The 66,557-nt window shown below is 39.7% G+C and overlaps 3 protein-coding genes and 1 pseudogene across 5 annotated transcripts; 2 read left to right on the top strand and 2 right to left on the bottom strand.

The window, feature by feature from the left end:
* The first annotated feature begins 16,296 nt into the window (after positions 1-16,296).
* Positions 16,297-19,221, top strand: SCGB3A2 (secretoglobin family 3A member 2). The gene is given in 3 exon segments (XM_055332654.1): positions 16,297-16,348; positions 18,984-19,115; positions 19,118-19,221. Coding segments are annotated over 3 exon segments (288 nt in total).
* Positions 19,222-23,988: 4,767 nt separating this feature from the next.
* On the top strand, positions 23,989-27,946 carry LOC129514094 (ATP synthase subunit f, mitochondrial-like; annotated as a pseudogene).
* Positions 27,947-28,232: 286 nt separating this feature from the next.
* Positions 28,233-29,979, bottom strand: LOC129513282 (uncharacterized; the record flags this gene model as incomplete). The annotated part of the gene is given in 3 exon segments (XM_055330993.1): positions 28,233-29,155; positions 29,158-29,580; positions 29,583-29,979. Coding segments are annotated over 3 exon segments (1,731 nt in total), but the record flags the coding sequence as incomplete, so codon positions are not given.
* A 7,424-nt stretch (positions 29,980-37,403) lies between these two features.
* On the bottom strand, positions 37,404-52,526 carry CUNH5orf46 (chromosome unknown C5orf46 homolog). 3 transcript variants are annotated; one of them, XM_055332846.1, is made up of 4 exons: positions 52,428-52,526; positions 48,252-48,387; positions 44,144-44,200; positions 37,404-37,631 (listed from the first exon to the last, which is right to left on the bottom strand). In XM_055332846.1, the coding sequence occupies exons 1-3, from the start codon at positions 52,495-52,497 to the stop codon at positions 44,152-44,154; spliced, it is 255 nt and encodes an 84-aa protein (XP_055188821.1). In that variant the 5' UTR covers positions 52,498-52,526; the 3' UTR covers positions 37,404-37,631; positions 44,144-44,151. The 3 variants fall into 3 exon arrangements, 2 of the variants coding, with proteins under 2 accessions (XP_055188821.1, XP_055188820.1); XR_008665361.1 differs by lacking the exon at positions 37,404-37,631 and adding an exon at positions 40,088-40,303 and having other exon boundaries at positions 48,209-48,387; XM_055332845.1 differs by lacking the exon at positions 37,404-37,631 and adding an exon at positions 40,088-40,303.
* Positions 52,527-66,557: the final 14,031 nt, after the last annotated feature.

Raw genomic sequence — 66,557 nt, 5'->3', positions numbered from 1 at the left:
TAAAGGCTTATTAATACATGGTTATTATTAATAGTGAAAGGGAATATAAGGGAAGGGAGAAGAAATGTGTGGGAAAAATCAGAAAGGGAGACAGAACATAAAGACTCCTAACTCTGGGAAACGAACTAGGGGTGGTAGAAGGGGAGGAGGGCGGGGGGGTAGGGGTGAGTGGGTGACGGGCACTGAGGGGGACACTTGACGGGATGAGCACTGGGTGTTATTCTGTATGTTGGTAAATTGAACACCAATAAAAAATTAATTTATTAAAAAAATACATGGTTATTATTACTGCTGCCCTACTTTAGCTTGTGTTAAACTTAGAATCAACTTCCTGTCCTTTCTTTTTCCTCTTATAGGTAAAATCTTTCCATATTGTGTTTTAATTTATAGGAAACTTCCAAACTGCTCTTGAAATATTGTTGTTATTTTTTTAAAGGGGTAAGCCATCAGTGTTGCAGACCACCTCCGTTATACCTAGCGCAGTTGTGAACACCTCCCATTCTTTTTTTTTAAAGACTTTTTTTATTCATGAGAGACACGCACAGAGAGAGAGAGAGACGAGACAGAGACAGAGACAGAGACAGAGACACAGGCAGTGAGAGAAGCAGGCTCCATGCAGGGAGCCTGCCATGAGACTTGATCCCTGGTCTCCAGGATCACACCCTGGGCCGAAGGCAGGCGTTAAACTGCTTAGCCACCCAGGGATCCCCCACCTCCCATTTTTGCTTACTTGTTGGTGGAGCCCTGAGTCTCACTTTTCAGCGGTTTTGACTTCTCCAAGCCTGGCACCAATTCCTCTCCAGGAATGATTAACTAAAGTTCAAACAGGGGAGAAGGAAGCATTCCAGTTGACAAATATAAATGTTTAGTGAAAGAAAAATGTTTTTATGACATAAAGTCTTTTATAGCCAAAGGTAGAAGCCTGTGTTTGGGCACAAAAGATCAATATATAACTGACCACGTTTTTTTTTTTTTTAAGATTATTATTTATTTATTTATTATTTATTTATTTATTCATGAGAGACACAGAGACAGAGAGAGAGAGGCAGAGACACAGGCAGAGGGAGAAGCAGGCCCCACACAGGGAGCCCGACGTGGGACTTGATCCCAGGTCTCCAGGATCATGCCCTGGGCCGAAGGCAGACACTCAACTGCTGAGCCACCCAGGCGTCCAACTGACCACATTTCAAATAAGGAAGTACAGGATGGGTATGGAACAACATAGTAAGAGGAAGAGGATGTCAAGGAAGTTAAAATAAATGGAATGGGTTCTGATTTCTGGCCCCACTGCTGTTTTTTTCTTGAATTTTCTTTTTTTTAATTAATTAATTAATTAATTAATTAATTATGATAGACATAGAGAGAGGGAGAGAGAGAGGCAGAGACACAGGCAGAGGGAGAAGCAGGCTCCATGCCAGGAGCCCGACGCAGGACTTGATCCCGGGACTCCAGGATCACCCTCTGGGCCAAAGGCTGGCGCTGAACCGCTGAGCCACCCAGGTATCCCCCTTTTTTAAAAAAAAACATTTTATTTATTTATTCATGAAAGACACCGAGAGAGAGGCAGAGACATAGGCAGAGAGAGAGGCAGGCTTCCTGGACTCTGGGATCTCAATCTGAGCCAAAGGCTTCAGATGCTCAACTACTGACCCACCTAGGTGCTCCTAAATTTTTTTTTCTAAAGCTTCTATTTATTAGAGAGAGAGAGAGATAATGAGAATAAGCATGAGCAAGGGGGTAAGGGAGAGCATGAACAACGGCGACAGGAAGAGCATGAGCATGGGCAAAAGGGAGAAGCAGGCTCCTTGCTCAGCATGGAGCTCAATCCCAGGACCTGGGGATCATGACCTGAGCAGAAACCAAGAGTCAGAGGCTCAACGGACTTAGCCACCCAGGTTCTCTGGCTCTACTGCTCTTAAACTAATCTCTCACATTTTATTAATGAATTATTTCTTGTCGATTCTAATGATTCATTGTTAGTCTTTCTCCCATCTCTAGATACACAATATATGCCACCAGCTCTCCCTGCTTTCATTCTACACAGGGCATTTCCACTGAGGCCTTGAAATCTTTTCAGACATACTTTATAAAACAAATCTGATTATCTTTCCTGTCAATCCTTCTTTTCCAAACTTTTCTCATTTTCTTGAGAGTATCATCATCATTTCCGATCTAAGGCTTAAAGGCATTTTTGGTGGCTACACTTCTGTGGCTCTAGATCTAACCAGCCGCCAGTTTTCCTAGTTCATCTTTTATCCACATCCTTTTTCTATTCCTCTTCCAGCACTCTACCACATGCCCAGATTATTTCCTTGTGTCTTTAAGGTGGGCTCTCCTATGTGCTATAGTGTGCATCTAATGGTCATAAAGAGGCAGAGGACCTGGATTTATGAGTTGGTTGGAATACTCACCAACAATATATTCTCTGTCCCTTCTCCATACCTCACCAGTTTCCTTTGTCCCCTGACACAGTCACCAAGCTGTGTTGAAACTATTTTCAGTATATTAACTCTGTTATCTTTCTGAAAATAGTGTCTCTTTACTTCCCTAATTCAGACCTTCATTCTTTGAAATAGTTTCCTAATTGCTCTCATTACATCTTGCTTTTTTTTAAAGCAAACCTTTGGTTTTTGGATAGTTAAAACATTTATAGAAATGTTAAAAAGATAATACAGAGAGTCCATGTATACCCTCATCCAGTTAACATTTTATATTACCTTGGTACATCTGTCATCACTAAGGAAGCAACACTGACACATTACTATTAACTAAACCTCAGACTTGATTTCACTTTTGGAATCTATATAAAGCGGAGAATCTATAAATTATTTTGAATTCCTCTGTAAGGAAGAATTGTCTCTTCTATATATTTATTTATTCATGTATCCAATAATTTATTTATATCAGTATAGAAGTACAAAATATCATGGATATTTATTGTTTATTTTGGTGATAATTCAGTACTACAATATTTATTTTCTGGTCAAATTGTTCCAGCTTTTTCCAGCTGAGAGTGCTTTCCGCTCCTGTAGCCATGCTGTTCTTTTGTTTTCTGATCAATCCCTTAGTGTCGGGCACTATAAGATGCTTGTGAGCCATCTCATATTTTCTGTGACTCAGCCCTAGAATCAGACATTTCTCTTGTGCCAGCTTTTTAATTCTCTAATCTGTTTTTCATGTGGAAACAGAATGATCATGTAACTCTCTTCATTAAACATTTCCACTGACCCATTTTTGCAATAAAATGCATCATTGCTCATTTGTAATTTGTTCCTTGCCTAAGAACCAGTTCACCTACATCTTAGCAAGATTTCACTTCTAGGAAGCCATCTTTCACTCATTCCTAACCCCTCAACATGGGTTTAGCAACCTTTCTACATATTTCCTTAGTGCTCTGATCACCTGGTAGTAGGCTCTTGATTAAACTACACTGAATGAATAATATTATGATCTTTACAATGGAAACTAACCAGTGTGTCCTTATTTGAAAAATGGAAATGGTGGATCCTCTCAGATCATTAATTTATTCACAATGAGATAGGTTTGTGAAAATTCTATGTGAATTTTAATCAACTCACAGATATGTTATGCTAGCAAATAGAGGTTAGGAATGAAGTAAGTGTCATTACTTTAAGACAGTGGTTCTTGGAGAATTGACCCTTTTATCATTATGTGATACTCTTCTTCGATTCTTATAACTTTCCTTTGAAGTCAGTTCTTTCTGAAATTAATATAGCTATTTACTTTGATTACTGTTAACATGGCATGCTTTTCTCCATCCATTTACTTTCAATCTTTGTATTTATTTATTTTTAAAAGATTTTATTTATTTGACAGAGAGAGAAAGAACACAAGCAGGAGGTAGGGGCAGAGGGAAAGGGAGAAGCAGGCTCCCCGTTGAGCAGGAAGCCTGATGCGGGGCTTGATCCCAGGACCCTGGGATCATGACCTGAGCCAAAGGCGGATGCTTAACCCACTAAGCCACCCAGGCACCCCTGTATCTTTGTATTTAAAGGGGGGATTTTTTTGTTCTTATTTTTGTTGTTCTTTTTTTTTTTTTTTGTAGCAGACATGTAGCTGGGTCATGTTTTTTGATCCACCATGACAATCTCTTATCTTTTTGTATGTATGTATGTATGTATGTATGTATGTATGTATGTATGTATGTGTTTTTGAGAGGCAGGGAGAGAAACAGAGAGAGAACAAGCACGAGTATGGGGAGGGACATAGGCATCGGGAGTTTTTGGCATTCATCCCGCTTGGGGTCCTCTGAGCTTCCTGGATCCATGGTTTGGTGTCTGAGATCAATTTGGGGACATTCTCATTATTGTTTCAAATATTTCTTCTGTTCCTTTCTCTTTCTTCTCCTTCTGGTATTCCCATTACATTTATGTTATACCTTTTGTAGTTGTCCCCAAATCCTTGGATATTCTGTGTAATTTTTTTCAGTCTTTGTCTCTTTCTTTTCAGTTTTCAGGGCTTGCATTACTATATCCACTAGTTTAGAGTGTTTGTCCTAAGCCATGTGCAGTCTACTCATAAGCCTATCAAAAGCATTATTCATTTCTGTTATAGTATTGTTTTTTAATCTCTAGCATTTCTTTTTGGTTCTTTCTTAAGATTCCCATCTCCCTGCTTACATTGACCTTCTTCCATGCTGTCTATGTATCTGTTAGAGCTCTGAGCATATTGATCATACTTGTTTTAAATTCCTGGTCTGATAACTCCAACAACCCTGCCACGTCTGGTTCTAATGCTTGCTCCACCTCTTCCCAGTGTGTTTTTTGCCTTTGGATGCCTCGTAACTTTTTTTTTTTGAGTACCTGGATATGATGTACTAGGTAAAAGGTGGTAATGAGGAGGGAAAGAAAATGTTCTGTGCCCTATGATTAGGTCTCAGTCCTAGTTAGCCTATGCCTCTGGACCATGAACTTCTCAAATGTTTCCTACTTTTTATTCTCCCCACTTAGATGGGACAGGATGTCTAGAGTGTCCTGCAGCTGGGTATTTCTTTTCCCCACATCACTTAGGTTCTAATAATCCCCCAGTTGGTTAGGCTCCGGTTAAATAGTTTCCCCTAAGGACACACCTTGTTAAGAAGAACAGAATGCTCTGGTATATTTTAAAATGGTCACTTTTTCCCTTTCCTCTGCTGGAAGCCCAGGGGATTTTTCTGATATATACCATGGGAATCCTGTCAAGCTCCTGGAGGTAAATCTTACAATATTGTGGAGTCCCCTGGAGTTTTTAACTCCCAAACTTGTCCGCACTGAGCTTCCAGCAGTTCATCAATTACAGTTCAGTACCCCAATACTGGTGCCATGGCAGTTTCCACTGATGAGTTTCTGTTCTGGTAAACTGTGATTCCCTGTAATTGCCTATCTCTCTAATCTTGCAGCAGCAGTTTGTCTTACAGATTTAATTGAAGAATTGTTGATTTTTCAGTCTGTTCAGCTTTTTACTTGTTAGGACAGAATGGCAACTTACAGGCTTCTTACATTGGAACTGGAATTAGCTCTGTCCCTTCAAATGCTTTCTGCTGTTGTTGTTGATAATGTTTTGGACGTCCTGGATTTGGCATCCATGCTAAGAAATGCAGAGGATTGGATATCACTTCAGCCTGCATTCAGCAGAAAATCTGTTTTTATCATGGTTCTGGCATAACAAATCTTGAAGATCTCCCTCTACACTGCTGAATATTTAGGGATGCTGTAAAAATCTCTAAGGATTAGAGGCTTCCAGGGATTTTAGATTTATTAATCGTTTTGATTACTCTGCCATCACTCCATGTGCAACCTCTCCCCCAGATACACACATGCGCCCGCGCACACACACACATCCTCAAATCCATTGTAATAGTTTCCACACCTTCTCCTACCTTTGAGATAGTGTGTCTTTTAGCTGGCTTATCATATGAGAAGTATAGCAAAAACCAGAAACAATAGGCCCTCTCTTTCCATTTTTACTTGGCAGTTCCTTATTTTCTTCTAGCAGGGTGCCTAGCACAAAGATACTAACCCTTTGTTGCTTTGCTTTGTTTGGTTTTGCAAACTGTAACACCACCTCTAAACTGGCCAGAAGAGGGCACTGCTGAACTGTTTTTTTTTAAATGATTCATTTCAAATTTCACAAACCCATGGTTTCCCATAGTTTATCCTTTTTTTATTCTGCCCTGGAAGAACTAAAATGTACAGTTATGGGACTTCTAGAGTAGAGAAACATATCAGACATAATCTAATTCAGCTTGTCAACTTGAAGGCCCCAGCTCTCAGGACTTGTGACTAGTGTCACTTTTTAAAAGTATGAGACAGTGTGAGCTGTTTTAAATATTTCAAAAGAGAAGTATTTTAAGTATTTAAATTGGTATTGAGCATCAAGTAGCTTTGATTCTAACTTAAATTAGTATAATATCATTTATCTCATAGGCAAAATCTTTTTTTTAAAAGGGGGCCCATGGGCAGCCCCAGTGGCCCAGCGGTTTGGCGCTGCCTTGGGCCTGGGGTGTGATCCTGGAGACCTGGGATCGAGTCTGGAGTCGGGCTCCCTGCATGGAACCTGATTCTCCCTCTGCCTGTGTCTCTGCCTCTCTCTCTCTCTGTCTGTCATGAATAAATAAATAAAATCTTTAAGAAAAAAATGGGGCCCAGAGGAAAAAATAATTTGTGCATTAACATTTACTGTGCTGAGGAATTCTGCTTGTGATATAGTCTAAGAAATGGCAGGTGAGAAGTTTCACCAATTCTAAAATTGTTTCTTCCTGAAGTAAGCTTCAGGTTAAGGAAGCTGTTAGAATCTATGATAATCGAATTGGAAAAGGTATTAAAGATGATCTAATCCATCTTCTCATCTATTATAAGAACCTTTCCAAGTAATTATGGCCTTAACCAACTGCTATTTGTTGGTTTCAGTACCAAATCACTAAACTGTACATTCTTGTAATTACTCATCACATTTCAAAAAAATTCTCAAATTCTGTTCTATATCCTAGTCTATTCTTCTTTCATTAAGATAGCCCTCCAAGTATTTGAATCATATCTTAAGGTCTCCGGTCTATTTGATTCATCTTATTTCAAGGCTGATGTTCCATATTCATTAACTATCTCTCATATAATCCTTTGAGAGCCTTGGACGGTCTTCTTAATAAGGGTGTGTTGTGGATTAAATATGGCCACATGTTTTTTTGCAATAACTTTCACTGAAGAGTCTATTTCCTCTCTCCTCAGATCTGGACTGGTCCTATGGCTTGATTGTGATCACAGAATATAGCATAAGAAATGTGTATCTGTTGAGGCTTAGAAATTAAGACTTCTACAGTTTCAATTTTCATATCTTGGAATGCACTTTCTTGAACTTATGGACAACCAAGACTTCCTGCAGACAGCTTCTGCTGAGCTTCTAGCCAAAGCCAACCACAAATGCTATTATTTTGTATATCTACCACCCCAGTGTCCCAGTAAATGTCAATGAAGTAAAAGACAGTCATTTCCAAGAAACTGAGAAATAATATATGGGGGTTGTTTCAAACCAAGCTTTGGAATAATTTGTTATGCTGCCTGAAATAACTGATAAGATTTTGCAAATGGCTTCAAAATATTGAATTCAGAGCCAAATAGGTTGCCTTGAATAATAATAATAAAACGAGCTTTTTTCTTCTGTGATTTTGATACCACATTCATATAATTCCAGTAGATTTTTACATCTGTGTTTCATAGCCTGTGGAATTTTAAATTGTTTCTGAGACCTGAACACTTTTTGCTCATGTTGAATTAAAAAGAAAGACCATGGAAATTGTGTCTTATTTCTCAGTTCCTTCTTCTGGCAATCAAGGAATGAGTCCTGAGTTGTTTTTTTTTTTTTTTTTTTTCTAGATCTGATGGAATGTAACTATGATTTTGGTTATTGTAATGCCAACTTCAAACATATACTAAAGGGATTGAACATATACCATCTTTTTATTTATTTATTCATGAGATACATACACACACATACAGAGAGAGAGAGAAAGAGAGAGAGAGAGAGGGGCAGAGACACGGGCAGAGGGAGAAGCAGGCTCCATGCAGGTAGCCCGACATGCGACTTGATCCCCGGACTCCAGGATCACACCCTGGGCTGAAGGGGGCACTAAACCGCTGAGCCACCTGGGCTGCCCTATACCATCTAAATTAATCCATAAAACTCTCTTTGGTAGACATTAATGACTCTTATTTATAGATGACTAAACTGAGAGTCAGAAAAGTGAAATGATTTGCTACAGGAATAAATAAAAGAGATTGGGCTTGATTAAAATTTCTGACCCCTGTCAACTGTTCTTTGTATTTCATCATCAATACAAGGGGATGGAGCTAGTAAACTGAAGCATGAATACAAGATAAGATCAGACCTTGGACACCCCAATTGAAATGAGCAACCTAGGACATAGATGATTCCACAGTATTACTCTTATACTAAGTACTAAGGGTCACTCCTTGGAGAAGGGGTTTATTCAGGGCTGGGGGCAGAAAATTTTGATGATAAGCCCGGAACATCTGGTAGTACCAGAAAGCAGGCAGTGCACAAAGAATGTTGGGGACACACCCAAAGGCAAAGAGGCCACATTGAAGGGGCTCAAAATTTGGAGCTCAAGTAAAGCATTAGAGTAATGGATCATAATCCATTTAACAAAGTAGGAAACCATGAGTCCATAATATTTAAATGTTTAATTGGAAAATTTGATTAGGAATGGGATACTTAGATAGTTTTAGAGTGACTTCCTACAAAATACTTGTTAATTACAACAGGAAAAAAGTATCCTGGAGAAGTCTGGTAGATTTCACATTAATCAAGTGATGAACATAAATCAGTAAGAGGACAAGCCATCTGCCAACTTGAAAGGGATCCACTAGGAACACAGGCTGGCTTCTTCCATAACCTGGACCCAGCCACAAGGAAATATCAGACAAACCCAAATGAGCAACATTCTACAGAAAAGCTGGCCTGTAATCTTCAAAAATGTCAAGGTCATGAATGTCAAGGAGAGACTGAGGAAGTCTTCCAGACCCAAGATGACTAAAAGGCCTGACAACTGAGTATAAAGTGTGATTTTGAACCAGATCCTTCACTGTAAGGAACATTATTCAGACAACTGATGAAATTTGAATTGGGTCTAACTCTTAAGTAGTAGCAATGTATGAATGTTAAATTCCTGATTATGGATATGTTGGAGAATGTCTTTGCTTATACATACTATTTGTAAGTAAGAGAGTATCCAGTCAGCAATTTACTCTTAAATGGTTCTGAAAAAAAAAATTGGTACTGTACTCAAATCTTTTCAGTAAGTCTGAAATCGTCTCAAATTTGAGGCCATATACTGAAAAACCTTCCCTTATGTATTTACTGGATACAGTGATTATCTGTTCGCCTTCTTATATTCTTAGTAGCAAGCTAAAGATATATGGAATTCCTTAAAGAGAAAATTATAAACAAAATTTCCCAAATATCACTCAAAATTAAATTAGTGAGTACTGTTCATGAAGTTGTTGGTCATGGTGGCTGCTGTGTCTGAGGTTATGATTAAGAGGCTGGAGAAGTGGTGGTGATGATGATGATGATGATGATGGGGATGGGGATGTTTATAGTAGTATCTAACATATATTGAGTGCTCATTCTGAGGTACTAATTTTTATAAGCATATTGCATGCATTAACTTATTACTCCTTTTTAACAATCCTATAAGGAACTCATTTTGTTAGCTTTATTTTGTAAGTTAATAAAACTGATGCCCAGAGAGATAACATAACTTCCCCAGTGAAGGAGCTGGAACATGAATCCAAAAAAGCTGGCCCCAGGACCTGCATTCTCAGTCACTAAAGGAAGAATAAGGGCATTCAAGGAACAAAAGAGCAGTTGCAATACTGGAAAGATTTGGAGAAGTTGGAGATACTGTTGAGCAATCATCCTCTGTAGTGCATATTTGTATGAGGCTGGCCAGGGGCCCACACACCTTACTAAAAGTGCCATTGCAAACTGTACTGCTGGTCAGTAGAGTCATAGTGTAAATATTTGGAAAGGGAGAAATGATTTATAGTGGAGGTGCTGAGTGAGGACCTATAACTTGGCAAAGTGTACCATGAACTTTTCATGTTCTTCTCTGAGTTGCACCTTCCCAGTGAACATGCTATTTGGCTGTTTATTGGGAAAGTGTCAAGCACACACATTTAAAACAAGGCAAGGCTAATCCTGATTTTTTTTAATTTTTAAATTTTTTAAAAAGATTTTATTTATTCATGAGAGAGAGAGAGAGGCAGAGACACAGGCAGAGGGAGAAGAAGGCCCCATCCAGGAAGCCCGATGTGGGACTCGATCCCGGGACTCCAGGACCATGTGCCGGGCCGAAGGCAGGCACTAAACCCTGAGCCAGGATCCCCCTGATTTTTTTTAAAAAAGTAGATCCTGATGTGGGGCTTGAACTCATGAGCTTGATTCTCACTGATTAGGATTCAGTTGGCATGGAAGGGAGCCAGGAACAGATTTTTCTGCTTTTCCCCAATCTATATGAGGTTGACATACTGGGCTGTGGCATTTGATTATATTTTACGTGGTTGTGTGTGTGATTCTCTTTGAGATTTTATTTATTTGAGAAGGAGAAAGCACAAGCAGGGTGAAGAAGCAAAGGGAGAAGCAGACTCTCCACCAAGCAGGGAGCTCCACGTGGGACTCGATCTCAGGACCTGGAGATTATGACCTGAGCCAAAGGCTGACACTTAACTGACTGAGCTACCTAGGCACCCCTATGTGGTTGTTTTTAAAGACAAATTTTAAGACTATTTTCCTTTCTTATATGGCCTTCGGTTTAGACTACATTTGATCATCCTATCATAGCAAGTAGAAGAGAAAATGACAAGCTTTAGTCTTACACTTCCAGTGTAACTTCCCAATGACAGTCTTCTCTGCCTAGAAGGAAGAGTGTTAAATGAAATCTCGGGCTCATTCTTTTCTTTTTCCTGATCAGTGTCTTGCATCTAAATTCAGTTAGCCTCTTTATAACTGTCGTTCTTTGTACAGAGAGAAAAAAAAAAAGACTTCTTGACTTGCTTCTAACAGTTTTCTTTAATATGATTAAAATGAGGCAAGAGTCATTCCTGCTTTTATTCCTGCTGTATTCCTAGCATCTACTCCAGAGCCAAAAATACCAAACATGCTCAGTAAATCATTGTTGAACGGCTATTGAAATTTTCATTCCTGATTATAAATTTAATCTCTACAAAAAAATTCATTCGAAAAGTACATCCCATATTAATTTAGAAATACTGTCACTTACTTCCTTTTCATTTTATTTATCTTAATGAATCAATTTATTTTATCAATGCGTACTGGAAATACATATTGATAAGTTTAAAAGTAAAGAAATACAAATCAGAAAAGGAAGGACTTAAATTCTGGTTGCATTATTTATTATTGAAGTAATCTTGGCAACTAATTCATTGCTTCTGGCTTCAGCCATCTCATTTTGTAAAGTGGGATAAAAGCTCTTACGGTCAGGGATTTTGTGAGTACGAAGTAGATACTATATGCAAAGTGTAGTACTGGGCACTGATTAGCAGTTCCTAATAATATTATCAAGTGTGTAAGACTTTGTGTTAGGATTCAAACATGAATGAGCCAGACCCCCCTCAGGATGTTTACAAATTAGTTCTGGCAAAGAAAACATTAATTCAAATAATTATACTGCAAAGAAAGTATCAATAGCATCACCAAGGCACAAGAAAAGACTAGGTTCCTGTTTTAAAATATAAATCTTATTATTTTTCAGGCCAACAGATCAGGAGATGACTGCCATTGAAAAGACTGTAATACTCACAGATCCCTGTGGCATCACAGAGGGTGGGGGCAGAAGGCAAGAATGAGATGTTAGGAGGAGGATGGAGTGGGGGGTGAGGGGTGGGCAAGTCTTTACTGTGTTTTCTTTTTGGAAAGGATGGATGAGACAGAGTAAGCAGGTTTAGGATTAGCTAGTTTGAATAATTTTTTTGGTTTTGAGGTGTAGGGGCTGTCTCTTCTTGTCTGGTACCTGGCCCTGGGTGATTAGGGTAGGGGTGTAATGGCCCAGAGTATGAGTTCCATAGAGGAGGTAGTTGGCTATATGGCCTCAGGTTGGTTGGTTTGCATATGAAAGGGGCACCTCCAAATGAATTATTTGCTATCTTTAGGAATTAGCTGCCCTAGGAGGGGCAGTACCTCCAAGGTCAGCAAGCCTCCAAGATCTCAAAGCATCAGAAATATGGAACAAAAAGATCTGATGAATGCAGTGGCTGTGAACTTACGAAGCAGAGAAGTAGCCAAGTCCAAGTCTCTTTTCAAGTCTGACTATACCTGAGAGGAGATTTTACATGTTCTTGGAGAGAAGATTTTACATGTTCTTGGATCAGTCAGAGATTTGGTTGTGGAAATCCTTTTTGAGCAAGATAATGAGGAGAAAATGTTGCCACTTTGATACTGGATTCCGTTATACAGTGCCCAATTGACACAAGAAAGCAACTAGCAGAGATTCTTGTAGCCATAGGTGGCACATCTGTGTTGCCAGGATTTCTCCACAGATTGCTTTCAGAAATAAGATATTTGATAAAAAAACCAAAATAGAAAAAAGTACTTGGCACCAAGACATTCCGAATTCATACTCCACCTGCAAAGGCTAAATGAGTGGCCTGGTTGGGAGGAGCTATTTTTGGAGCACTGCAGGACATACTTGGGAGGTGCTCAGTCTCAAAGGAATATTATAATCAGACAGGCCGTATACCTGATTGGTGTTCTCTTAATAACCCACCTTTGGAAATGATGTTTGATGTCGGGAAAGCACAGCCGCCACTGATGAAGAGAGCATTTTCCGCTGAGAAATAAAAATCTGATTGAAATTCAACTTTGCTTTTTATCAAATATCTAATCAATTACAAGAAAATTGTATAAAGTATATAGGATGCTGTTAGAGATGACTTTATTTGGAAGTGAAAGCATTTCTGTAGTTATTCTTTTATACAAAAGAGTCCAAGTCTCTTTTCAAGTCTGACTATACCCCCCAGTCCACTTGTTCCCTATCACAGCACCCTATTTGCTTCTTACTATTTACTGCTTGTTCTTTGCTTTGCTTACCTGTTCATTCGCTGTCTATCCCATTACACTGACACTTCCAGGAGGACAATAAATTTGCTTGTCTGGCTTACTGCTCCAGTTCTGGTTCCTGACACACAGAGGATGATCAATAAACATTTGTTGAACAAGTGAGTGAAAACAGTCATGGGTATGTGTGCACATAGGCACATATGACTGTTCATGCATGTGTAAGATTGGGGGTATTTGTGTTGGTGAATGGGTGTGTGTGTGTGTGTTACATGAAGCAGGTTCTAGCCCTCCATCTAAGCCATGTCTGCTCCTAGGTTTCAGCCAATGCTGAATATCTGGCAGATTATTCAATAGGCGCATCTGCACTAGCACTCAGGTCTTCCTGGAGAAGACATGCTATCAGGCCAGCAGGCAAGCTCAAGACAGTGCCAGACACCTCAGAGGTTGGAAAGGAGGAGCATCTTTGTGTATAATGCTATATTTCTCTTGGAGGAGTCTTGGCCCTGTTACTCGTGAACTTATAACTTATCACTTGTGTGAGAGACACCTCTTTAAAAACTGAAAGATCTATTTAAAAAAAAACTCTATAATATTTTAGAATGCTGTATTAGATTCTAACCAGAAAATCAAAGCCATACCAGTTGATCAAAGAGGAAGAATAATTTAACTTGGAGAATAATTTACAAGGTGCTAGAAATGCAATTAGAGTAAGAAGCAGGGAGGTGAGTCAATCCAGATATTAGAAAATGCTGGAAACTGCTGCTGCTCTTTGGCCAGGAGTCAGAGAGTAAAGAGCTAGGGCCAGGAGCTGGGACTATGCCATAGAAGCCAAAAAAATGGTGGGTTGGCCTGGGTTGGGTGGACCCACAGACACAGGGCCTTTTTAGAAGGAGCTGGAGTCATAGAGAAGATGGAATCACTGGTCAAGATATTTCCTAAAGCAGGCAAAGGGAGAAATAGCCTGGCTTCTCCCATTCTCTCCCTCTGAATCTTCTATCAGTGCCCTCCATCAGCTGAATCTAACCAGACAGTGGGCACAGGAAGCTTGGAAACCACAGTTTGGAAACCAGCTTCTTCTGGGAGAGAGCAGAGGAGAGGATGTACAGGGAAAGGATATGAAAGGAAACTGGCAAATGGCAAGTACAGATGAGGGCAGTGCTGGTTAGTATCCCATAAAGATGGGACTTTATGGGATACTAACCAGTAAAGTCCCATCTTTATGGGATACTAACCAGTATCCCTTGGATTTAATCCCCAGACTCTTGGATTTAAAAAGTTTAATTCAAGAGTCACAACATAAAAACTTAAATTTTTTTTTATTTTATTTTAAGCAGGCTCCAATCCCAACATGGGACTCGAATTCATGACTTCGAATTCAAGAGTCACATGCTCTAACCACTGAGCAAGCCAGATGCCCCTCAACATACAAATAAAGGCTGACATCAACTCATCACCACTTTACCACACAACTTTGGCCTTTTGAATGTTTTGGCAGATCAATATCCTTGGCTAGGTATTAATACCTAAGGGAAATGGAAGCAACTTCTGGCAGAGACAGCCGGTAGAAGTGAAAGGAGAAAATTAGCATGGTGATAGTTCATAATCTCCTTCATGCAGTTTATAAAGTAACATAAAAATAAAGAAGTGGCAGTCACAACTCCGTACTTTATAAGAATGATTAACAGGTAACACTGTATTAATCTTATTTTGGCAGTTAAATTCTCTGTTTGCATAATTTTACTAAATGCTGACAATGCCACACCCTCAAGCAGAGCCCCAGCTCCTGGCCCTGCACTGCACCATAGGGGGCTCATGTGTCCGCGTATCTTCCTCAGAATGTTTTGTGTCCCTCCCTCATGGTGGCGATGGCTGAGGCCAGCAGTGCTGTTGGACCTGAGGCTGGCACCTATCTGCATCCTGATTTCTGTTGTTCTCTGTCAGGGTTCTTTCTTTCCCTCTTTCTTGCATAGGAGGCCCCAAAAGTCTCAAGGAATTCCAGGGCTCGTACTTCCATGTAGGGATGTCCTGGAGCTCCCTGGTTGAGTTTCCAGGGGAGGCAGCCTTGCAAGCATATTGCTCCTGTGGCTGGCACAGTATTTCTTTTGTGTGATTGTGTGGGATTGCCGGAATGGTTCTGAAATGCATGTTTTGGTGACCAAAATTATTTATGTGGACAAGGTTTTACAAGTTGTTTCCTTTTTGGACCCTCAGGGTCACACCAATCCTATAGATTTAAAAAGTTTAATCCAAGAGTACATATTGAATCCTAGGCTTTTACAAAGGCATTTTGATTTTTAGATCCTATTTTTAAATTACTGTTTTTTTTAAACTTTTATTTACTTATGATAGTCACAGAGAGAGAGAGAGAGAGAGAGAGAGAGGGGCGCAGAGACACAGGCAGAGGGAGAAGCAGGCTCCATGCACCGGGAGCCCGACGCGGGACTCGATCCTGGGTCTCCAGGATCGCGCCCTGGGCCAAAGGCAGGCGCCAAACCGCTGCGCCACCCAGGGATCCCTTTAGATCCTATTTTTAGATCCTATAGCCTATTATTCTATATGAGGACAGAGAAGGCATACTGTAGGGATTCGCAAAATAACTGGGAGATGCTAGAAAAGAGGTCTTAAAGTATGTCAGTGGGGATGGGGTCGGTGGAGGTAAATTCTAGAAAAAGATAGCACTAAAGGCAATGAAGCTGAGTCTGTATATACTACAGCTGATAGAATCTCCTAATTGCTTCCACGACTAGGTACTTACCAAGTAATGTGATTCTGCAAACTTTAAATGAATAGAAAGCTGAAGGAAAACAGAACCTTTGCTCCTTTTAATCCCAATATAAAACTTCCCCTTCTTTCAATATCCTTTTAAGAGAAGGACTGTTAGAGCTATCTGCTCTCACTGGCATCCCTGTGCAAGGTAGGGCTTTTATGAGAGGTCTTTAAGAATGCTTCAAGATAGGGCTTTGTTTGCTGTGGGAACATGAGGGGAAGTGGAAGAAACTCCAATGTGGTTAGTGAGAAAACATGACCTTCATGGTGAATTAAGTGGTAGTGACTGAAATTTAGGTCATTACTAGTATGTAAATGTGTGCAAGTGCAGAAAGCAGCTGTCACACTTTGTACGTAAGTGGAACCACTAGCTCTGTGGATTCACTGCATTTTGCAGTTCAATTTTAAACTCCAAGTAAACATCACAGAAAACCTGACATGAAGTTGGTAACTGTGTTTCTGCTGGTGACCATTAGCATTTGCACTTACTCTGATAAGTAGCCTGAACATACATTTCTCTACTTTTCTGTTAATAGGAATGTAATCAGTAAGTGTAGGCTCCCAGGGGAAGACAGCAAAAGGGGTTTTAGAACCATAGAATTGGGGGTTTGGAAGGGATCTCAGATGCAGCCACCACTTACCCCCAACTCCAGCCTACCAAACTCTAACCCAATAGAAGTACTATCCTTAGTGAATCCTACATTAAGAAAGTAGCCAACTCATGCTAAAGGTCAACATTCTGGAACATTGTCACCATAGTTTTTCTTGTCTTTATTAATCTTGAGTCAAAATCTCACTTTGTAACTTTTTTCTTTTGAAACTATATGGAGTCATTCTTTCTATCATCTGTAATCAGTTGCCAGGTGGTTTTTCCTGAGACACAGCTACATTTATCTATTCATGCAGTCAGTGGATATTTACTGAATGGCTGCAACCTTTGGGCACTTGGATAAGCACTGGAAGATTTAGACATGAATCAGACACAATGGTTGTTTACAAGGTTCTTGTCTGACAGGAGAGATAAGACTTCTTCAGACAGAAGTCACTATGATGCTAGACTAATAAGCAGAGACATAGGCATATAGAGCTCTGTGGGAGGACTGAGGGGAGAACAGTTCAATTTCTAGGTGACATATGGAAGTTGGATTCTTGGAGAAGAATGGGAACTGATCCATTCTTTTTGAATGGAGTCATTTTAACTACAGGAAGATGTATTTGGATGCATCTGCAAAATGCTCTGTGATGGCCACTGCTCAAAGAACAGAAAGCCTTGAGGGTAGTATATAAGTATACATAGAGAAGTATATATGTATACATAGAGAAGATATTCACCAAAACCTTTGAAATAAGTAGAGAGATCAAAAACGAGAAACTTGGTGCTGTCCACACCCACATTGGCAACTTTGGCTTGCACTTTTTCTGTAATTTTGGACCCATTTGTAACTTCACCAGTTTTGGCTATTTTGTTGCCCTTAATGGCTAATGGCATTTGTTTACAGACAGAGGTGACAAAAGAAAAGTGGGTAGAGGGCAGCCCCGGTGGCTCAGCGGTTTAGCGCCGCCTACGGCCGGGGACGTGATCTTGGAGACTGGGGATGGAGTCCCACATCGGGCTCCCTGCATGGAGCCTGCTTCTCCCTCTGCCTGTGTCTCTACCTCTCTCTCTTTCTCTCTCCTCTCTGTGTATTCTCATGAATAAATAAATAAAATCTTTTAAAAAAAGTGGGTGGAAGGAAGTAAATATCCCTTCTCTGGGAAACAATTTAGAAGGGAAAAGAGATGGTAAAAGATGAAGGGAAGATAGATGCATAGACTCCACTTGTACTATTTGAATGGGGAATGAAAAGGATCCCAAAGGAAAATGAACTATGGCAGGTTCTTACTCTGAAGATATGTGTTCTTATGTGTGTGCTCATGCATGTGTGTTTACATATCTGCACATGCATCTTGTAAAAATGTATGTTGTATGTATTTTTCTCATTATCTACACTTTCCCTCCCATCTTCTATATGAAATTTATCTTTCTAAAGCCAAAGATACAAAATGCAATTGTCCCATAATAGAGCCTTGATACCTCCCCATTGCCCTTGGGAAAAAAGTCGGAAACTCATTAGTATGGCATTCAAAGCTCTGAAAAATCTGACCTCATCTGGGTTTTGCTGCCTTACCTCCTTCCTTCACCTATGCGTACGTCACTGGAATTCTGCACTCCAGCTGCTCTAGAAGGCTCACCAGGCAGTGTGGCCACTTTCATTTTCACATTTCAATACCTACGTTAATTTTGTTCCTTTTTAAAATGTACCTCCCCTACTTTACCTTGTGACCCTGGAATCTACCTCAAGACACAGCTCCGGGAACATCTCCCTGGGAAAATTACTCCAACACTCTACCACATTAGAATTAGTCATCCCATTTCTTATGCTTCCATAGAGCTTTATCCACACTGTTGGCACAGCAAATTCCACACTGTGGCATACATAGATCTTTATTGTCCACTAGACTGTGTAAGTTCCCTGAGTGGAATATCCTAGTCTTATTCATTTACATATCTGCACTAACCATGACAGAGTTGGTGTTTAGTTATGTTTGCAGCATTGAGTTGAAGTGTTTGGGAGCAGTTTCCTGGGCTGTGGTTGGTTGGGTTCATGTATGTCCTCAAGTGAAGATTCATTATAGAATCTCCTCAAAGTCGTGAACTGTGGAGATAGCCATATGCAAAGTGCATACCTATTCAGTCAACCACCAGGATCTTCTGAGTGCTTACTGCATGCCAGAGGCTGTTCTAGGTATGAGGTACAATAGTAAATAAAATATAAACTCCTTGTTGTCATTGAGCCTGCATATAGTGAGAGTCTGAAGGGAAGAAATAAATGAGATTTACTATTTTAGGTAATGCTAAAAAAAAAAAGGTACCTTATGAGGAGGTAACATTTGAGGAGAGATAACATTTCTGGAGAAAGAAAGTTCTAAGGAGACAGAACAGCAGATCCAAAGGCCCTGAGGGAGAATTTTCATGGGAAATCAAGTGAGGCTAGAATGGAGCCATTGATGGACACAGTGGAAAGTAGCGCTGTCATAGACAGGAGTTGACTGTGCCTATTTCACTCAGTTTCCATTTTGCTCTGCAGCTACTGCCTTCCTTTCCAACAGTTTGCCAGATGCTGTCAACAAAGCCTTACCTTTAGCTGTGGACAACATTCTCCCCTTTGTGGATCTGTTAAAGCTTCTTCTGAAAACTCTGGGCATTTCTGTTGAGCACCTGTGGAAGGGCTAAGAAAGTGTGTAAATGAGCTGGGACCAGAGGCCGCTGAGGTAGTGAAGAAACTACTGGTTCCTATAGGTTGTGGGCTTATTTGTCAATGAGTAGGGCTTAATCACCTGATCTCCCACCCTCCCCTCCACACTCCCACCAACGCTTTCTCACCTGTGGACATGTAATTCCATCTTACTGAATGTACTTGTACAAAGTTTGCATGTCCAGGAATCTCAAGGAAGGTGCAACATCTACATTTCTAGAAGGGAGTTTTGAATGAAAGAAACCTATATTCTTATTGTGACTTTGCATTTCTCAGCTTAGTGATGCTAGTTGGGACTTGACCACTCTAGGCCTCCATTTCCACATGAGTAAAATGGTGGCTAAATAGGTTGGTGACTATTTTTGGAAACATGCTAAGTACATGTAAGCCACTTTATTTTTATTCTTGTCCTTCTGCCTTTCAAGAGGCCTAGTTGCATTTGGTGTGATGACAGCACAAAACAGCAGTGGCGGGGTAGGGGAATGGTGCTCTTCTCCTCCAAGGCTGGAACTCATTCCATCCTAAAATCTAGTGACCCCTGAAAAGAATGAATAAAGCAATGAATAGATTAATAATAAACACAGGTGTTTATTTCTGGGAGCTCTATTCAGAAGAGCCTAACTAGATAATTTTTCCCTTGGATCATAAACTCCAGAGGGCCTCTTGTTACCAAGAGAATCTGCATAAGACATCATCATGTCTTATTACTCTCTGGTTGACTCTAAAGAAAACATCTTCATTTTCTTCAACTGCTCTTTGACAATGTTTCTGTATCCCTGAAGCTCCTATTCCCTTTCTTCTAAGGAAGCTTTTAAATATAAAAATGAAAAGAGTTTTCAAAATATTATCTGACAAGATAGAGGTCTTTTACTGGTTTGGCATCTACATCACCAGAGTACAAGTTTCTGTTAAATTTGTGGTTATACTATGACCACTCCATAACTTTCACAGACCTTGCCACCAAGTTAGGCCTTCACTACATCATTCCTTTGGCAACTAGGTTCTGAACTATCCTTTCCTTTTCCCCTTGCCTCCATCTGTGACGATGCCAGAATTATCTTTCCAAGATATAAATCTGGTGATACACAATCACCTATAAAATAGATGTCAAGCTCCTTAGCATGGCATACAAGGCTCTTCATGACCTGGCCTTTGCTTATATGTGTAGCCTCATCAACCTTTCTTTCTTTCTTTCTTTCTTTCTTTCTTTCTTTCTTTCTCTTTCTCTCTTTTCTTTCTTTTTCTTTCTTTCTTTCTTTCTCTTTCTCTCTTTTCTTTCTTTTTCTTTCTTTCTTTTCTTTCTTTCTTCTCTATTTCTTTCTTTATTTTCCTTCCTTCCTTCCTTCCTTCCTTCCTTCCTTCCCTTGCTCCCTCCCTCCTTCCTTTTCATTCTTTTAATATTTCTTTCTTGACATGTGCTGTAACCCTAGTCACACTGAGAAAATAACTAAATCTCTTTGCTGCTAACACTTTAAAGCCTTAATGAAAAATCCAATTTCTTCCCACCAAGAATGTCTGCCCTGGTCTGCCAGTCTTGGGACTATTTGCCCTTAGATCCATTTCCCATCCCTTTCTTGCTTGACTTTGTGATGCTAACCCCTCAGGTCCCGTGTCTCAGGTTCCCAGATCAGTTAACCTTTGGGCTGCATTCTGAGCCGGGGCTGCTCAGGCAGGAGATAGGAGATGTGAAATGGGAAAAGCCAGAGTACAGCCTTTTCTCCCTCTCTACTTGGGAGAAGTCTCTGGAATACCACATCTGAGGCACCTCGTCCTGCTGGATAGTCTGCACTGGTTCCAGCTTTTCCTGGGTAATTGCAGTCCCTGGCTCTGGTTATACCACCTCTTTTCTTTTTTTCTTCAGCTGAAGTTGGTGGTGGTTTCCTGCTTTATCCACTTCCAGATTGCCTCACCATCCTCTCTTTGACTCTCAATTCTGTGTCTTATAGTCTCTCTGTTTCAAGTATTAAAGTCATTTCTGTTTTCTGGTTGGTTCTTAATTAATATAATGTTAACTGTCATCTCTATGAGGATTATCTTGATTTCCTATTTCTTGACTTCCATGTTTTTTTAGCAACTAAAATCATTGCATTTCAGGAAACTTCCTATTTTCCTTTTTTATTTTACCCCTATCTGTAAGAACAGACCATTATTTACAGTAATAAATAACTCCAAATCTCAGAGGCTTATATTCACAACATTTCAATTTGTTCCCACACTATTTAGTTATCATAAATTAGTTAGATAGAGCTCTCTCCATTTGTTTGAATTCTGTGACCTGGAACTGATGGAACAATCTTTATCTTGAGCATCTCTGATTATCATGGCATATAGAAAAAGAAAAGTTAGTGAGTCATGGTCTAACTTTTTTTAAAAAAGATTTTTATTTATTTATTCATGAGAAATATATAGAGAGAGGCAGAGACACAGGCAGAGGGAGAAGCAGGCTCTATGCAGGGAACCCGACGTGGGACTCTACCCCGGGTCTCCAGAATCACACCCTGGGCCAGGGGCAGGCATTTAACCACTGAGCCACCCAGGCATTCATGGGCTAACTTTTAAAGCTTCCCCATGAAAGCAATGTACGTTACTTCTAGTCCTGCGTCATTGGCCAAACCATGGCACATGACTATACTTTTTTTTTTAATTTTTTATTCATTTATGATAGTCACACAGAGAGAGAGAGAGAGAGAGAGGTGCAGAGACCCAGGCAGAGGGAGAAGCAGGCTCCATGCACCGGGAGCCCGACGTGGGATTCGATCCCGGGTCTCCAGGATCGCACCCTGGGCCAAAGGCAGGCGCCAAACTGCTGCACCACCCAGGGATCCCACATGACTATACTTGACTCAAGAAACATAATGTAATTTCCCACATTACTTGACCACTTCAGAGTAACTGCAACCTGAGATAACACTTTTTGTTTGAAATTTCGTGCTGTTGGGTATCTTTCATCCCACTACTAGTGTTCTTATTTAACCATTATTTTTGTTTTCTTTAAATGACTCTTATTATCCTGATTTCCTCTAAATATTGATTCCTCTTCTCCTTTTGCTTTCTATATGGCTTTCATTATGTGTGTGTGTGTGTGTGTGGGGGGGGTGTCTCATGTATTCCCATGGCTGACTATATAATCTCCATGTTAGGAACTCTAAAATCTATAGCTACAGTCTATTGCTTTTTTGAGGAAAAGAGATTGTTACCTATAAGATGCCTCCAATAGAGGCTCTTTTTTTGTGTTTAACTGAACTCACCTCCTCCTTAACTCATTACCTTTCTTTCAAAATATGTTTACTTGTTCTAATTTCCTATCTCAGTATATATAGCACAACCATTTCCTGGATAGCTTAAGTCAAAAACTTGGCAATCATTCTTAATATGCCTTCTTCTCAGCTGTACTTTCTAATCCATAAGAAAGTCCTGTTTATTGTAAGCCTTTTCCATATCTGTCTATACATTTTTAAAAAGATTTTATTTATTTGTTATGAGAGACACACAAAGAGAGGCAGAGACACAGGCAGAGGGAGAAGCAGGCTCCTTGTAGGAAGCCCAGTGCGGAACCCGATCCCCAGACCCAGGATCATGACCTGAGCCAAAGGCAGATGCTCAACCACTGAGCTACCGAGGAATCCCCGGTCTATATATTTTTCATTATTGCTTCTGTTACTGCTCTTCCCCAAAGCTTGTCATTTCTCACTGATAAAACTGAATCACTCATAATTGCTGGTAAGAATGCAAAATAGTATAGCCACTCTGGGAAAAGAATTTTACAGTTTCTTGAAAAACTACATGCACCTATCCTGTGACTCAGTAATATACTCCTGGGCATTTATGGGGAGAAATGAAACATGTATGCAAAAACCCATACACAAATGTTCACAAAAATTTTGTTTCTAGTAGCCAAAACCTGAAAACAATCCCATTGCCCTTCAGTGGATGAATTGTTAAATAAACCGTTACACATCGGTAGGATAGAATATTACTAGCAAGAAAAGAATGAACTATTGATACACACAACAAGCTGGAATGATCTTCAGGGAATTATGCTAAGTGAATAAAAGCCAATCCTAAAAATTTAAATACCATGTAATTCCATTTACATAACATTCTCAAAATGACGAAATTATGCAAATTGAAAAGAGATTTCCTATTTTTTTTTTTTGAAAAGAGATTTCCAGGGGTTAAGGGGGGGGGTTCAGAGGGAAGTGAGTGTGCTGTATAAGGACTACATAAGAGATCTTTATGCTGATGGAAATGTTTTGTATCTTGTCTGTGTCAATGTCAACATACTGGTTTTGATATTGTAGTATAGTTTTCCAAGATGCTGCCATTAGGGGAAACTCAGTAGAGAATATGCTGGTTATGGTTATTTCAAAAGAAAAAGTATAATTAAAAAATATTGTGAAGGGGAGCACCTGGGTGGCTCCATCGGTTAAGCATCCAACTTTTGATTTAGGCTCAGGTCATGATCTCAGGGTCATGAGGTTGAGCTCCGCATCAGGCCCTGTGCTCAGTGGGAGTGTACTTGAGATTTCTCTTTCCCTCTCCCTCTGCCTGCCCCCTGCTCTGGCTTATTGGCTCTCTCTCTAATAAATAACTCTTTTTTAAAAAAAGAAAAAAATATTATGAGGATAAAGCAGAATGTAGAAATAGATGATATAATTAGTACAAATTATATATAACTATAATGATTTGTAAGTTTGTATAATTACATATGTAACTTCATTTCCTTACTCCATAAATCTCACAAAGTTGAGGACACCACTAACAACTTTATGATTTTTCAAAATATTTTCTGCACATTTAAAAATAAGTGTATATGGACACGCAGGACTCCAAGATGGTGTGAGTAATACCAGTGGTGGAGAAGAACCTCATGGATGTGAAAATAGGAGAGATGCCAGGCTGGATACTATTGTGGGATTTTCACTCCTAAGGGCATTGCTGGAATGTTTCAAAAGGGTTACTACTGATGTTTCAATAAGTATGTTAATGTGAAGAGAGGAAGTGTCCCTGGGATTTCTGTGGTACTGGCAGTTTATGTGCTTTTCAACTACTTCCTTTCATACAAGGAACTCAAACATAAACAGCTACACAAGTACCACTGGAGAAGGCCCAATATTGGGGGTGTATCTCACACCCCTGAACCCTTTCATATCCTAATTGAGAATTTTTTAAAATATTTTATTTACTTATTCATGAGAGACAATAGAAAGAGGCAGAGACATAGGCAGAGGGAGAAGTAGGCTCCCTGCAAGGAGCCCAGTGCAGGACTCTGTCCTGGATCCCGGGATCACACCCTGAGCCAAAGGCAGATGCTCAACTGCTGAGCCACCCAGGCATCCCCCTAATTGAAAATTAACGCTCCCTAAAAAGATGATTGGCACAGAAAATAAGTAAATAAAAACAAGCATGTATGACTGAATCACACTTTATTCAAACTTTCATATATGTAAACTTAAGTTATTTTTAGTATTTTTTTCTTATTATAAAGAATGCTATGATAAATATCCATTTATTTGCATTCATTTCTGTATCACTTCACAAAAGTCTTCACAGAAAAGAAGTGGAAGTGCAATGCCAAGAATTATAGGAGGTTTAAAATTTTGAAAACTAGTAAGAAATGTCCACTGGAAACAGCAGTTGGGATCTGAAGTGATGGAGGTCAGAAGTTCCATTCCCAAAGATGAGATTAGGAGCCCATGACAATGCCTAGGGTATGTCTGTTGACATACCTGAGAAAGCAATGCATTTCTTTTTACTATGTGCTGGAAGGTCAGAAGGTGCAAAATATGAATCATTATTACTGGTTTCCATATTTAAGTTAGGCAATACAAACATAAATCAGTAAAATGAACACGACCCACATTCCCAAGATTTCTGCAGTATAAAGATACAGAAACTATGTGGGTAAACATGAGTAAGTAATTATAAATTATGATAAGAACAATGAAGGAAAAGAATAGGATTTTAAGAATGGTAATAGTGACAAAAGGTTCTTTATTCCATTTTGCATGGTCCAAGAAGTCCTATCTTTGGAAGTGTCATTTAAGTTGGAACTTGAGGTTATGAAGAACCCATCTCAGCCAAAGAATATTCTGGGCACATGCACACACCCAAACTTGGCTTTCTCAAGGAACTGAAAAAGCGTCTTTGTGTCTGAAGCCCTGTGAGCTGGAGCAGAGGGGTGCAAGATGAGGCTGGACAGGTAGACAGAGGTAAAACTGTGCATTGGGTGTTACGGTAAAGGGCACCATTTTTAATCCCAAGAGCCCGAGTGTCATGGGCAGTTTTGTGTCCAGCATTCCCCATCTCCATGAATGGCACACCACCACCCGTCCAGTTAGTTGAGTTAGACAGCTCAAAGTCATTTTTGATACTTCCCTTTTACCGACACATCACTTTCAACTCGTCACCAGGTCCTGTCAAACTCACCCCTCAATATTCCTCGCACATGGTGCCCATCTGCACTGGCATCCCCTCGTCCAAGTTTCTCATCTTTTGCAAAAGCTTCCTAGTTGGCTTCCTGCTTCGACTCCTGCAGTGTGTTCTGGCACAGGAGACAGGGATTTTTTCACAATGCAATAATGATCATTCTCATTCTAAAAGCAAAATTCTTTTGGTATCTTTCCATTGTTCTCAATGTTAAGAATAAAATCCTGACCCACCTATGAGGTCCTTTAAAGCCTAAACTTGTTTTCCCCCCTTACTCTTATTTACTTATTTATGCCCTGGGCCGAAGGCGTCGCTAAACCACTGAGCCACCCGGGCTCACCCAGGGCATGATCCTGGAGACCCGGGATTGAGTCACACGTCGGGCTCCCTGCATGGAGCCTGCTTCTCCCTCTGCCTGTGTCTCTGCCTCCCTCTCCATCTCCCTCTCTCTCTCTCTCTCTCTCTCTCTCTCTCTCGGTCTCTCATGAATAAATAAAATCTTTAAAAAAAAACCTTCAAATTGTATACTTTCAGTATTGAGTAATTATATATCAATTGTACCTCAGTGAAGTTGTAAAAAGTTGTTCATAAACTGAGATATAGATATAAGCTGATTTTTTGTCAATGAAGTATCAAATAAACTGATTTGGGTCAATAAAATTATTGTATTTTGAAGGTAGCCCCAACTATTATAATATTTAAAAATTTGGAAAATATTCTTTGATCTAGCAGTTCAGTTTTGGGAAATCTTTTTTTTTTAAGATTTTATTTATTTATGAGAAACAGAGAGAGGGGCAGACGAACAGGCAGGGGAGGAAGCAGACTCCCTGTGAGGAGCCCGATGTGGGAATCCGAGAAACCGCCAAGGAGCCGACACCGATGCAATCACACGAGGGTTTATTTATAAGCTCGAGCCTGGGTCCAAGTATACGTGACACAGCGGAGCAGGGCTTGGACCCCGAAACCAAGAGGCTTAGCAACTTTATAGGGGCCAGTGGCCAATGGGATACGCAGAAAGTTGCACAGTCAGTCGTGCTGGTCCACTGAGCCGGATTTCCAGTTAGGGTGTGTCCTCGTCATTGACTAGGGCGGGGCAGTATCCCTGAGCCGGATTTCCGATTAGAGTGTGTCCTGGTCTTTGATTAGGGCGGGGCAGTGCCCTAAGTAATAAGCAGGTCAGCACAAGGCGGGTGCAGCCCAAAATAGTCAGTCCTGCTCTGCTTGTCCAGGGGTAGGGGATTTTGTTCAATTTCCTGGGTCCCACATTTCCCCCTTTTTCAGAGGATCCTATGCAGGACCCAATCATGGGTCCAGGTTGCTCTCAGAGTGAGCCAGGGGAATGATTAAACCAGGATTTTCACCAACCTTGTTGCTGTTCTTGCTCTTATTTACAGTTAAGGCAGCACATAACCCCCCCAACTCTTTGTTGTAAGAAGACTAATTCTAATTTCCTTCTATTTTGAAGGACAGCCTCGGACTAGGGAGTCTTGGAGGTGGGAAATAAGTGAGAACGGTGCAGTCTTAGCTTTAGGGGATTGTCCTTGTCTGGTTGGCTTTTCCATTCTGTAACAAAGTCCGTGAGAACGGTGTGTGGGTCAGCTGGCCGGACGTGTGTGTAGTGGACCCAGGGAGTATTCCCGTCGACCTTGAGAACAGTGGGAGAGGTCAGGATCACGAGGTAGGGTCCCTTCCAGGGAGGTTGAAGTGTCTGGTGTTGGTATCTCCGCACGTACACCCAGTCACCTGGCCGATATTGATGGGGGTCCGGCGGTGGCCCAGTCTCATAGAGGGCCTTCAGCTTAGGCCACACCTGCTCATGGGTTTGTTGTAACATTTGGAGGGAGAAAAGAAGTTGGTGATCATCAAATTCAGCAAGCCCCTCAGGTTTTAAATTGGGGATAACAGGTGGAGGAAGACCGAACATGATTTCGTAGGGAGTTAGTCCCATCTTATATAGGGAGTTCCTCACCCTATATAAGGTGAAGGGGAGGAGAGTCACCCAGTCCCCGCCAGTCTCCAGGGCTAATTTAGTTAAGGTGTCCTTTAATGTTCTGTTCATCCTCTTTACCTGTCCTGAGCTCTGGGGCCTATATGCACAATGTAATTTCCAATCTGCCCCAAGTACTAGTGCCACTCCCTGTGTTACCTTAGATACGAATCTTGGGCTGTTGTCTGACCCAATTCTAATGGGAAAACCATACCTCGGTATGATGCCTTCCAGCAGTTTTTTGGTCACGATCTGTGCAGTTTCATGTGTGGTGGGAAATGCCTCTGTCCATCCTGAAAAAGTATCTACAAACACTAATAAATACCTATACCCGTATTTTCCAGGTTTCACCTCAGTGAAGTCCACTTCCCAGTAGGCTCCTGGGCGGTCCCCTCGGAGCTGGGTGCCCGGGTTAGATCCATGGGCAGAGGCATTTGTTAATTGGCACGCACGGCAGCTTGCCACAATCTGTTCGATCTTTGCTCGAGAGTCTTTTTTTTTGCTCGAGAGTCTTTAATAGTGATCTTTGCATGTCGTCTGAGGTCTTCCATCTTCCTCGTTCCCATGTGAGTACTCCGATGCATTTTGGATAGGACTCGCCATCCTAGTTCCTCTGGCAAGATGATGCTGGAGTCTGCGGCCCTCCACCAGCCACGCAAGCACTGGGTCATAGGCTAGCGTTTGATCCAGTGTAAGTCAGCATCAGTATAGTTGGGGGTGTCAGGCAGGGTCGGTGCCCCCGGATCAGGTAGCGTGGTAGCTAAGACCTGGGTCACCAGAAGGGCCGCCTCTTTTGCTTTTAAATCAGCTAGCCGGTTTCCCCTGGCTACTGGCTTGTCTGCCTTTTGGTGCCCTGGACAATGGATGATGGCTAGGGCCTTGGGCAGCCAGAGGGCCCTCAGGAGTTCAAGAGTCTCCGTTTTGTTTTTAACAGTCTTTCCCTCTGCTGTCAGAAGCCCTCTCTCCCTGTAAAGGGCTCCGTGGATGTGAGTGGTGGCGAAGGCGCACCTGCTGTCGGTGTAGATGATTATTCGTTTACCTTCCCCCGTGGTCAGCACCTTGGCCAGTGCAATCAGTTCTACCCGTTGAGCCGATGACTCCGTGGTTACGGCTGCCCCCGCATATCTGAGTCCTTCTTGGACAAAACTGCTGCCGTCCGTGTACCAGGTGGCATCCGCATTTGGCAGTGGCTGGTCCTGGAGATCAGTTCTGATTCCGTGCACCTGGCGGACGGCTTGCGGCTGTGGGATTCTTAAGACGGTTTCCTTCCGTGCATCTGTCAACCATCTTTGTCCATCTTTTAAATTGTGCCCAAGGTAGCTCACCTCTGCTCTGCACATCTGGGCTTTTTTAGCTGAAGCCTGGTATCCTAGGGCCACTACGGTCTGGAGCAAGTCCCTGGTGCCTCGCAGGCATGTGTCCTGGTCCTCTGCTGCCAACAGGATATCATCTACATATTGTAATAAAGTTAAATGTGGGTGCTCGGAACGGAAAACACCCAAGTCTTCATATAAGGCCTCATTGAAGGTGGTCGGTGAATTTTTGAATCCTTGTGGTAGTTGAGTCCAGGAGAGCTGGCCATTGATGCTTTCTTAGGGTCCGTCCATTCAAAGGCGAAGAGGTCTTGGCTCCTGGGTGCTAAAGGCAGGCTGAAAAAGGCATCTTTTAAATCTAATACTGTATACCAAGTTTTGTCTGGAGGCAGGGTGGAGAGGAGGGTGTATGGGTTTGGGACTGTAGGGTGCATATCTTCTACTCGCCGGTTGACTTCCCTCAAGTCCTGGACTGGCCTGTAATCGTTAGAGTGCAGTTTCTGAACCGGCAGCAAGGGAGTGTTCCATGCCGATTGGCAGGGCCTTAATATGCCCGAGTCCAGTAGTCGCCGTATGTGGGGTGTGATTCTCTTTCGTGCTACTAGAGGCATGGGGTATTGGCGGACCCTGACAGGGTCTGCCCCTGGCTTTAGTTCTACGTATATGGCCGGTCGATGCTGGGCCAGCCCGATTCCCCAGTTTCTGCCCACGCTTGGGGAAATTCCAGCAGCCAACGGTCAATGTCAGTCATTGGTGCTGAGGGCATTTGGTGGAGACGATATTCGTCTTCTAAACTCAGGACAAGCACCTGAATCAGGTGCCCCTTCTTGTTTAGGACTTTTGCCCCTTCGAGGTGGAAGCAAATTTGTGCCCCCATCTTGGTGAGCAAATCCTGACCTAACAATGTGTAGGGACACTCAGGAATGATCGTGAAGGAGTGGGACACCCGGCCCGTGCCGAGATCCACAGTTCTTCGGGTAGTCCATGAGTATTGTTTGGTGCCCGTGGCCCCCTCCACCCATGAAGTTTTGTTTGCCAATTCCCCTTGGGGTTGTAATAAAACCGAATGTTGTGTGCCCCAGTGTCCACTAGGAATTTAACAGGTTGCCCCTCCACTTTAAGAGTTGCCCTGGGCTCGGGGAGGGGTGCTGAACCCTGACTCCCCTAATCGTCCAGGTTCTCCATTTCTAAGATCTTGGCAGGGGCCTTAGATCTTTTGTTAGGGCAGCTTTTTACCCAATGGCCCTCCTCTTTGCAATAAGCGCATTGGTTTTTGTTCAGCTTAGGGTGCTCCCAAGGGGGACCAGGGCCATCCTCCTTACCTGTCCCTGAAGCCAGCTTCTTGAGGTGCCTTCATCTTTCCTGTGGGTTGTCCATGGTTGTGGCCAGCAGGATCTTGGCCAGGTTTCGGGTCTGCCGGTCACTTAGTTTGGTTTGTTGTTCTTCCGGACTTTCTCTATTATTATAGACTTGTTCTACCACCATCACTAAGTCCTGCAAGCAAGCTCTTCTCTCCCAGTCTCTCTACTCTTTGTAATTTCTTTTTAATATCTGGAGCGGCCTGGTTAACAAAAGCCATGATAATTGCGGCCTTTGTTTCCGGGGCTCCTGGGTTCATAGGGGTGTACTGTCTAAAAGCCTCTATGACTCTCTCTAAGAAGGCTGCTGGACTCTCATCCTTACCCTGCCTCATATCATAGGCCTTGGCCAGATTGGTAGGCTTGCGAGCGGCAGCCTTGAGACCTGCCATTAGAGTCTGGCGGTAGACCCGGAGTTTCTCCTTACCTTCAGCTGAGTTGTAGTCCCAGGTGGGGCAGGATAAAGGGAAGGCAGCATTTATGAGGTCTGGGTTTTGAGATGGCTGTCTGTCCTCTCCCAGGACAGACTTCCGGGCTTACACCTGAATTCGTTCTCTTTCCTCAGTGGTGAAGAGAACCTGCAAGAGCTGTTGGCAGTCATCCCAAGTAGGCTGATGGGTAAAGAGAACAGTATCTAAAAGCCCGATTAGATCTCTCGGATTATCAGAGAACTTTAACTTTGCATTTTGGGTTTTCCAATTATATAAATCACTGGTGGAGAACAGCCAATATAACATTAGCTGTTCGCCAGTCTCATTGGGGGGCCCCATGGTGCGGAGAGGAAGGGCGGTGGAGTTGGCCGCCTGCATTTGGAGGTGGGGCCATCTGGTGGGTCCGACCGCGTGTCCCCGCTGCTGGCCCGTGCACAGGGACTCTCTCGTCAGGGAGGGGTGGCACCCCTTCTGCAGACCCTGATGCCTCCAATGGAGGGGCGGATGCGGGGAGGGATGACCAGTAGGGTGGCGGGAGAATCAGGTCCTCCGGGGAGGAATCCTGGAAAACCGGATGAAGGGGTGCTTCGGGCATAGAGTCGGTCTCCTTTTTGGCTTTCTGCAGGGCTAGAATATCCGTGGGTCCTGCTTTGGGGGGTAAAAATGGTTTTAGCCAAGGAGGAGGATTCTCGATCATGTCCTGCCAGATCAGGATGTAGGGAACCTGGTCAGAGTGGCCGTCTGGTTTGTCCCTGAAGATCACGGCCTTAACCTGTAGGATAATAGGTAGGTGAAAAGTTCCTTCCTGGAGCCATCCCATGTCAAAGGTTGGCCATTCTGATATACAATAAATTTGGAATCTCTCTCTCCGTATGTCTATGCTCAGAATACGAGCTCTTTCCCTAACATCCGAGAAGTGAGAGAGCATAAGAGACAGGGGGGTGGTTTCTGTCTCCCCCATTATGTCCCCAATCCACACCAAGACACAGACAGTAAAGACAATTAACAAGGACACAACAACACAGACAAATGCACAAACAGTTAGCAAGGACATAGTAACACAGACAAACGTGCAAACAGTTAACGAGAACACGGTAACAAACGTCCGGGCGGCCGCGGAGACAAAACAAAGTAACCTGAAGGGCTGGCAGCCGGCCCTCCTCACAGATGAGGACCCCGTCCTCCAGGTGGGGGCAAGGGACGTCTCCTCAAGATCCCCCGTCGACGGCCACCAGCGCGTCTGCCTAAACCGATGTCGACCCAATACAGATTGGAATTCCTACAGGTACAGGTACAGTGCAGAGCTCTCAGAGAATATGCACGCAAAAGGTGGAAAAAGTTGGGCGCACTCACCACACGTGAAACCCTCCGGATGGAGTCCTGGAGGTTTCTTGGATCTTGGACGAGCCCCCAAATGTTGTGCCCAAGATCGCGAATCCGAGAAACCGCCAAGGAGCCGACACCGATGCAATCACACGAGGGTTTATTTACAAGCTCGAGCCTGGGTCCAAGTATACCGGACACAGCTACACAGGGGAGCAGGGACTTGGACCCCGTGACCAAGAGGCTTAGCAACTTTATAGGGGCCAGTGGCCAATGGGATACGCAGAGAGTTGCACAGTCAGTCGTGCTGGTCCGCTGAGCCGGATTTCCGATTAGGGTGGGTCCTGGTCATTGACTAGAGCGGGGCAGTGCCCTAAGTAATAAGCAGGTCAGCACAAGGCGGTGCAGCCCAAAATAGAGTCAGTCCTGCTCTGCTTGTCCAGGGGTAGGGGATTTTGTTCAATTTCCTGGGTCCCACAGGACTCAATTCTAGGACCCCAGGATCATGCCCTGACGTGAAGGCAGACGCTAACCCAAGAAGCCCCTTGAAATCTTTTATGAAGAAATAAAAACATCAGTGCATAAGTTTATGTGTATAAGGATGTTTATTGCAGCAGTCTCTGAAAAGCCAAAAAAATAGAAACTATGAATTATGAATGCCCAACAATAGGGAAATTATGATATCTTAAATTGCAGGTTCTTTTTTACTTTTTAAAGATTTTTTATAGTTATTATCTTTATTTCAATATCATTTAATTGTAAGTTTATAAATGTATATAATTTTCTTTTAAAAAAATTTTATTTAAATTCAATTTAGCTAACACATGTTGCATTATTAGTTCCAGGGGTAGAATTTAGTGATTCTATAGTTGCATATAACACCCAGTGCTGGGATCCCTGGGTGGTTCAGTGGTTTAGCGCCTGCCTTTGGCCCGGGGCATGATCCTGGAGACCCGGGGTAGAGTCCCACGTCGGGCTCCCTGCATGGAGCCTGCTTCTCCCTCTGCCTGTGTCTCTGCCTCTCTCTCTCTCTATGTCTATCATGAATAAATAAATAAAATCTTAAAAACAAAAACAAAAAACACCCAGTGCTCATTACATCAAATGCCCTCCTTAATGCTCATCACTCAATTCCCCCATTCCCCCACCTTTCTCTCCTTCAGCAACTCTCAGTTTGTTTCCTATAGTTAAGAGTCTCTTATGGTTTGCCTTGTTCTCTGTCTTTATCTTATTTTATTTTTCCTTCCCTTCCTCTATGTTCATGTTTTGTTTTTTAATTTCTACATATGAGTGAAATCATATGGTATTTGTCTTTCTCGACTGACTTATTTCACTTAGCATAATACATTCTAGTTCCACTTTCATCATTGCAGTTAGCAAGATTTCATTCTTTTTGATGGCTGAGTAATATTCCATTATATATTTATAATATTTACATTATGTTATATATAATAAATATATCATAGTTATTTATAATATAAAATGAACAGATCAAATATTTATATATGTACATATACAATAATATATTTTATATAAAATTTATATAATATACGAAGTATTTAAAATTTTTGATATATTTATATAATATATAATATGCATAGTATATATATATCACATCTTTTTAAAAAAATTTTTTTAATTTTTATTTATTTATGATAGTCACACAGAATGAGAGAGAGAGAGAGGCAGAGACATAGGCAGAGGGAGAAGCAGGCTCCATGCACCGGGAGCCCGACGTGGGATTCGATCCCGGGTCTCCAGGATCGCGCCCTGGGCCAAAGACAGGCGCTAAACCGCTGCGCTACCCAGGGATCCCTATCACATCTTCTTTATTCATTCATCTGTCAATGGACATCTGGGCTCTTTCCATGTTTTGGCTATTGCAGAAATTCCTACTATAAATATTGGCATGCATGTGCCCCTTCGAATTCCTGGGTCGTATCCTTTGGGTAAATACTTAGAAGTGCAATTGCTAGGTCTTCAAAATGTTGAGGAAAACGTTTTGTCAACACATATTAGTCAGTTTCCCTCCCTCTCAAAACTTCCATACTGTTTTCCAGAGTGGCTATACCAGTTTGCATTCCCACCAACAGTGTAAGAGAGTTCTCTTTTCTTTTCTTTTTTTTTAAAGATTTTATTTATTTATTCATGAGAGACAGAGAGAGAGAGAGGCAGAGACACAGGCAGAGGGAGAAGCAGGCTCCACGCAGGGAGCCCGACGTGGGACTCGATCCCAGGTCTCCAGGATCACACCCTGGGCTGAAGGTGGTGCTAAACCACTGAGCCACCTGGGATGCCCAAGAGTCTCTTTTCTCCATGCTCTTGCCAACATCTGTTGCTTCCTGACTTGTTAATTTTAGCCATTCTGACCAGTGTGAGGTAGTATCTTACTGTGGTTTTGGTTTGTATTTCCCTGATGCTGAGTGATATTGAGCATTTTTTCATGTGTCTATTAGCCATTTGTATGTCTTCTTTGGAGAGATGTCTGTTCATGTCTTCTACCCATTTCTTGACTGGATTTTTTGTTTTTTTAGGCGTGGAGTTTGGTAAGTTCTTTATAGACTTTGGATACTAGCCCTTTATCCGGCAAGTCATTTGCAAATATTAAATATTTTATTTTTAAGTAATCTTTACACCTAACATGGGGCTCGAACTCTCAACCCTGAGATCAAGAGTCACAAGATCCCCAACAGAACCAGCCAGGCACCCTTCAAATAGATTTGTAAAGATTTGTGTTATTTACCTAAAGTAAATATCATGAGATATTGTTAATAAGTAAAGTGCACACCCTGAACTGACTCCACATTTGCAACAATATCTGGATAAGTTTGAATGGACAGGAAGAATGGAGTCAATATTAGTTGCTGTGAGGGCTGGATTGGAGATAATTGTGTAGGAGATGGTTAGCTTTTAAAAGTATATATATATATTTTTTTTCCACTGTCCACCTCATTTTTTTCCCTTGGCGTGAGCACATGTTGCTTTAATATTTTTTAAAGATTTATTTATTTATTTAAGTGAATGAGGGGCAGCGGGAAGGAGAGAGAGAGAATCTCAAGCAGACTCCCTGCTGAGCACGGAGTTCCACATAGGGCTCCATCCCATGGCCCAAGAGATCATGACCTGAGCCAAAACCAAAAGTCAGATGCTCAACCAACTGAGTCACCCAGGTGCCCCTGCTTTAATAATGTCTCAAGTGGAATTTTGAAGAAAACGTTTTGTCAACACATATTAGTCAGTTTCCCTTCCTCTCAAAATGAAACCAAAAATAACAAAGGGAAATGCTATCACAGACTTAAAAAGCAGTGCAGTAAAAAACAGGGACCTCAGGATCACAGATTTTTCACTCAAATTCAGGCTCTGGCATTAATGACCTGAGTGGTTTGAATGAGTTCCTTAAACTTTCAGATTCTCAAATTCATTATTTTAAAATAGAATAATAATATATAATTTTTGTATTTGATGTGAAGATTATATGAGGTAACATTTATGAAGGACCAAGTAAGGGAAAGGTCCCAACGATATCTTTGCCATGTTAAGTAGTTTTTGAAGCGCCATCCTCGAATGACAAACATTGTCACAGTCTGGGCTTTGGTTTAAGCTGTTTCCTCTGCCCTTCCTCCTCCTTCTGCATGTCTCTAAATCCTTCCTCATCTATCAAGATACAGCTCAAATATTACTATCTCTGAAAAGTCTTCCCAGATCTCCCAAGGGAGCATTAATGGTTCTTTGCCCTGGTTCCCAGGCTGCCGTGTCTGTGTCTCCTTTATATAATACCATGCTGAATGTGGTTAGCTAATTATGTGCTTACATCTTCTGTATCATGACTGTGAGCTACGCGAGGTCCAGAACTATGAGATGTTCATCTTTGCATCCTTACTTTCTTGTTCTTAGGTAGATGTTCTCTGATTTCAATTTCTTTACTTAATACAGAACATAACAAATATTTATTGATCAACTACTCTCTACCAGACACTGTTCTAATTGCTCACTCTTGTGCCAGGAACATTGAGCAAAAGGCAAAATTCTTGCCTCATGGAGCTTACATTCGATTGGGGCTAGAGAGAAAAAGGAACAAAATATATAAAAAGTTTTAACACTGTTAAAAGGTGTGTGAAATGGAGAGAAAAATACAGCAGCCAAAGCAGGTAAATGATGGGTGGGTACCTGGTGGTTCCAAGGTTGGGTGTCTGCCTTTGGCTCAGATTGTGATCCCGGAGTCCTGGGATCGAGTCCCAGGTCAGGCTCCCCAGAGGGAGCCTGCTTCTCTCTCTGCCTATGTCTCTGCTTCTTTCTCTGTGTCTCTCGTGAATAAATATATAAATACAATCTTAAAAAAAAAAGAAATGGTGGGCCAGAGGGTATGATTTTAGTCAATTTTAAGTTGAGTGCTCAAGAAGTTCTTACTGGGAAGGCAATCTCTGAGAAAAGACTTCTAGAAGTGAGAGGGCAAGCCATGTGGCTGTCTTGGGAAGAGTATTTAAAGCAGAAGGAAGAATAAATGTAAAGCTCTGTGGAAAGAATGTGCCTGGAGTGTTTAAGGAACAGAAGGATCCCAAATGGGTGGAGTGGTGGGAAGAGTAGTAGAAGTAGAAGAAGAGATGAGAAGCAGGTTTAGGTCTCCCAAATTTGGGAGAAATCTTAGTCACCGTTGTAAGGAAATTTTAAAATATCACTTTTGCTCAGAATGAGATGGAAAGTAGGAGAAGGAATAGATAGAATTCAAGTTACGTTTGATAGAAGGACTTTTTCTACTCAGCACTTCTATAAAGTGCAAGATGTAAATTCCCTCAAGTCCTTATGTCCTGGTAGGAACACTGGGATTGAGGAGGGAGCAGTGACTGTGGACTGCCATCAGGGTGTTACAGGGAGCACTGCGTTGGAGGTGAGACAAACCTGACTGAAGTTCCCACTCATCCTTTACCAGCAATCCTATCTTGGGCATGATGTCACTTAGCCTCCCCGAGCCTCATTTTCTTCATCTGTCCTATGAAGGGAATAACGCCTCGCCATCTTACTTCAATCATACTGTGATAATGAGTTTACAGTGAGATAATAATATGAAGAGAACATAAAAGAAAAATATATGCAGATGCAAGAGATTCCGGATCCTCCAAAACAGATGCCTGCTGGCTGCAGAGAGGGGTCTGATTAGGCAGTAGGAAGAAGACAAGGTAACAAAAGGTAGAAAGAGGAAACGTGTATTATAAAGCAAATGGAAAATCTTCAAAATCTCTGTATACTCCTGGAGATCTTGGGCAGTTACTTCCTAGTAATTGCATCAAATTCAGGACTGATTTGACATCTGTTTTTGTTCTTTTTTTTTTTTTCCAGTATGGAAGAGGGATTTCAAATTGTACAATAAACAGGAATATAAAGACAGAAACTCTGATACGACACATCTCTGAAAAAAAAAAAGGTAGTTTACTGATTCTTGTAGCAATACAAAATATATTTCCCAGGGGTAAGTTGAATACCCAGAATCTGAAAAGGTAATTTTGGATCACATTTGTTGGGGAGAAGCAGTCTGCATGTCAGATGTTGAAGATAATAGAAATCTTGGGTAATTTGGGGTAAGAGGTTGTGATATTTGAAATCACAGAGTATCCAAATGATCAACAACATAAAATGGCAACCTGTAGAATGGGAGAAAATATTTGTAAGTACTTTACCTGGTAAGGGGTTAATATCCAAAATATATAAGGAACTCATACAGCTCAATAGCAAAAACAAAACAAAATGAAATAGTTCATCTGATTTAAAAATGGGCAAAGGGCCTAAATATTTTTCCAAAGGAGACACACAAGTGTCAAACAGGTATATGAAGAGGCATTCAACATCATTATTCACTGAGGAAATGCAAATCAAATCACAGTATCATGTCACACCAGGTAGAACAGCTATTATCAAAAGGTAAGAGAGATTAAGTGCTGACAAAGACATGGAGAAAAGGGAACTCTCATGCAGTGGTGGGAAAGCCAACTGGTAAAGCCACTCTGGAAAACAATACAGAGGTTCCTCAAAACATTAAAAATAGAAATACCATATGATCTAGCAATCTCACTTTTGGGTATATATCCAAAGGAAATGAAATCACTGTCTTGAAGAGATACATATACCCCCCATGTTCACTGCAACCTTATTTACAGTAGCCTAGACATGGAAATAATGTGTCTATTGATGGATTAATGGATAAAAAATGTAACACACACAGTGGAATATCATTTAGCCTTAAAAAAAGGAAAATCCTGCCATTTACTACCATATGGATGAATCTTGAGCATTGTGCTAAATGAAATAAGTCAGGCAGAGAAAGACAAATACTGTATGATCTCATTTATATGTGGAATCTAAAAAAATGGAATCATAGAAAAAGAGAGTAGTTTGGTGGTTGCCTTGCACAGAAGGTGGGGGGGGGTGGATAGGTAAAGGTTGTCAAAGGATAGAAACTTGTAATTGTAAGACCGGTTTATTCTGGGGATGTAATGTGCAGCATGGTGACTACAGTTAGCAATAATACTGTATCATGGAATTGTAAGTTGCTAAGAGAATAGATCTTAAATTTTTTTACTCCAGAGGCACCTGGGTGGCTCAGTTGGTTAAGTGTCTGCCTTTGTCTCAGGTAATGATCTCAGGGTCCAGGATTGAGCTCCTCCAGGCTCCCTGCTCAGCGAGGATTCTGCTTCTCCCTCTCATTCTCTCTCTGTGTTCTCTCCCTCTCAAATAAATAAAATCTTTTAAAGAATTTTTACTCCAAAAAAAGTAAATACATGAGTTATAGATGTATTAACTAACCTTATTCTTGTAATCATTTTGCAATATACATGTATATCAAATCATCACGTTTATACCTTAAACCTACACTATGTTATATGTCAGTTATATCTCAGTAAAAAAAGAAGAAATTAGCAGTGTCTGGAAAATGCAGAAGGTGGGTTTTCTGAATTTATTTTAGAGAGTAATGTGTATTTTTGGTATTTTGTAGGTGTTCTCTTTGTGTAGTTATCTATATTATTAAAGGTCCTTTCTGTTGCCTGAAGACAAATTTTGGCTATTAAAATAGGAAGCAAGACAAACAAAAGATTTATTGAAACACTGGTGTTCCTTTCAGAGTGAGAATGCCTAGGAAAGGCCAAACCAGCACAACTCTTGAGAACTCAGTAGAAGTACAGAGATCCTTTATTCTAGAACACTGCCATGATTATTATCATCATCATGCTCCATGATTTCAGTCTGGTCTTACTGTCCATATAATAATTCTGGGAGAATCTTTCCGACTCAGATAGGTCAGGTTTTATAGGGGTTTAATCCTCCTCTATGACCAAGTTGGCAAGAACCATAGCAATGGTTACTGGGTACCTGCCTCTGTGTAATCGGGTGGTAGAACAAATATAAGCGCTGCACAAGACTTTTCCAGGACTCTTCCATCCCTGATACTCTGCTATTCTATGAGAATGATAAAGACTCTCTGGAATAGTAATAGGCTTGTTAATTTAAAAAAATGATTGGTTTTTAGTCCAGGAGAGCGGGCTCAGATATATTTGAAAGACTTTCCAAAAAGGACATGTGGAACTTTTAACTGTGAAACGTCATACATTTGTCTAAATTTTTTTAAATTTTTATTTATTTTATGATACACACACACACACACACACAGAGAGAGAGACAGAGAGAGAGAGAGAGAGAGAGAGAGAGAGAGAGAGAGAGGCAGAGACACAGGCAGAGGGAGAAGCAGGCTCCATGCACCGGGAGCCCGACGAGGGACTCGATCCGGGGTCTCCAGAATCGCGCCCTGGGCCAAAGGCAGGCACCAAACCGCTGCACCACCCAGGGATCCCACGTCATACATTTGTAGGGCTAAGAGTTTGTTCTTTGGAGTCAGGTTCAAATTCTTTTTCTGTCATTTACTTATTCTGTGACTTTGGACTTGTTACTTTATCTGGGCTTTAGTTTCCTTATTTTGAACCATCCTTTGGTTACTGTAGTTAATAATAATTGTATATTTTATATTTTTTGCATCATTAAAAACTTTAAATATGCTCAGGAGAGTGACTGGTACCATCAACAAAAATCTCCTCAGTTGACTAGGATATGTGACATTAAGAAGACACATTTATTCTGATTTCTAGAGGCAAGAATGCTAAGTCAGGATGTTCAAAATAGTTGTGTTTGGTTGAACCAGGTCCTGAATCCTGAGAACTTGCTTGGAGCTGCTTTTGGGGCCTCTGCTCTGGAGGACTCCTGAAGCAGAACTGGAAAAGCAGGATTGGCTGCCCTTGGGTTATTCTGGAACCTTGTGGGGTGTGTCCTTAGAAACACAAGCCAGATAGAGGGAAACAATTACCAACTATAGAGGGCTTAATATTTAAGAAAAATAACAAAAAGTTTTTAATCTTTTCTCTAACATTTTTATGTCTCTGCACTTTAAAATGTGAAATGATTTATAATGATATCAACCATAATACTATTTGAGGAAATAAGCAACGGCAACAAAAATGAAAATGCAAGATATATGTGGCAAGAATCAGCAACAATGATGAAGGGAGGATGCTCATAGGTTAAATTTAGGGATAAAGTGAGTCATCAGTTTTAGTTTGAGTTTCTGGATAGACAGGAAAAAAAATAAAAGAATAGACCATGCTACATAAATCTTACAATCAGAAAGGAAGAAGTAGTTTTTAGGGAAGGCAAATTTTTCTTTCTCTAAATTCAAAAGGAACTTTTCCCATAAGACATCATGGAGTGGATATTAAGGAATATCATGCCCAACTGTAGTTTGCTCTTCAACGGCATGAGGATTTCCTATTAAATGTATTTATTCCCTCCACCCCACCCCAAAATGTATTTATTCCCAGGTCCCTCGGAAAGTTCTGACTCAACAACTCTATAGATGTGATCTACTGAGTACATAGTATATTTTTTCTTAATTCAAAACACATAATTAGAAATTAAGAATTCATGAAGCGCTTTCCCAACTTTTACTTCTTTGACAATAGCCTAGTGAGGTTCATCAGATTTTTTTAACTACAAGAAGAAAATTTATACCTTAAGATGTCTAGTGACTTAAGACACTAGGGTACTTGAATCCCTATGATTTATTTCAAATGATGCTGGACAATAGGAAATAAGTTTTAAGTCTACTAACATAAGGAGGTTGTACCAATGTGATCAAGCAGAGGTTGGGAGGGTCTCAGATTAAGTGTCCAACTATTGCATGAGTTGCTTTTGAGACCCTGTCCTATCAGTCATCTGACTGATGTACAGAGGTTCACCTTCTTTGTAAACCCCTTTAAGTGCTCACCGCTCCCTGCAGACATGTCCCTTACTTCCTTTCTCCAAGGCATGTCCAAGGCACTTTTATACATGACTTTCATTTCCCTCCAGAGTCCTGGGGTACATTGTGCTAAATGATAGCCCACGCTGTCAACTTCTCAATGGCTGGACATCATTATTTATTTTGATAGAAATAGGTAGAATCTGACACATAGTAGGTGCAGATTAAATAAGCACTAAAGGAGTCTGTAAGAAAGGGGCATGTGTTATAGGAGAAAGATGGGGTATCCACGTATCTATCCATCTGTCTATCTTAATTTAGGACATACCTAGAACTTTGGTCATCTTTTCTATTTTCTATACTGGAGAAATAGGCAATGCTGTGAGTCATTTAATTCTAAGTGGTGACCTGCTTTTGATTAGATGTGGCAATTATCATACACGTGCAACTTTTAAAGCTAGCTATTACATGCACAATCACTAGGGTTTAAAGAGATACTCCTGATCAAACCATTCAAAATTTGATCTTGGCCTTAGAGGCTTCCCTCTCTCTAGCCCATTTTTTTATGTCCCTAAGTTAAGCCATTCCTCCTTGCCCATCAGAGCGTGCACAATTGGTTCATGAACCTACTCAACGTTTTTTTATATGCAGTTAAAATTCTGGCATTAAGGTCTGGAACAATTAAGTTCCCTAAATTTTTGACCTTAATAAGGAGTGAAGTGAAACTCAGGGAGGCCAAGTGACCTCCCCAGGATTGCACAACCAAGAGCAGACAAGTTCAATAGCTTGAACTTCTTTCTTCTCCATCTCTTCTGCTCTTTATATTCCTTAATGGCACCTTGTCTATTGGACTATCTCCTACATTGAATGGCTGGTGTAGAATTCCAAGGATTCAGGGTGTGGGTACCAACGGTTGAGGTGCGTGCCAGCAGCCTCTGAATAAACCAGCTGAGGGTTGGAACCTGCAACAAGAGGTAAGCTGTGCTCTGAGAAGATGGAAATGGGAAATCCAAGTGTAAGTGAGTGTTCTTAGAAGCTTAGCTGGTTTGGGGGTCTGGGTTGAGTATGTCTTGATTCCAATGCCCAGAACTGATTTCTGTCCTTAGAAGCTTACAGAAAAGAATAGGTTAAGTTCCTGGGTAATATGATAGTAACTTGCTGAGCCGACATTACTAACACTCAGGTCATAAAGTGGAGATAATAGGGAAAAGGAGCATTCCTAGATCAGATATGAAATAGAGTTAGGAAAGACCGTGCTTCCTGCAAATACATGTAAGATAACTCAATTAAGCAAAGGGGTGGTGTTTTGTTTCTGTGGGCACCTTGAAGGCATGTGTAAGATCACACAGCTTGCTCACTCTTTTCAACTGCTTCCTTCTGCACTGTTCTTTGTTATTCACTAGCACTACTGCATAGTGATAGAATGCACAACCTGGAATTAAGCTGCCTGAGTTCAAATCTTTTCCTCTTCCCTTTCTCACTTGGCCATGTTAGTGACTTGGTCATAATCCTTACTTATAAAATTAAAGAATAGCAATACTCATTTTTTATAGTGATGTTAGAGTGAAATTAGGTACTATATATACAGCACTTAGCTTAATGCTTGAAGCAGAGTATGTATTGTTTATGCTAGCTACTCATAGAATAATTGTTCTCAGCTATATCATTTCTGTTTTTGTGTTTCAATATCCATTCTCCCAAGAGAATAGAATAAGGAACCAGCGAGTGTTTCTGAGCACTCAAACTATATTGTTTCTAGTTTCCCCTTATTCATGGTTTTGCTTTTCACAATTCCAGTTACCCACAGCCAACTGAAGTCTGGAAGCAGATGATCTTATTTCTAACATAATGTCAGGACATCAATAGTAGTCTAATGCTATATCACAATGTCTGTGTCATTTGTGTCACTTCATCTCATCATGGGGCCATTTTATAATCTCACTTCATCATCATCATCAGAAGGATGAGTACAGTACACTAAGATATTCTGAGAGAGAGAGAGACCACATTTACATAACTTTTATTTCAGTATATTATTAAAATTCTCCTATTTTATTATTAGTTATTATTGTTAATCTGTAACAGTGCCTAGTTTGTAAATTAAACTTTATCACGGGTATGTATATATAGGAAAAAGCATAGTATCTATGAGATCCAGTGTCAGGTATCCACCGGTGTATTGGAATGTATCCTTCACAGATAAGGGGAGACAACTGTAAATCCAACTATGTGAGATTAGAGAGTTTGTTAGTCTTTTCTCCTGAAATTAGGCTCAACAAATCTCACTCTTCTCATAAGTAACTAATTGCACAGTTACATGGGCCCTTATATTTTAGTGCACACAATCCCCTCATGTGCCAAGCACACAAAGCAAGTGACTAGCAGAGTTGGGGCAGGACCAGGTCTCCTAACTCCCAGTGCTTACATGTTGCACCCTGCAGCTGTGCCTCCTTTCTTAAGATAATCTTATTAGGTCTGTGACTTTATGATGATAAAAAAATATGTATTTAAAATTAAGTTTAAGAAACTACGGCAAAAACAAATGCAAAAACACAAAAAAATACACCTTTTTTTGCTTATAGGTAGGCACAGGGATGCCCAAATTACTTAAATAAAATAAGACAGACCCTTTGTTCAGTATGCTATTATTTTAGCTATAAATTGTAAGTTAAAATCACCTGGGGAGGGCGCCTATGTGGCTCTGTTGGTTAAGCATCTGGCTTTGGCTCAGGTTGTGTTCCCAGGGTCCTAGGATCCAGCCCCACATCTGGCTCCCTGCTCAGAAGGGAGCCTGCTTCTCCCTCTGCCTCTGCATTACCCCCTGTCTCTTATGAATAAATAAATAAATAAAATCTTTGAAAAAAAATAAGTCACCTGGGAAGTCACTTTGTTGAATGTTCTCCTTGTTTATCATCAAATTCCATAAATCCTCTTGAAAAGAAAAAAGATAAAGACAAAAAATAAATTAGGATTGAGATTAAATAAGAATGTTAGGATAATCACTAGGATGTCTTAAAACGTTTGAGCCAGTTTTCTTCTGTAGATTTTCCTATGTCATAAATAAGTGTCATAAATTCAATACCTCCATAACAGCTTGTAGTTTGTGAATTATCTCTTTGAATTTGCCAAAAAAATCTATTCATAGGTGTCTATTTATTTATATATACACTGTATAAGAGGGATATATTGGTATATTTGTTTAGTAATATATCCCCAGCACCTAGAACAGTGCCTGGCATATAGTATAAATTAATAAATGTTTGCATTAAATAAATAGTAAATGGATAAATGAATGAATTTTTATCTTTTTATGTATGAAAAAAACTTCTAAAGCTCAAAGACATTAAACAACATGTCCAAGTCACAAAGCTGGTAAACTGCAAAGTCTAAAACTGAGATCTCTAAAATCAGGAGTTAATACTAGAAGAACTATACTGTTCAAGGGTAGAGTGCAGGGTAGCTGCTGAAAAGATAAAATGATTAATCTATGGCCTTTGGAGGAGTTCATAGTCTAGTGGAGAAAATAGACACAATTGAAAACAATGAAACAGACATGAAGGTTCCTACAAAGCATTAGGAAATCTAGAGTATAAATATCGGCATTCTATAATCGTAGATGTCTGTGATGTCTTCACAGAGCTTGCCTTTGAATTGGACTTGAAAAAAGGTAAACAAGCAAGTCTACCTCGTAAGGCCTTGCTGGCACAGCGAAGAGCCATGTGCAAGGATGTTGGGGGTTTATGCAAACATGACCAGTTCTGAAACAAATCGTTTGTCATTGAGGCATCAGGTGTTTGACCTCAGGAGTGAGATTCGCGACTGAAAGATACACAGGCCTCAGGGAAGAACATTTTAACATCAGCCAAATGCATTTGTTCTGATTTTCAGCCTATGGAAATTCACAAAAGGGTTTCAAGCATAGCAGTAATAGAACCCAACTTGTGTTTTTGTTATCTGACAATGAGTAGAGGATGGTTTGGAGGAAGGACAGACAGGAATAGTGGAACCAAACATAAATAATAAAAAGAGCTCAGGAAAGAGGCGAGGAAGGACTCTGCTAGGCCAGCTAGTCAGTGGAGTTGAAGAAAAACAATGATAAAGCAAAAAAATTTAGAGGTAGAATATTCAGTGATTCAGGAAAGGTGGTGACAAGCAGGAAAGACCCAGTAATAATATTGCCCATCTGAAGACCCACGCTGGCTATATTTGGAGCTTCAAGGAGTAATGTTTAAGGGCAGATACATAAAGAAAAGTCAGAAAGAATGCAAAAGAATGGCTAGAGGTAGGGAGGAAACAGGAAAATGTGTGTCATGGAAATTCAGCAGGTGAGGGGAAATTCACAAAGACTGGAGCCTTCTTGAGGGGTCAGAGGAATTAAGAATATGTATGTTTTTCAGACAATGGTGACCAGAATCCAGTCAACATAGCTCTAATCCAGAGTGAAGAAAGTGCCCTGAAAAGCACTCATATGGTATTTATTATGTTCCTGACACAGTACTTACACATCAGATATATTAGAGCAAATCAAGAAAATTCTCATCTTTATAAAGTTCCCCCATCCCTGTCATTCTCTCTAATCAAATCTCATTTTATCTTTGAAGGCCCAAATTGTATCTCATCCTTGCCATAAACACTTCCCTAAGTATCCTGCTGTCAGTGACAACTTCATTCTCTAGAAATTACCTGAGATGATTTGCTGACATTTATCTTAGTTAGCATATTAGTCATCACTGCATTTGCTATGTCATTTGACCATAAGGACTGCAAATCTTTGACAAGGGAATTACATTCTAGCTTTGTCCTTCCCAGTTTTTGCCCCTACTTTGTGTCTATTAAGGACTTAGAACACATCTTGATGGTCTCCTCCCATTCCCCATCCCCATTATATTTATGGTCTTCCCTTGGACAGAGAAAGGACAGCTAGATTTTTCCCTTGAGCAAGGACTGCTGTGTCTTTCAACAAAGATCCCTCAGGCTTCCTCAGTCAAATTGCAATAATGGGTTTTAGATCTGATCTCTAAGATACTTTTCCTTAGTTAATCAATTCAACAATTATTTACTGAATGTCTCATTCAATCTGTAAGGTACTGTGTTAGAGCCATGAACTAGATAGATCTGGTCCCCACTTTCATATAGCTACATGATTAAAAATAAATAAAGATGGTGATATATATTATAATGAGGTAAAGTAAGAGAAGAACTATAGGGAATGAGAGAAGATAGTGTGAATAAGAGTGGCAATAGAATTGTTTTCCAAGGTGGTGACTTTTAGATGAGCTACAGGACAAAGCACTAGTCAAGAGAGAAGGAAAGAGCATTTTAGGCAGAAATGAAAGCAAGGGCAGAGAGCCCGAGGTGGTTTTAAATTCCAGAAACAGAAAGAACATCATTTACTTAGAAAACAATGTGGAAAAGAGGAAATGGTTGAAGTCAAGCTGCCATTCCCAAACCCAGAGCTGACATCAGTTGTCTTATATTTCAGATAATGAGCTTTCAGGGTTAACAGAAAAAAAAAGTTCCAGTTTACATCTGGGGAATTCCCCAGGGAAGAAATAAAAAGAAATACTATCTCAACTCCTTGCATTGCTATTGTTGTGCTTTGTAACAATATTCAACAGGAGTGCAATAAGTACTTTGTGCTTGCTTGCCGGTTTCCTCTTTGTTTATATTAACAATCCCAGGAACTCAGTGGTTGCAAAAGCAATCATAATAAGAAAAATAACAATACAAAAATAAACATCTGTGAGTTTCAATAATTTGTGCATGAGGATGGTATGCAGAATCCTGCCTATCCACATGATAACATATTGACTTAAGCAAATCAGAGATTACAACATGGCCCTTGATTACTTCTCTGTAGAAGTGTTTCTTAATCTGTTATTGGTCATAGACCCTTTTGAGAATCGAACAGAAGTCAGAAGCATTTTCCCTAAAACAAAAGTCAAGATGCACATTTACACAAATATGAATAAAAATTTAAAGGGTAGGTGGACCTTTAAGGTCCATGTAGTGCAGAGCATCTAATGGAGGGCTTTCAAAATTGATGGGCTATCAGAATCACCAGAAAGCTTGTTAAAAACATATCCCTAGCTTTGCCCTAGGAAGATGCAAGATGGGATGAAGGAAACTTCATTTTGTACAAGTTCTCCAGGAGATTCTAGACCACACTTTGTCAAGCTCTGCTTTGGGGTCTTTGAAAGAGAGACTCAGTGAGTGGAGATTGAAAGCACCTGGAAATTCAGAGAAGGTTGGATCCAGGAAAGCTGAAAGTAGGGAGATGACTGTGGGTGGAATGACAATATGGCAAAGTAGAAGTGAAAATCAGAGCTGTGTATAGACTGGGGTAAGATGTGTTAGGAGTTGGACACAGGGGCTTGGAAGCAGGTAGGGAACCCTGGGAAGATTCTGGGCTATATGCTCTGCCACCATGGCAATCCCTCATGATCAATACTCATATGAGAGGTTCTCTAGATTGTCTCTGAAAAGAGATCAGCTATTCCCTCTGCTAACCCTCTTCTGTTTCTCAAACTAGAAGATAAAGGCAGGACTCATCACACCTCTTACTAATGAACACTTCACTACCCACCATCTTCACCAAAGAATTACAGTGCCTGGACTGGGTGGGTTCTTTATTCTTTTAACTTTACAGATGAGGAAACTGAGGCACTCAGAGAAGGAGTTCACCCAGTCAAGTAGCACATGTGTGAAGACCAGAACCTGGCTTTCTATTCCCTGGTCTAGTGCTCCTACCCCGCTGGCACTGAGATAAAAAATATTTTATGGAACTACATGGTGGGAATGTACACACTCCAAAAGAGTTTAGGAAAATTCATTGCGATGCAAATATATCTTAAGGTAGGACAATACTTTGCAATTCAAATAATATATTGTCTTGCACAATTTTGTTTCTCATTCATTTTAATGCAATGTGGTCATTACCAAAAGCGAACTGGACAAAAGCAAGGTCTGTCTCAGTGCTTACGTGCTCCTCGTCATGGAGCGAAGGATGAACTCCACTGCATTCTCAATGATCTCTGTGCCCAAAAGGTTTAGGAATTTGGGGAATTCTGGCTCTGTTTTTTTGTCTGAGGCATCTGGCTGGTCATCTGGCTTGTCATCTGAAAAACAGAACAGAATCTCAGGTGATTCTCAGCAATAAAGGGAGCCCTAGACCACTTTGTATCCCATCATTAATTATACAGCTTATTTTTATTGAACAGCTATGTTTATTGAACATTTAATGCCTGCCTGGACAAAGTCTTCACTTGTATCATCTAACTCTTAAAAACGACATATATTGATACTTAGGTAGACGTGGGTTTCATTTCTATTTGAGAAAACTGAAGCTCATGGAAGTTAAATAGCTTGTCCAGAGTTAAGCAACTAGTAAATCCCAGAATGCCCTCTCCTCCTTTTTAAGATTATTTATTTATTTTAGAGAGACAATGTGAGTGCGAGAGTGAGCAGAGGGAGAGAGAATTTCAAGCAGACTGCACAAAGTGAGGAGCCTGACAGGGTACTCGGTTCCATTACCTTGAGATCATGACCTGAACTGAAATCGAGAGTCAGCAACTTAACCAACTGAGCCCAGGCACCCCCAGAATGCCCTCCCCTTTTTAAAGATTTTATTTATTTATTTATGAAAGACAGAGAGAGGCAGGGACACAGGCAGAGGGAGAAGCAGGCTCCATGCAGGGAGCCTGATGTGGGACTCGATCCCGGCACTCCGGGATCACGCCCTAAGCCAAAGGCAGATGCTCAACCACTGAGCCACCCAGGCGCCCCCAGAATGCCCATTTTAATGTTTTTCACCATGCAGTCCCCAGCCTGTGGTAATGATAATAATGGTGACATAATGATGGGTAGCATTTGTTAAGGATAGACCTATGACAGGTGATCTGCATGCAGTGTTACATGATTTTATTCTTGCAGCAGCCCTGTTAGGTAGGCAAAACTATGTCAAGCTAAAAGTCAAGAAGTTGAAATTGAGAGTGTTTGAGGAGCCAATTCAAAGCAGAGTTAGTGAGTGACCAAAATAGAGGTCAATCCCATGTCTGACTGGTATTAAAATCTGGATTCAAAAGCACTCTGTGCTGAACTACATAGCCCCCCCCTTTTTTTTTTTACAGTGGAGATACCTTTGTTTCTTTATATTCTTTAATTTTTCTACAACAAACATAGAATACTTATAAAATACAAGGTATCAACAACAAAAACAAATATGAGCTATATGGCCTTTGATAGAAAAGTTATGATCTAACCACAAGTATAAGATTGAAAGCAGTATAATAAGAATGACAAGGAGAAATTCTATCACTTGTATATCATTTGATAGTCTGTAAATAGGACTACAGGCCTAGTCCTGTAAATAGGATATACAGGACTTTACAAATGCCCTGTGATTTTACCCTTGACCTTTCTAATGGGGTATGTACTTACTAAGAAACTGAACTAAGAAACTGAAAAGATTAGGAAACTGAAAAAATTAAGTGACTTGCAGGAGATCTCACAAATAGGAAGAGAGGATGGAACTCTAAATTCAGGCTTCTCACTCTTAACTCTTAGTCAAGTGCCCATTAAATGAGGACCAAGGATCCAGAGAATGAAGCTGGGGACATGCAAGTTCCCTTGGGGGGTATTGGCTTTGCTTTGTGGTCTAAATGGTTCAGGAGATTAAAAATAATGAAGAGTGGCATTTAGCTGGTTCAAGTGGCCTCCCTCTTGGACTCTGGTGTTTGGATGAAGTGGGACCTTTAGCTTTTAGTGTTATTGTAGCTTCACAAGTAGTGTTGCCAGATTTGGTAAATAAAAAACATGATATAATACTATCCTTGAGCAGTTTTCCCCTGAAGACATTTATGAGGTACAAACAGCAATTCTTTGCATGAAAGGTGAGTTCCTTTTGCCTCGTGTTGCTCTATGCTTACTTGCATAACAAGTTGATTTTACTGACTTTTTATTTTAATATGATGCGAAATGCTAACTTTTCAATATGCAAAGAGCCCTGGTTTGGAGTATGTGTGAAGATTGGAACCTTAGCCTTGAACCACATCTGTATTAAGAAGTTTCAGAGTGGGATCCCTGGGTGACTCAGTGGTTTAGTGCCTGCCTCTGGCTCAGGGCGTGATCTTGGAGACCCAGGATCGAGTCCTGCATCGGGCTTCCTATATGGGGCCTGCTTCTCCCTCTGCCTGTGTCTCTGCGTCTCTCTCTCTCTGTGTCTCTTATGAAAAAATAAAATAAAATAAAATAAATAAAATAAAATAAAATAAAATAAGAAGTTTCAGAGTATGGTGGACCATGTGTTTTGGAGTCCTGTATACCTGAGTTTGATTCCTGTCTTCAGCAAAAAAATCCATCATGTGACCTTACACACAATACTTAACCACTCTCAGTTTTCTCATTGTGTTTAGGATCGGAAGAGATTTTGTATATCTTTCATATGTATCACATACGTTTGTGTATACCCAAATCTATATATCCATATCATGTGTATACCACTTATCACAGTACCAGGTCCTTGGTAAACCCACAATAAATAACTGCTGCATTATTATGGATATATGTCCATAATAATGGGTGCATATATGAATAAAATATATTAGTAATAATAGTAACAAAATGATTCATAGTTTTTTTTCCTCTGGTGCTTTAGGAGATTATGAAAATTAAAAACTGCAGTTAAGGAATTAAGAAATTTGAAAATGTTGAAAAGCAGAAAAATAAATAAAAATAATAAAAATTAAGAAGTCTGACATACTGGAAACAAAATATCAAAACCAATAGTAGAATATTTTTTTCTTTTCAAGTATAATATGGACTAGTCTTTATTTACATCAACTACTTGGTTGAGGTTTTCTGTCAAGGTAATCACAAAATTCTGAAAAGATACACTCCTGCTGATATTTATATAGTGTTCATGGTTTACAAAGTGATAACAAGGGTATATTCACTTGATCTGGTGAAGTTGATTGTTATCCCATTTTACAGATGAAGAAACTGAAGTTCAAAGCAGTGAACTGATTTAACTAGTTTCGGAGTTCATGAGACACGGAGCTGAGGACTGGTCCTTAAGCTGCCATCTCATCTTTCCCTTTATTGTGGTGATGACTTCAGGAGGTGATAGACACATTAGTGTCTGAGGTCGTCTTTGTGGCAGTCTGCCTGTATGTTCTGCGGGTGGAGAGTGGCTGGCTGACGAGGTGGAGTTCTGACAAGTTACATGCAGAACATTTCAAAGGGCTCTGTTACTAAATTACTTGCACTGGCTGTGTTTTCTGACCTATCCTTCTGAATAAAGACAAGTCAAGAGCTTACCTTCTTCTGCAAGCCCAAAATAAATTAAGGAGAATCTTCAAGCTGCCTTGTGGTCCCCTACATGCTCAGAACAGACACGAAAGAAGTAGGCGCTTGGTCATAATGGACAGAATCGAGGGACCCGGGGTTCCAGTCCCAGGCATGTCACTTCTACCTGTATCTATGCCCAAGTGACTTGCCTTCTGCAAGCTTTGTTAACCTGCTGAAGGAGAAGTGATAAAACTTGGAATGTTTACTTAAAAGGATTTTTATGAGAATCAAATGAGATAATATATGATAACAATAACAGTTAATATTTAGCAGGTGCTTATTAAGGACCAGACTTTTGTCTCTTATTCAGTTTTCTTCAGTTTTCATCACTTTATATGAAAGTTAACTACTGATACTCCCTTTAACACGTGAGGCCCAGAGAGGTTGAATAACCTGCCTGAAGTCACATTTCTGATGAGTGGTAAAGCCAGATTTACGAGACTTACTCCAGGGTATATGTTCTTTACCTTTGAACATTGTTAGTTAGAATCATCAAAAAATAAGTACCCCCTCGGCTGTCAAAAAATTTATATTAGTGTCACTGCGTTGCATGAATATGTAAGAAAAAAGATCATTCCAAACTTCATACATTTGCTGAGGTTAGAGGCTGTCACTGAAGCACATTAGAATACAAATCCTACTCTCTTTTTGTTAGAAGATCTGCCTCTTGTCCTCTTGCCCAGGGCTCTTTCTGCACTGCCCAAAGCCCCGTCTCCCTCTTTCCTCTTTGAGTTCTGGATCAGTGCCACCACCTTCCTCTAATCCTGGCTAACTACCCCACATTGCATGGGCTGCTCTTGGAAGCACTTACCGGCCTGGCAAGTCAGGATCAAGATGAATAGTCCCAGGACGATCGTCAGCCGCAGCACTGAGACAGCCATGCTTGCAGGCTTGGGTACAGGTGCAGATAACCTGCTCAAATGCACCCCAAGACTTGTTCCATTTATAGAGCCTTTATAGGTGACATCATCTGCTGTGGAATTTAGGTTGTTGCGCAAGATATCTGCACAGCTTGTGCTTGGATTTCTACTAATGAACCCTGCCCTATCTTTTAAACCCTAAGTTTTTCACTTAGGTAAAGGAAAACCCTATTGCTTTCTGTAATGTGTATTTTATAAACAGCACTACGGTAACCCTGTTAGAGGTAGTTCCAATGGCAGCATCAATGATTTGATGGATATCAGGCAGTTACTATGCAGGGCTAAGGAGCAGGCCACAAATCAGATTGGTGAGGTGTGCCTACTGCCCTCCTTCTGCCCTCTGCTTGTTTTTCCATGCTCGGAACTAATTACTTGTCCCCACATCGGCATGCCCATTCACACCCTCTTGCCACTGGCTAATGCTCTTTATTTTTCCCAGGATAAACCTCCCCATCATCTCCCCTTATTCCTACTTATTCCTCGGACTCAGGTTTAAATGCCCTTCCCTGTGGAACCTTCATGATGATGATTCCACCCCACTCCAGACAGTTGCTCTATCATCTGCCTTCTGGAACCCTAACATATTGTTTGAGAACTAAGTACTTGAAGAGATCTCTTCTCCTTTTGTGCATGGATCTCTTAACAACAGAGTTTTTTTTTTTTTTTATTATTAACTACTGAATCTTCAAGGAGCTTAGTATGAATCTTCTAATTGGTCTCAGCTTTGACTTCACATCCTTGGGAAGCTCATTCCGGTTCTTCCTGACAGAGGTAGATGCTCAGCTAGGTGCCTGATAGGTGGGTGTTTAAATGTCTCCATCAATACACTGTAGACTCCTTAAGGGCAAGACTGTTGTTTTCAGAGTTCGATACATGTTACTCAAGGCATATAGCAAACATCAAAAAAGAAAAGAAAAATACATTTTTCACTCAGTAAAAGGGGATATTGAGGTTGAAATGCTGCTATGTATCTCAAGTGTAAAATATATTTCCTCTTGAATATGAACAATCAAGGGGATAAAATTTAGTTCAAGTCTATATGATATTGGTTATCCTGATACCTTTTATAAATTTAACTAATTGGGATGAGCCTTTAGTTCCTAAACTTATAGATTGACCAAAACATATATACTGTATCAGATGGCCCAATTATGTTAATTGACATATGGAAACAGGAGGCTTGTCTGGTGTCACAGAGCCCGGACATGGCCCTCTCACTCAGGTTAGTACTTCTTACAAGACACAAAGCTGCACTTGGAAGCCATCAGGCAGCTCTGCTTGGACCCTTCCAGGTTTCCTCTCCAACTACAATCTATCTTTTTTTTTTTTTTTTTTAAGAGAGTGTGGAGGTGATGGTTGGAGGGGCAGATAGAAAAAGAATCTTAAGCAGCCTCCATATCCAGGATGGAGCCCAACATGGGGTTCAATATTAGAACCCTGAGATCATGACCTAAACTGAAATTGAGAATGGCCACTTAACCGACTGAATCACCCTGGTGTCCCACACCAAATTATCTTCTTAAGACCCTAATCCTGTTTCTCCTATACAAAGGGTTGTGACCTAGAGATAGTAGTCCATAGTAGGAAGCTTTCAATGAGTTAGATTTATGCCATCAGGGTCACTGCTTAAGAGAGAGCACAGTGTTTGTCTAGTGGTATTTGTGGGAAAAAATACTCAAGCTTCCTCTTTTAGCCATGCCATGGCCCCTAATATGTGGCTGTAATTTGCACAGGAAAGGCTAATAGTACCTCTGCTTTGCATGAGCTTTGAGCGCTCAGGGGGCTCTAATTCACCATAAGAACGCTGTACAGGCAAGCAAAGACTCTAATGTTGCAACCTGGAAGCTAGGCCCTGCTGGCTTCTCAAAGATACCAGCTAAATGGGGCATTCAGACAAGTTCCTGAATCAGTTTTCAGTGTCTGGTGTCAAGGAAATAACACCACATTGAGGGTCAGGATAGCAGGATTCTATTCCTGTCAGTACAACTAACTCATTTTGTGACTCTGATTAAATACTCCCTCGGTCTGATGCTCAGTAGTCTGTGTCTGCTGTATTTTAATCTTTTCATTTCTGTTGGTTTATTCCTTTTAGTTTCAGATTTCAGTTAAAATGCCTCTTTTTTTTTTTTGAGAAAACTGTGATTCTAATCTAACCCAGACCCCTCTTTCGTAATCTTTTATACACTCTGTATTCTTCCTTCTTAGGATTTAAATATTATTTTTTCTTTCATTATTTAATGCCTTTCTTTGCCAGAGATGTTAAAATCCACTGTGGAAGGATTCTGGTCTCTGTTCACTGAGACATCTCTGGTTTCCAGAATACCCAACAGAAGCCTATGAAATAAATGAATTAATAAATAGTTTTGAGAAAAGAAGTCTGGACTTGTGTGATAGTTCTATCAGTTAATATCTGTGATGCTGGCAAATGATTGATGCCACACTCTCGGTTTCCTCATCTATAAAACTGGAACATATTATAAGTCTCAGCCTACTTGTCTGCATTATTTAAAGATATAGAAGATAACAGATAAAATACCCGATAAGCTGTAAAGAAACTTTATTTGTTTCCTCAGTTTTATTGAGATATAATTGACATACATCACTATATAAGCTCAAGGCATACAGCATGATGTTTTGATTTACATATATTGTGAAATGATTACTGCGGTAGGTTTAGCTAACATCCATCTTCTCATATAAATACGATAAAAAGAAAGAAAAAAGGAAAAAAATTTCTTCTTGTGATAACTCACAGAATTTATTCCCTTAACTTCCCTATGTATTATAAAGTATGTTAGTTAGACTCCTATTGTACATTCAGAAATGAGAGTTTGTACCTTTTGACCACCTTCCTCCAATTTCCTCTCTCCCCCTTCTCTGCCTCGGGTAACCACAAATCCATCTCATTTTATGTGAGTTTGGATTTTTATTGTAGTTTTTTTTAATTCCACATATAAGTGAGATCATACGGTATTTGTCTTCATCAGTCTGACTTATCTGACAGCATAATGCCTTCAAAGTCCATCCTTGTTGTTACAAATGGTAGGATTTCCTTGATTTTTTTATAGATGAATAATATTCTGGTGTGTGTGTGTGTGTGTGTGTATGTGTGTGTGTGTGAAGCATCTTTATTCATTCATCCACTGATGGCCACTTAGGTTGCTTCTATGTCTTGGTTGTTGCCTTTAATGTGTGTCATATGAGTAGCAGTTTACAAGCTGTGACTTATCCTCCATTGGTATAAACAAATGAATTGGATTTGCTTTTAACTAGGAGAAACTGAGATTTTGAAAGATTTTTTTATCCAAGTTGGAAAGAGGAAGAGAAGGACCTTGCCTTGGAATGCCATTCTAGCTTGGAAAGAAGATATGAGAATGGAAGGAATAGGAAATCTAATTCCTATGGACATTTCCATGCATAAATTAAAGTCATCAGATTTCTTAGTCCAGGAAAGAACTGCAATCGGGGTTGGAAGTCTCACAGAAGGACTTTGATGTATGTGTTACTGGTTAAGCGTGCATGGACCTGGGTTTGAGTTTCAGATTTGCCACTTACAAGTTGTATTACCTTGTCACCTTACAAGTACTTCCTAATTTCTTTATGCTTTGTAGATCCAATATCTACAACATAGGAATAATGATATCTCTCAGGGTTGTTACAATGATTGGATGAGAAAATAAATGCATACAGTTAGCACAGTGCCTTGAATATGCTAAGTAAAAAAATAGTGGTAGACTAATCATACTATTCCATTCAGTTCCATTCCACCCTACCCTATCCTATTATTCTACCCTGTTTTATTTTATCCTGTTATGTCTTATCATTATTATCTTCCCTCCTGTCTTGTAGCATCCTGTTCCACCCTGGGTTGTCCCAGAGGATGGAGTGACAGTTAGCCATGGAAGCAGCATTACAGGTAATAATAGTAATAGGCTAATGTTGGTAACTCTAGCCAGGTATCACACTAGATGCAACATGTCAGTGAATCTGGTGGGAGGCTACTATTACTATCCTAATTTATATAAGGAGTTCAAACTTGGAGAAATTAAGTAATTTGTCCAGACTTACAAATCATGTGTGAGCCCCAGCAAGGAATTCAACTCAAGGATGTGTGGTTTCAAAGTTTGTACTCTTAACTATTACATTATGTTGCACTGGCATGTTCTCAGGGCTGTTACTGGCAAAAAGCAAGGGTCAAACAAGGAAGCTTGCACTCACTGGTCTGTTCACTCACAGATCCATCTGTGTTTTTGTTTTTCCTATTGGTCTGTAGGTTTCCCACTGATTTCTGGATGAAGATCTGACTCACCTCATTCACCTCTGTTGTATCTCAGTTTGATATATCAGAGGTACCAAGTGTCTTAATCCTTGACAGAAAATAAACCAGAGATAGGGTTATAGAATAAAACACAAGGTGTCCACTTAAATTTGAATTTCAGATAAACAGTGAATAATTTTTTCATATAAGCATGTCCTAAATATTTCACAGGACAAAGTTATACTAAAAAAATATTTGTTATTCAGCTGAAATTTAAATTCAATCCAGCATCTTATACTTTTATTTACCCAATCTTGGCAACCCTATAAAGGATAGGCCCTCATGAGTGTTTTCTTGCATTTAACGCCAGATCTAATAACTAGAATGGGGGGAGTCAAGTAAATGATTAAAAATTAGTATGTAAGAAGTTAAAATCGCATGTGGAAAGTGGAAATCAGAAGTTATTGAGGACCCAGTTCCTCTTTAATATCACATCTGGGACATATTTTACCCCTGTGTTCCTCATAAGGAAATTATTAGCCCATCTCTTGTTCTTGATTCACTCTAGCCAAAGTTTCAGACCAGCCCTGGAAAGAATGCATGTGGCTTAAGGAAGGGCTTCCCTGCCCATGGTGACCACATGCTGAGGAGTGACCATAGCCTTTGTCACCTTTCTGCACGTAACTTACATCTTAGTCAACCCTTATGCCACTGATCAATTTATTAATTTCTTATTTATTGGGAATTTATTGAGCTTGTGTTATTGCCAGGTGCTCTGCTATGCATGAGGGACAAGAAAATGTTAAACACTAGTTCCTGACCTCGCCTTTGTTGAGGAGGCAAATATGTAACCAAATGACTACCATTTAAATATGAGACATACTAAGGGAGCTATGAATAGATTCCTATGGGAGTGTATCACATAGTAGTTAACATTGTCTCAGGAGGCAATCATGGAGGTATCATTTGTTTGGGGCCTTGAAAAATGGGTCTGTGGGTGCTCAATATGCAAGCAAGTTGTGGAGAAGACACGTCAAGTAGGAGACATGACATCTGCAAAAGCACAGAAGCATGGAAGAGCATAACGTATTTCCAGGAATGAACCCTCAGACTCTTGAGTATTATTAGAAGTGAACATTAAAGTGAGCTAACTAAATCTTGAAATTTACTTTAATTAATGAACATGCCAAGAAGAAATAATAGAAAAAGAGAGAGGGAGGGAGAAGAAGAAACAGAGAACATTGGTAGGAGTAAGAAATAACAGAGAAGTATTAAAGCCCATGGTTAGTCTTTCCTCTCTTCTTATTTTCCTGTTACAATCTTAGATAAGCACATTGCTATCATCAATTATAAGAGTTAGAAATGCAAATTTTCTTTGACTATTCTTTCACTTTGGAACCCATTTGTTTACAAAGTCCTATCAATTCTCCTCTTAAATATCCTTCACATTTATCAAATGGTCTTCATTTCCCTCATAAGTGTCATAGTTTAGGACTTCGTCTTGACTGTTGCAATAACAACCTTGTCTTCTTGATGTATACCTCTCCTATCACCTCAACATCACTATCATTTTTATGTTTCTAAGCATGATTATGTTTACATCTTCTGTCATTTCCCTTCTCTAATAATTCCATGGCTCCTTACTGCATATGGATAAAACTCTGTTAGTTTTATTTGGAATATCCAATTCCCACCAACTCATCCTTTAAATATTACATACTTCAGAAAAACATTGTGACCACATCCCTGGTCTAATCCATGGCAAAATTAATCACGTCTGCTATGGGCTCATTTGCACACAACTTTATTATAGTATGGATTGTTTTGAGTCGTAAGTTATTGTTTTATTTTCGACACCTTCATTAAGCAACAGGCTCCTCAAGCATGGGCCCTACCTTATTTATCCTCAGATATTCTTTGCCTACAATCATGACTGTCAAGTAGACAGTGCTAAATAATACAGTAGGTATTCAATGGATGCTAATTAGATGTGTGAATGAACAATTGGGGATAGTGGCAAAGGTGATTCTGGATTCCCACTGAAATGAGAGCCAAAACGCGGGCCAAGAGATGAGGTATACATAGAAAGGTAACATAAGAGTCCAGTGGCTTTTGTTTTTCTAGCAGCTAGATCTGTGGCTGAGGGTGGAAGCAATACTCGAGAATAGGTACTTACTTGGTCGTGCCTCACTTTGGCACATGGGATAGAATGAAGAGGACTTAAAAAAAGGATTAAGCATACATTGATCACATGGAAATGGTAATTTTCCTCTAAATTATGAAGACCTTAGCCTTAAAATTACAGAATAAATATTTGTCAGTGATATATAATTTATCTATGCCAGACAGGAGTATAATAAACTTAAGTCACAAGGGTTTTTCTGGAATCAAATGAGGTAATGGATATAGAATTATTTGAAAACTATAAATTGTTAGAGTATAAATTGAAAACTATACAATGATGGAAAACCAGTTGAGTCTATTGAGTCAACAACAGAGACAAAATAGATCCATAAAAATACTCATTTAATTCAAATATAGGTGAAAAAGAGGGGAAAGAAAGAATAGATGGAATTTTAAAAAATCTAGCAACATTGTTGCTATATACAATCATAATAATTACACTAAGTGTAAATAAGCTAAAACATCAATAATAAGAGATTATCAAACTATACTGTATACAGATACTTTAAATATAAAGACATAGGTAAGAGGAAGTGAATGCAAAAATATATATCATCAAACAGTAATCAAAAGAAAGTTAGGATGGTTATATTAATATCAGAAAACATAGTGTTCAGAACAAGAAATATTATCAGAGATAAAGAGGGACATCGTATAATCATAAAGTGATCAATTTATTAAGAAGATGTAATAATCCTATAGTGTATATGACTAATAATTGGATCTCAAAATCCGTGTAGCAAAGACTGACAAGAGGGGAGGAATATATAAATTGACAATTATAGATGGAGGCATTGAAACTAGTCTCTCAGTGGTTGATAGAACAGGCAGATAAACAATCAGGAAGGATGCAGAAAACCTGAATACCACTATTAACCAAATTGACCTAAATTACATTATAAAATACTCTACTCCAAGCAGTGTATTCATTTGCAAAGGAAACATTGTTCAAGATAGATTTTGCTGGATCATTAAATAAGCCTTAATACATTTAAGAAAATTGAAATAATGCAAACTATCTTTTTTTACTGTAATGGAATCCAACTAACTAGAAATCAAGTAATCAACTATGTCAAAAGTTTCCAAATATTTGTAAATTAAACTTTAAAATTTTATATAATCCATGAGTCAAAGAGAATGTCCCAAGAGATACTGAAATATATATATATCTTTAATATATATATTAAAGATTTTATTTATTCATTCATGAGAGAGAGGCAGAGACACAGGCAGAGGGGGAAGCAGGCTCCATGCAGGGAGCCCGACGCAGGACTCGATCCCGGGACTCCAGGATCACGCCCCGGGCTGAAGGTGGCGCTAAACCACTGAGCCACCCAGGCTGCCCTGAAATATATTTTGAATTGGATGAAAGTGAACATATGAAAATTTACAGGAGGCAGCTAATACAATGTTTAGCAGTAAATTTATATCATTAAAGTCTTGTACTAAAAGAAGCTGTGGTTTATGTATACAATGGAATATTCCTCAGCCATTAGAAAAGACAAATACCCACCATTTGCTTTGATGTGGATGGAACTGGAGGGTATGATGCTGAGTGAAGTAAGTCAATCGGAGAAGGACAAACATTATATGGTCTCATTCATTTGGGGAATAGAAAAATAGTGAAAGGGAATAAAGGGGAAAGGAGAGAAAATGAGTGAAAATATCAGAGGGAGACAGAACATGAGAGACTCCTAACTCTGGGAAACAAACAAGGGGTAGTGGAAAGGGAGGTGGGTAGGGGGTTGGGGTGACTGGGTGAGGGGCACTGAGAGGGGCACTTGATGAGATGAGCACTGGGTGATATGCTATATGTTGGCAAATCGAACTCCAATTTAAAAAAATAATTAAAATAAAAAAAAGAGAGGGAAATCAATGAGCTCAGCTTCCACCATAAACAAACAAACAAGGCAACTTAAACTCAAAATAAATAACATAGTAAAGATAAGGGCATAAATCCATTATGTTGAGAACAGAGAAAAGTTAATGAAGTGAGGATCTAATCCTTCGAAAAAATAATAAAAGTGATATACATTTTGACATATTTGTCAATGAGAGAAATGGAAAGAGAGAGAGGGAAAGAGAAAGAGAATGGCAGAGATAAAGTGAAGACATGAACTACAAATATCAGGACCAAAAAAGGAACATCACCTTAGATCCCAGTTGTTTAATAATAAGGAATAATATGAACAGCCCTATATCCATAGAGGTGACAACTTAGATGAAATGGACATTCCTTGACAGAAACCAAAGTCATTCAGGAAAAAATAGGTAATTTGAATAGTTCTGTATCAATTAAAAATGAAATCCATATCTGAAAGCTATTCAGTCGAGGAAATCCGAGGAAAAGAATAGTTGCACTAATGAATTCTAACACTCCGGGAACACATAATAACAGATCTACAGAAAACTTATTTAGAATATAGAGGAGGAGGGACCAGTTCCCAACTAAATGTTTTAAGAACTTTATTGAAATATAATTCACATACCATCAATTCAACCATTTAAAGTGTACATTCAGAGTTGTCATAAACAATGTCATAACTTTTTCATTACTCCCCTAAAACCCATCCTTATTATCAGTCACCCCTAATCCTCCTCCCCTCCAGCCCTAGCAATCACTAAACTGCTTTTGGTCTCTTAAGATTTGCCTATTATGGACATTTCATGTAAATGTCATCATATAAAATGTGGCCTTTTGTGTCCAGCTTCTTTCACTTAGTATAATGTTTACAAGGTTCATTTATGTTGTAGCATGCATCATACTTATTCCTTTGTTTTGCCAAATAATATTCCAATGTTGAATTTTGTTTAATAATTCATTAGTTAATAGAAATTTGGGTTGATTCCAGTATTTGGCTATTATGGATAATACTGTTGTGAACATTCCTCCTACAAGTGTTTGATTAAATGTATGTTTTTATTCTCTTAAGTATATATAGGAATGAAATTGCTGTGTCATATAACTCTAAGTTTAATCTGTTGAGGAACTGCCAGACTTTTCCAATATATCTACACCATTTTACATTCTCACTTGCAATGCATAAGGGGTCCAGTTTCTCTATATCATAACTAGCCCTTTTTACTATGTCTTTTTAATTCTAGTCATTCTAGTGGATGTGAAATGTTATCTAATTTTGATTTTGATTTTGATTTCCCTAATAGCTAGTAATACTGAGTATCTTTCATTGTACTTGGCCATTTTATGAGACCAACATTATCCAGTTGCCACAATTAAAAAAACAAACTATAATACAAGAAAATTATAGATCAATATCCTTCAGAAACATAAACATAAAACCCCCAAAGAAAGTACTAGCAGATGAAGGAAGCCTTATACCTGGACTGCAGAGCTTTTCAATATTTGAAAATCAATAAATGCAGTTTACCATATGGCTAGATTAAAGAAGAAAAACCATATAATTATCTGGATAAGTACAGAAATAATTTTTTAAAATTCAGTATTCATTATATGCGTTGCCTCTCAGCAAAGTAGGAATAAAAAGGAAATTCTTCAACTTGAGAGTATCTATAAAACATCCACAGCTAACATCATGTTTAATATTGAAATATGAATGCTTTTCACTTAAGTCAGGAACAAGACAAAGATATCCTTTCTCACTACTCCTTTTCTGTATTGCCATGAAGGTTTTTTCTAGTGCAGTATGGCAAGAAAAAGAATTAAACAGCACACTGATTGGAAAGGGAGAAATAAAACTGTTTCTATTCACAGAAGACATGCCTGTCTGTGTAGAGAATCCCAAATAAAACATTAAAATGCTGTAGAACTGATAAGTACATTTAACAAGTTTGTAGAACACAAAGTTAACTTACAAAAATCAATGGCATGTCTTACTACTTACAAAGAACAAATGGAAATTGAGATTAAAATATATGTCATTTTCAATAGCACCAAAAAACATAAAATACTCAGGTATAAATCAAACAAAATATTGCACAATATGTATGCTGATAACTATACATTTTGTTGAAAGAAATAAAAAGTGACCAAAATAAACTAAAAGATTTATTATGTTCGTTCATTGGAATACTAAATATTACTAAGATGTAAATTCTTTCCAAAGTAATTTTATATAGAAAATGACAAAGTGATTTTAAAATTTATATGGAAAGGCAGAGAACTGGAATAACTAAAAAAATTTTGTGGAGAAAACAAATTCTGAGGAGTCCTTTTACCTGATTTCAAGAATTCTATAAAGCTCACTAATTAAGACAGTATTATATCGGAGAAAGGATATACACATTGATGAAACAGAATAGAGTCTAGAAATATACTCACACTTACATGATCAACTGATTTTCAACAAAGGTACAAAAGTCATTCAATGGAGAAACAACAGTCTTTCCAAAATATGGTACTGAAACAATTGGACATCCATATTAAAAAATAGATTTTCGTCTATATCTTCCGTAATATAGAAAAAATAATTCAAAATATGTCACAGAACTACATGTAAAAACTTAAACTCTAAACTTTCTAGAAAAACTATAGAGAAAAAGCTTTATATCCTTGGGTTAAACAAAGATTTCTTAGATGTAGTATCAACAACATGATCCACATACACAAAAAAACACTGTTTATAAAAAGCAAAGACAAGCCAGAGAGTAGGAGAAAACTAACATATCTGTTAGAGGATTTATATATAGCCAGAAAATATAAATTTTTCTCAAAACTAAGTAATAGGAAAATGATTAAAAGGAAAGGGCAAAAGATCTGAACATATATTTCATCCAAGTAGGTATGTAGTTGACAAACACATAAAAAGCTATATTTTGCACCATTCAACATCAGAGAAATATAAATTAAAAACCAAAATGAGTTATCACTACTCACCTTTTTGAATTGCTAAAATTAAAAAAAAAAAAAACTGACCATAGTAAGTGCTAGAGAGTATACAGATAAACTAGAACTCTCACGGATTGCTGGAAGAAGTGTAAAATGGGAAAACATTTTGGCAGTTTCATATAAAATTAAACGTATCCTTAACCATATAACCCAGCAGTCTTACTCCTAGGTGTACAATCAAGTGAAATAAATATTTATGTTCAAAGAAAAAACATACATGTTAGTTTAAGCGGCTTTGCTGGTAATGGCCCTAAACTGGAAATAGTACAATGTTCTTCAATTGGTAAATGAATAAACAAATGTGGTGCATCCACATAAAGTACTACTCAGCATTAATATGATTGAACTCCTGATACATCAACAGCATGGATGAATTTCAAATGTATTATTATTATTATTATTATTATTATTATTATTCTCTAAGTAGGCTCTATGCCCAGCATAGAGCCAAACGTGGGACTTGAACTAAGGTTGTCAGATGCTTAATGGATTGAGCCACTCAGGTGACACTCAAACACATTATTCTAAGTGAAACTCAAAATGCTGCATACTAATTCTAATTTCATTTATATGATATTCTGAAAAAGACAAAATTCTAGGGACAGCAGATAGATGTGTGCATTGAGCAAGGAGAAAAGGGCTTCCTGTAAATGGCCTGAGAGAATTGTTCAGGATGGTGGACACTTTATGCAATGAGTATGCTCATATCACAAAATTTTCTATTTAGTAAAAGACACAGAACTTCATATTTTAAAAGACAAATTTGGGATCCCTGGGTGGCTCATCGGTTTGGGGCCTGCATTTGGCTCAGGGTGTGATCCTGGAGTCCCAGGATTGAATCCCACGTCGGGCTCCCTGCATGGAGCCTGCTTCTCCCTCTGCCTGTGTCTCTGCCTCTCTCTGTGTCTCTCATGAATAACTAAATAAAAATATTAAAAAAAATAAAAAAATAAAAGACAAATTTAATATGATTTTACTCATATGCAGAACTTAAGAAACAAAACAAATGAGCAAAGGGGAAAAAAAGAGAAGGGAAGCAAACCAAGAAACAGACTCTTAACAATAGAGAACAAACTGATGGTGACCAAAGGGGAAGTGGGTGGGCGGATGGGTGAAATAGGTGATGGAGGATTAAGGACAGCACCTGTGATGAACCCTGGGTGTTGTATGGAAGTGCTGAATCACTATATTGTACATCTGAGACTCATACCATACTGTATGTTAACTGTATTTAAATTAAAACTTTTAAAAAATAAAAGGTAAATTTAAACTGTATGTAAATTGTATCTTAGTACATGTAAATTATATCCTGATAAGGGAAAAGAAAAATAATTTTAATAGCCTTCTAGTTAAAAAATAATTATAATAGTCTTGTAGATGGAGTGGTTAGAATGTATAGTGAACTGGTGACTTATATTCAGTGACTCTGCAACTAACTTGCTGGGTGTCCTTGGATACTTCTTTTTCCCCTTCCAGGGCCCAAATGTCTCCATTTTTCCAACAAGACTGTTGAATGGAATATTGACTAGAATGCCTCTAGCCTTGGCACTCTGTGATGACTAAAGAGGCTGTCTCACTGGTTGCTTTTATATTCCTTTCATCTTTGAGACAAGGTGCTCTGGCTGAAATCTGGGCTGGCCCAGTGTTCTGAGGCATTACCATACACAACAGGCGCGTGTGTGTTGTGGATGTCTAGGGCTAGACTTATGTGGCCACCACCCTTTATCCTTCATATCCTTCCTTCAGCGGGCTGTTTGTGGCTGAGCTGTGAAGAGCTGCCATCAACAGCTACCCAGACCTTCAGGATAAACAGAAGAAAACATCTGTCCTGCACACTGATTAGCATTGGCCCTCTGTCTCTCTGGAATAAATAGCTCAATACTGTTTAGTAAGAATAATTCTCATTCCTAAGGCCCTCTCCCATGTGAGAACTCATGCATTCCTCATAATTACCCTACTTGAAATGTAGGTCAGGATGGGTATAATTATCCTCATTTTGTAAATTGTTAAAAACAAAACAAAATAAACTAACAGCAACAATGAGAAAATAAACGAAGGTGTGGGCATTTTAATTCCCTAATCTAATATCACTCTACTAGGAAGGGGCCAAGATTGGACTTGAACAGTTCTATCTGATGTGAAAACCAGTGATAAGAATGCATTTTACTGGGTTCTAGTCTGGAATACAGGAACCCAGTTACTTCTCCTATGCTTATTTATCCATTCCTACATTTACACAATTATCAGCAAATACTTTCTGACCTCAGAAAGAGGAGACTTGACATGAGATATGGGTCTGGGAGTCATCACTGAAACATAAAGCCATGGATATAGATGGAATAATTCAAGGATAGTTGGAGGATTAGAAAAGAAGAGCATTTAACCAGATGCTTTAGAAACATCCACATTTAAGGGCCCCATAAAACAAGAAGGCCCTGGAGGAGAATTTTAGACAAAGCTATCAGAAGGGCAGAAGGAAAAAAAGAGGATATTTAGGATGCTTTGTAAGCCAAAGGAAAAAAGGCTTTATGAAAGGGAGAGCTGTCTTTGTTGGCAATTGCTTAGAGATAAGAGTTGTGATATTTCATTAATCTCATGACAAGGAGACTTTAGTCACTTGCAGGAGGGGAGCTGTTGTAGCAGTGGTGATCACACCTCACTATCTGGTGTCAGAGAGTCAAGAAAGTTGATTCCATGCACCTCTCTCAGGGC

Source organism: Nyctereutes procyonoides, unplaced genomic scaffold, assembly GCF_905146905.1.
Source record: "Nyctereutes procyonoides isolate TBG_1078 unplaced genomic scaffold, NYPRO_anot_genome, whole genome shotgun sequence".
NCBI classification, from domain to species: domain Eukaryota; kingdom Metazoa; phylum Chordata; class Mammalia; order Carnivora; family Canidae; genus Nyctereutes; species Nyctereutes procyonoides.
Note: the sequence above shows the minus strand (reverse complement) of the source record. Positions and strands in the feature narration are given on the sequence as shown.

Excerpts from the sequence above, each read along its gene's own strand:
- CUNH5orf46 (XM_055332846.1), bottom strand. The coding sequence starts at position 52,497 with ATGGCTGTCTCAGTGCTGCGGCTGACGATCGTCCTGGGACTATTCATC. Across the intron at positions 48,388-52,427 it reads GATCCTGACTTGCCAGGCCG|ATGACAAGCCAGATGACCAG; the intron begins GTAAGTGCTTCC and ends TCTGTTTTTCAG. Across the intron at positions 44,201-48,251 it reads CGCTCCATGACGAGGAGCAC|AGGATTTATGGAATTTGATG; the intron begins GTAAGCACTGAG and ends TTTCTTTTCAAG.